The 67,135-nt window shown below is 62.2% G+C and overlaps 3 protein-coding genes across 5 annotated transcripts; all 3 read right to left on the bottom strand.

Moving 5' to 3' along the window:
- Positions 1-21,606: 21,606 nt before the first annotated feature.
- LOC101683274 (uterocalin) lies at positions 21,607-26,584 on the bottom strand. Its single transcript, XM_004756977.3, has 6 exons — positions 26,337-26,584; positions 25,571-25,704; positions 24,695-24,768; positions 24,408-24,521; positions 23,583-23,678; positions 21,607-22,881 (listed from the first exon to the last, which is right to left on the bottom strand). Exons 1-6 carry the CDS (start codon positions 26,445-26,447, stop codon positions 22,856-22,858), a joined length of 555 nt encoding a protein of 184 aa, XP_004757034.1. The 5' UTR covers positions 26,448-26,584; the 3' UTR covers positions 21,607-22,855.
- An 8,601-nt stretch (positions 26,585-35,185) lies between these two features.
- Positions 35,186-38,616, bottom strand: LOC101685999 (progestagen associated endometrial protein). Of its 2 annotated transcripts, none has more exons than XM_045082896.1 (7): positions 38,468-38,616; positions 37,930-38,069; positions 37,538-37,611; positions 36,624-36,734; positions 36,025-36,129; positions 35,726-35,771; positions 35,186-35,341 (listed from the first exon to the last, which is right to left on the bottom strand). In XM_045082896.1, exons 1-6 carry the CDS (start codon positions 38,561-38,563, stop codon positions 35,755-35,757), a joined length of 543 nt encoding a protein of 180 aa, XP_044938831.1. In that variant the 5' UTR covers positions 38,564-38,616; the 3' UTR covers positions 35,186-35,341; positions 35,726-35,754. The 2 variants fall into 2 exon arrangements, with proteins under 2 accessions (XP_044938831.1, XP_044938832.1); XM_045082897.1 differs by having other exon boundaries at positions 35,186-35,303.
- Positions 38,617-54,125: 15,509 nt separating this feature from the next.
- LOC101683783 (major allergen Can f 1) lies at positions 54,126-57,307 on the bottom strand. Of its 2 annotated transcripts, none has more exons than XM_004756978.3 (7): positions 57,183-57,307; positions 56,721-56,851; positions 56,302-56,372; positions 55,712-55,822; positions 55,131-55,229; positions 54,893-54,919; positions 54,126-54,284 (listed from the first exon to the last, which is right to left on the bottom strand). In XM_004756978.3, exons 1-6 carry the CDS (start codon positions 57,270-57,272, stop codon positions 54,894-54,896), a joined length of 528 nt encoding a protein of 175 aa, XP_004757035.1. In that variant the 5' UTR covers positions 57,273-57,307; the 3' UTR covers positions 54,126-54,284; position 54,893. The 2 variants fall into 2 exon arrangements, with proteins under 2 accessions (XP_004757035.1, XP_044938833.1); XM_045082898.1 differs by having other exon boundaries at positions 54,126-54,279.
- Positions 57,308-67,135: the final 9,828 nt, after the last annotated feature.

Genomic DNA, 67,135 nt, shown 5'->3' with positions numbered 1-67,135 from the left:
CACCCGCAGTCCCCAGGGGCTCTGTGACTACCATGGGTCACCCCAGCCCTTCCCAGATTCCAGCTCCCCGGGCACAGCGCCCTTCATTCTCCTTGGCCGTGCCCTTAGGAATGAGCCCCACCCCCAGGGCCCCCGCTTGGGACCGCTGGCATCATTTAGGGCTGTGTGTGGCCTCCCCTCCCCCTCCCCCTCCCTGTGGTCCAGTCTGTGCCTGGCCTGGCATCCTGTGGGGGCGTGTGGGTGGCCTTGGCCCCGTACGGATGGGTGTGTGTGCTGTGGGTCCTCAAGGGAGGAGAGAGAGTGGACACCCTGGGCTGGACGTCCGCCCACCGTCCCCGATGCTTGTTTGCTGAGGTTCCTGGACCCGGCGTGCGGGTCCACCTGTCCTCTCAGGCCTCGGCCTCCGCCTGGGTTGGGGAGAGGCCTCAGCCTCGTGTGTCCTCTTTCAGGTGCTCTGGTCACGGCTCGTGGCGTCTCGTACGTGACAAACGATAGAAAACATCACCGATGCTGAGTGCGTGGCCCCGTCTCATCTTTGATTTCGTTGCACGTGTGTCTTGTGAGAGCGTCTGCGTCCTCACTGTCCCCGTGTTTGCTGCCCGCCGGGACCCTCCTCCGGCCCCGCGGGGCCGCGCTCCTCCCTGAGCAACCCTGGGCCGCTCGCCCTCCGGACCGGCCGCGCGGGGCTGTCTTTCGGTCTCGGCCCGTCTCCGAGACGTCCCGGCCTCGGCTCGCTGTGGACTGTCCTCTCCCTCCTGGCCGGATCTTCGTTCGCCGGAGCTTCTCAAGTGATGGGGAGCGCGTTGGACTCGCTTTGGCTTCTGTAAGTGGAGGCCGTTCTGTAGGACTGTTTCTCCTTTCGAGGGGGCTTCCGGCTCGAAAAACGCGTCGTCTGTGTCCAGCCCCGTAGGGGCCGCCCATTCCGGGGGCTGCAGACAGCCGCCGGGCGTCCCCGATGTTTGCCGAGCCGCGGGGACACGAGGAGCCTTTTTGCTGTCGTTAGCGTTTCTCTGCGAGCGAGCGGAAGCGCGTGCGTGGGATTTTGTCGGGTGTTTGAATTTTTTCTTTGTGAAGCGTGTCCTTGTAGTCTGTGTGCGTTGCTGGCTGTGGGAGGGGCCTGCGGTGTGGACCCGAGGCAGAGCCGCCGGGAGGACTTTGTCAGGGCTGCAGGGCAGAGGGAGCACTGGGACCGCACATCCTGGCGGCCTGGGCCCTGGGCGCCCCGTGGGAAGGGCAACCAGCAAGCTTTTGCCATGTGCTCCCCGGGGTATCGACCCGGTGTCCCAGTGGGTGGGGCGCCCTCGCCTCCTGCCGGGCTGGAGCCCTCCTTTGGGCACCTTCCGGCAGTAACCCAGGTGGCCCCACACCCACCAAGGGGGCAGACATGGGAGCTTGTCCTCGTTCTCACTCACGGGGGCGTCCTCTGGGTCTCTACCCTCCCCCAATGATGAGGGGGACCCCCATCTCCCACCCGTCAGACCTGGAGCAGGCACTGTGACCAGGGCCCGGCGGGGGGTCAGGGTGTTAGGGTGATCGAGGTGCACCCACGTCACTGGGAGGAGGCACGGGCTGGAGGTTGCAGCCTGGGCTGTGGACCCAAGTGGGACCCGTGCCTCCATCCCCCACCCACCAGGCACGTCCTCATGAGGCCCACCCTCTCTCCTCAGACCCTGGGCTTTGGGTGAAGCCGCCACTGCCCTCGCTCTTGGGAGGACCCCTGGCTCAGGCCTGGCCACGAGGGCATCGCCTCTCTCCATTTGCAGATGAGCACAGGCCAGGCGAGGACCTGGGCGGGCCCGCGGGCCACCGTGCGGAGGCCTCTGCAGGGACTTTGGAGAGAAGTATGAGTACATTACGCTGTTATCTCGAGGGAGTGGGAGGTCGTCTGTGGCTGCTGGCAGCCGTATGGGCAGCCGGAGAATGGAGCCAACAAGGAAAGAAAGAAAAGAGGCAAGAGACAGAGAGAGATGGCTCTTCTGCTCCTGGATACAGCCATGCCTGCGGGCCGCTCTGCCTCAGCACCTTTCATGTGTAAGAGCCAAGACAGTCCATGTACCGCCAAAGTGTGCGTGTAAGGTTTTTCTGTCATTTGAAGCCAAGAGTCCTAACGGATGCACGTTCACACACTTGGGAGGGTGAGACTGTAAATGAACGCGTTCCTCGTCACTTGGCAACAGTCTGTGCCTGAGTTCTGTGGGCACTCAGGTTTGGGGAGGGCTCTGGCTGCTTCTGCCCACGCGCTCGGATCGGGGGAGATGGTTCGTCTTTTCCTTTGTTCATTTCTGCAGCCCCAGAAGGAATGACCCCCGGACAACTTTGACCAACCCGGCAGTCATCTTTTGAAAGGAACGTCCTTTATTGTGCAAGGGGAGGGGGGCCCCATCATGGGGCTGGGTGGAGCGTGTGGCCGGCGCAGATGGAGAGCACGGAGCAGAATGGGGCCGGCCAGGGCCGCACACAGGAGCGCAGGCGGGTGTCCTTGGTGGAGTCCCTGGAGGGCTTGCGGCGGGGAGGGGTGGAAGGGGGAGCTGAGCATGGCGTCCGGACCTGCGGTTTGAGTTCCCGTGTAGGCGAGACCCTGCTTCTTGGCTCTGCACACAGGGGCGGGGATTGGGGAAGGGACAGCACAGGAGGTGCGGCAGGTCTGGTCTCTGAGAGGCAGCTCCAGGGCCAGGTGGGGGCTCTGTCTGCCTCCTGGGCCCTTTTGTGTAGCCTGGGGGCTGTGGGGAAGCCCGCGGGCACAGCTCCAGAGCGGCACCACTCACGTGCGCAGGGCCGCCGGCCCTAGGACCTGAAACTCTGGCAGTGATCCGAGGGGCACAGTGAGCTGGAGTGAGCCCCTGCTCGCCGTGTGGCCACCAACCCACGGGGGCCTAAGGGTGCAGGAGAGTGGCGGGGCTCACCGTCCGTGTTCAGAACCGCAGTCTGGTCCTCATGCAGGCCGAGGTCGTCACAGACGGACTGGAATGTCTGCAGGACGTCCTGCTGCGTGCTGGGGTCCCAGACTACAGGGGACATGGGGGGTCTGCCGGGTGCCGTGGGGGGTGGGGGGCAGAGGCCCGGGGGCATCAGAGGCCGTTGGGGGTGGGCCAGGGGACAGTGCTCTGGACCGAGAGGGGAGTCCGTGTCTTGGTGGGAGATGGGGGCTGGTGTGGGGAGACGGGAGAGACCCCTGTTTCCCTTGGGATGACCTCGGAGGAGGGGACTGTCCCTTCTTCTCCTTGCCGAGGGCGTGGAGGTGGAGCCCCGGCTGTGGGAGGGTCCTGGCGAGAGGGCCGCGTGGACGAGTGTGTGGGGTTGTGAGGGGATCCCCAGGGCCACAGTGGCTGAGGCCAAGCAGGAGCACGGCTGGGGCCAGAGCCTTCCACTGGGGTCTGGTCCCTGGCACCCCCAAACCTGTTTAGTCCTGCTGCTGGGGGGCAGCGGGCCACCTCCCCATAGGCTGGCTGGAGCGGAGTCCTGCCTGTGAAGGAGGCCCTGGGTGCCCTGTTGCCTGGAGGGGACCTTGCGTACCCATCAGGTGGACCACCAGGCTGGTCACGTCTTCGTGCTGGCTGATCATGTGGAGAATTAGGTAGCCCTTGGGCTGTACTTTGTCCAGGTGGAGGTCATTGTGTCCCCAGACTGCGGAGAACATGGGGGTTGAGGCTGGCTGGAGATGGGGGGCTGCCTGGTGGGGGGACCACAGGCCCATCTGGGTGGGGGAAAGTCTCTCTGCTTCCTGTGCCTGGGGTCTGGCCCCGCATCCTGCCCAGCCCCAGGGACCTGGGTGGGGGACAGGCTCCGTGCCCCGTGAGCTGGGCTGGGGGCCCGAGTCCTGATGCCAGCCCATCCCTCGGGTATGGAGCTGCCGGGCCCTTGCCACAGGGCCAAACCTCCGAGCGGGCCGGGCCCGCAGGGGGCCCGTGGTCCGCACACACTTACACTCCAGGTCGAATTTGTTGTCGGTGTCGGTCTTGAACGCAGTGAGGGAGACTTTCTCACACCGGCCTTCCTGCCTGCAGAGAGAGGCCGGTGCGTGTCCTCTGCCCGCCTGCCCCTTCCCGCGTTTGGAATGAAAGTGTCGTTTGCCCACAGAGACCGTCGCTGCTCTCCGCGTGGGCGTCGGCGAATGGGGCCCAACGGGTGCTGGGGTCACCTTGGCCTCCGTGCCTGTCATGTTGCCGGAACATGGCTGGTGAACGGGGGCCGGGAGCAGGGAGCGCCGGGGTTGAGAACCCAGGCCCCCTCAGGTCCCCGCAGGACCCCGCAGGCCGGGGACAGTGACTGAAGCCTGTCGGGGGCTGAATCGGGACCCTCCAGCTACATATGTGGGAGTCCGGACCCCCAGGACCTCAGAATGGGACCTTATTAGAAACCAGCGTCGTGACAGATGTGAGTGGAGATGACATCGTGCTGGAACAGGACCCTGAGCCAGGATGGCTGCTGTCCTCAGGAGCGGGGGTTTGGGGCACAAGATTCGCACGAGGAGATGCTGAGTGGGGACTAGGGATCCACTGCCACGGCGGCAGGACCCCCAGGAGCGGGGACAGGCCAGGGACCGACGCTCAGTGGGATCAGCCAGGCCACTCCCCCATCCCAGGCTTCTAGCCTCCCAGCTGGCAGAGGGGAGATCTGTTCTGTTTAAACCCGTGTGTGTCACTTTGTTCCTGCCCCCCCCCGCCCGCAGACTCAGCACCTGATGGGTGCTCCCCGCTGCTCCCAGAGGCCACAGCCCTGCAGCCGCCAACCCGTCCCCTCTGCCCAGACCTGAGGACTGGGCGGGGCTGTGCGGCATTTTCCCTAGGGAGCCCCCGCCTAGCCTTCGTGGCTGGGTTGCAGGAAGTCCCAGGGCCTGGGTCCTGCTCCAGCGCTCAGGACACCCCCGTCCCCGGCACCCTGAGGAGGTCCCACAATGAGAAGCCGTGTCCTGGCGGCCTGCCTCTCCCGGGATGAGGATTCCACGGGGACTGCTGGCCCCCGAGCTTGGCTCGTCCCCCATGGCCGCCACCCGCTGTTCTCCAACGTTGCCATGAGCTGCGTGTTTATCCCTAGTGATGGCAGCTGGGCTCTCTGGGAGGTGATGGAGTCAGGAATGCAAGCGGTCTGGGGGGTTGCTGGGGGTCAAACTGCGTACCCCCAAAAGATTCGTGTTAGTCCCAACCCCTGGGAGCTCAGGACGTGCCGTGGTCTGGGAACACAGTCTTCGCCCACGCAATGAAGATGAGGTCGTGCAGGGGTTGCGTGGCCCTCAGGGCAAGGCGGCCGGTGTCTGTGCAGGGACAGGGACACCAGGACATGGGCTGTGGGGGGAGGCAGGCGGGGAGGGAGGTGTTACCCGCCCAGGACAGCCGGTGTCTGCAGGGGCTGCGAGACGCCGGGGGTGGGGCTTCCCCTGAGCCGCTGAAGGAGCCCCCATGATTCCTGGCCTTGATGGGGGCTTCTAAGCTGCCTGGTCCGTGGGAACGTGTTGGGGGCAGCCCGGGGCGTGAGGAGGAGGGGGAAGCGGGAACGGGCAGAGCCTCGGCCACGGCACGACTGACCCCTCGGCAGTCGGAGAGAAACCGGTGTGAAGGGGTCGACCTGCATGGGTGGCGGTGGCCGGGCCGGCTCTGCCCACGGAGCTGAGGGCTCCCGAGAGCCAGCCGGGCGATGGGTGCCCGCCGTGCACTCAAGGGGGGCCCTTGGTTCACGTCCGCAGCAAAAACCTTACAGACACGTGTTGGAGAGACTACAGGTTTCCTTAATCCTCGTGAATTCCTCAAACCCTAGATGCTTGTTCCTGTGTTTGGGCCAGATTTGTGGAGCGCCTGTGTGTGCCCATGGGAATCCCCGCCGCTCGGGGTTGGACACGTCAGGATGCGACACGTGGTGGGGAGGGTCACAGACCCTGCGTTCTATGGCGGAGACAATACGCGGAAGACACGGGAAGTTGGGGAGCCCTTCTGCGTCCGTGTTGAAAGGGACAGTCCCCCTGAGAACGGGACCTGTAAACAGAGTGGGGGGCAGCGCGGGGAGGGTCGAGGGCAGGGGGAGGGCAGGGCGGGTGCAGTGAGCTCCCAGGGGCCAGGACGGGGTGGCCGGGAAGAGGATCAAGGTCCCCCTGCCCGCGCGGCGAGGTGGGAGCAGAGGGCACACGGCCCAGCGAGCACTCGCTCTGCCTCCGTGCGTGAAGGACCAGATTGGAGTCCTGGTTCGCATTTGGCTTCTCTCCCACCTTCGCAGACGCAGGTCCGTGTTCCGTGTCCTGCGTTGTTTCTGATGGGGAGTCCCTGCTCCCCAGTGGTTCCGGGTCCTAAAGGGCCAGGCGGGACAGGTGCTCGTTAGCGGGTGACCTGGGGGCGCTTTCCTTTGTGCTGTTTTGGTCGGAAGGTTCTAGAGTTCTAGAATCTACCAATTCACATTTTCTGCCAAATCTGGGGTTTGTTCCACCCGTTATTCCTTTAAACGTGTCCCCTGCGTCCCTCCCTTCTCGGTCTCGCAGCTGCAGTGGAGTACTAGGCCCTCGCTGTCGTCACACGATCGCGGATGTGCTGCTCACGCGCCAACCCCCGCCCAGTTCTTTTCTTTGGTTTTGAGATTGGACAGTTTCTCCCGATCTGTCCTCAAGACCACCGACTTCTCTGTCTCCACGTGGCCCCCGGACCGTCCAGGGAGTGTTTAATCTGATGTGTGTACGGTGAGCCCCGGGATTCCTGTCTGTTTCAACTCTCAGAGCGGTCACGTCCCCGAGCTGTCCCTTGTTTCTGTTCCTTATGAGCACGTTTCTCCGTTACGTCCTCGACCACAAATCTTCGCCGCAGCTGCTCACGTGTCCGGGCCGGCAACTCCGGCTCCTGCCCTCCCAGCACGGGCTCGCCCTTCGCGTGTTTGCTGGTCTGGGAGTGTGTCCAGGACACCCTGAATGGCGTGACTGAGAGCCTGCGTCCTGAGTCCTCTCCGGAGTTTTCAGCGGTCCTGTCCTTGGCTGGATCCAGACCCGGAACACGGTGTGTGCTGGGACAGACGTCCCTCCCTTCCTCCCAGGCCCGCTGGCTGCACAGTCTGTCCCGGGCCCGCAGAGCGGTGACGGGGGCGCACGGGCGGGTTCGGAGCGCGCCCCCCTGCCCAGGGCGCCCGTCCCTGCTTGGGGCCCGGGCTGCCTCCAGCTTGGTTCTCGGGTTCTTGAAGCCAGGAAGATCGGGGGTTTCTGTCCGCGGGTTGGCCGCCCCGCCGCAGCCGAGTGGGGCCTGTGCTCGCGCAGAGAGCTGTTAAAGAGAGAAAGGGAAGAAAAGAGGGATGAGTACCCGCATCTCTTCGGTGCTGTCTGCTTCCGACGTGGTCCCACGCGTTTAGGGGGTTGTCGGTGTCCTACCCAGACCAGTCACCTCTGTGCGTGCCGTGGGACTGGTCCCATGGCTGCCACCCCGTGTTACCGGAAGCAGGACACAGACTCCCATCTTAACTGGGACAGCGTAGCCGGTGGGCAGAGAGGACATGCGTGACCAGCCAGGGGGCCCTAGGAGAATCTCAGTGGCAGGAGGGTCTGGCTGGCACAGGGGAGCCCCGGAGCAGGCGGGGGCAAGGGTTCTGTTTTGAGGAGTTGGATTCCTGCTGGGGGATCGGCCAGGGGTGTGGGAGCGGAGGCCCAAGGATGGTACAGAGCTGCCGTCCTGACACCTGGACAGCTGGAGTTGGGGAAGCATGCGTTCTGCTGCAGGTGCCCCGAACGGAAGGGACCTGTCAACATCGGTGTGCGTGTGGAACTGGCAGGTGCTCGGCACTGCTGGGTCTGTTGGCCTGGCCCAGGCTCCCAGCATCATGTCCCATGAGAGACGGACCTCTAGTGTGGCCACTGCCCAGCGGGGAGCCCTGGGCAAGCCGCCTATGGGGCTCTGAGTTTCAGGGCAACCCCGGGAAGTGACTGGAGTGCCATGTCTGTCTCCTGGGGCTTCTGGAGCAAGAATGAACAGAATAATGTCCAGGACAGCGCAGGGGAGAGCCAGACCCTTCCCCCGCACAGCTCGGGCGGCAGGGGGCCCTGACCCTCAGCCTCCTGGGATGGGGGGCTGTGGTGGCAGGAACCTCTTGCAGGCCCGTGAACCCTGAGCCTGCCCCACCCCGTCCTCCTGCTAGGAGGTGGATGTCCCCAGATTCAGTCCACCTGGGAGAGCCATGAGGGACAGCCTCGTGTCAGGCCGAGGGGGTCTGAGCGGTGCAGCCGGGAACGGGTCCTCTGAGAACCCCCTTCCCTCCAGGGTTTCCCGGCAATACCCTGCCGCCCATCATGGCCTCAGTGGTGCTGGCAGGAAAGAGCCTGTGGCCACACGGACTTTGGAAGATGCCTGAGTGTTGTGGGGCCGCCCGGGGCGGAAGCCCCCTGAGACGACGGAATCCCTATGCCTGGCAGCCCGTCATGGGGCCGCTCACGGGAGCCCGAGCTCTGTGTCCCGCCCCTGGGCTGGAGGCGAGTGGGCCGAGGGCAGCAGCAGACGGGGGCTGTGGACGGGGTGGGTGCGGGAGGGCCCGGCCGACCCACCCCTTCCCTGGGCGCCTCGCTGGGTTCACCCCTGCCCGAGGCCGTGCAGAAACCCAGTTAGACCACAGCTTCGGACGCACCACAAACCGCGTTCCCGCACGGGGGCGCCCTGTGCTGTGCGGTGTCTGGCGATCCTGTCCCCGGGGCTGAGCTCCGGCGATCCTGTCCCGGGGGCTGAGCTCTGGCTTCCTTCCTGTCCTTCAGCCCTGCAGGCCAGCGATGGTCCCGATCCCGAGGGACCATCCCGCATGGTGTTCCGTGTCCGTCACTTGTCTTTCCATCCTGGGCCCAGCTCTGGCTGCTCCTGTCAGCCGAGCGTCAGCCTGGAAACCACGCCAGGGGGTGGGGGTGCGATGCCACTTGTGAGACCAGCCCCCCCCCCCCCAGCAGACCTCTCCGTTACCTTCTGGGGCCTGTGATGCACTTGGGGCTGGAGAAGTGGAGGGCGAGGAGGCTGTGCTTGTGCCTCTGGGGCTTTGGTTTGGGGGTGGTAGATGGCCAGCGTGGATGCTCTGCCCACACTTTACTCTGTGTCACGGCCTTGACCCCTGACCCTGCCACGCAGGGTCACTACCCCAAGACGCTTCTCTTCAGCCTGGAGCCCCCAGCACTGGGCTGCCCGCATGCCTCGTTCATTCTGGAACACCGAGCTCCACTCTCCCTACAAAACTGAGGTCAGTGCCTGCAGGTAGGCTCGGGGAGCAAGTGACGGAGCGGCCGCGGGTGGGCCTGGGTCTTGGGGCCGAGGGTCCTGCAAGCCGTCTGACCCCGTGGCTTTCCCTGCCTCCCAGAGGCTGCCTTTCTTTGTAGGCATGGCCAAGGTCACCCTTTGGGTCCAAACCCAGCTCTGTTAGGTGCTTCTGGCACTGAGGGGAGGCTGGTTTTGAAAGGTCAGCCTTTAAAAACAACACGGAGCAGCCTCTCCCGGATCCAGAGCCTCCCGCCCCCCCCACGTCCCTGACCTTGAGGGAGGGTGAGCCCGCGGATCCGCTCCTGGCTCAGAGCACAGACTCCACAATCGATCGTTTAATTGGGGGCCTGTGTGCCAGCCTCCTGGCAGGGGCTGAGACTGCGGTGACGGCCAGGAGACACGGCTCCCCTGTGCCAATGCCGTCTGCCCGGGGGTGGGGGAGGTGCTTGGTCCAGGGCTGCCCCTGTGATCCTTGTCATAGTGACCTGATGGTGCGGGGTCCTTGTCCCCAGCAAGCGGACAGGCACGGGGAGGTCAAGAGCTGTGCCCAAGGTCGCAGAGCGGTGGCAGAGTCCGGGCCAGCGTCCGACCGCGTGGGGAGCCAGGCCGCCTGTCGTCAGAGCCGGGAGGGACGGGAGGACAGAGACAGGCCCGAGCGCACCAGGTTCGTGGACCAGGACAGCCAGACAGACGAGGGGTGTGTGGGTTTTGGAAGGACGTGATGGAATCCGCACGGTAAGAGGCAGGTCACAGACGGGGGCGGGGGTCTGCAGCCCAGGGCGCAAAATTGATCCGTAGCCAAAGTAGAGAATTAAGAATCAACAAGGAGAAAACCCGCAAGCAGAAAGGGGGCGACGAATCTGAACGGGGAGCCCCTGGAGAGGGAGAGCGCACAGACGCACCCCCCACCTGCTGGGAGTCCGGGCGGAGGCGGCCGGCCGGCTCTCGTCTCTCACCCGGGAGACGGGGCCGGGTGACCCCCGAGGACGGAGCGGGCCGTGACAGGGCGTGGGGGCCGGAGCTGCTTGGAGTCCTTGCAGGGGCGTGGGGGCTGTACGCACCCTTGGGCCCGGCCCCGGAGTGTTTACCCAGGCGGAGCAGGGCGCCCCAGACCCTCGGCCCCGGGAGAGCAGAGGCAGCGAGTGTGGCGTAGGTTTTAAAAGGAGTCGTTTATGTATTAGAGAGACAGTGTGTGCGGGGGGAGGGGCAGAGGGAGACAAGCCGACCCCGGGCAGAGCGTGGAGCCCGAGACGGGCCCAACGACCTTGAGAGCACGACCTGAGCCCAAGAGTCGGTGGCTCAAGCGACAGAGCCCCCCAGGCACCCCCCGCGTGGGGAGTTAAGGCTGAAACGGGGACTTCTGCCGAGCCACAGAGGGAGAGCCGCGCGCCCGCGAGGATGGCCCCACAGCCGGAGCGAGGCAGAGCCCCGGCCGGGGCGGACACCTCCTCGGGGGCTTGCCAGGGAGAAAGGCGCCCAGGGGCGGGGGACAGGATCCAGTTATGAACGGACGATGGTTGTGATGCAGCAGTGTGACAAAATGTGACAGAAGTAACAGGAGGCGGAGGCCAGGGTCTGCTTGAGCCCCTGCAGGCCGCGGGGGTGCGGGTTGGAGATGGCCTGTCTGTCGGAGAGACGTCCTGATCAAACACCAAGACAGGGAAGAAAAGCGACACAGAGCTCCCCACAATGCGGGGTGGGGCGCTGCTGCGGGGCCAGAGTCACGGAACTGCCTCGGAGAGCCTCGGGGGAGCAGGGTACGGCATTCTCCCCCAGATGAGGGATCTGGCCCGCGTGACCGTGCCGCGTCCCCCAGGACATCTGTCCTGTTCTCACTTTCGGATGTCGTCGAGGCAGGCGCGGCTGGCTGGGCTGTGAGTGCGGGGGTCAGACTCCAGCCGCTCCTCTGAGCTTTTCCTCAGCAAGGCCTCAGCCTTGGCCTCCAAAGACACGGATGAGCACGAAGAAGCCCGCATCCCTGGGATGACCCTGGCCGCACCCAGCGCTGGCCAGCACCCGAGATGGGCCCGTCTGCCAGCTGCCCCAGATGGCCCGGTCGCACACGCTGCGACCTACCGCCTCCGGTCCCTCTCCACCTTCCTGACCCTGCTGGGACCCTCCCCTCCCCCGCGCCTCTCCTTGGCCTCACTCCCCACCAGAAGGCTCCGTCGGCTCTGGACGGGGAGTCCAGCCACGGTGGGGCCCCCCGTGGGTACTGCCTGGGAGGGCTGTCCGCGATGCTTCAGCTGGAGTCCGACTCGGGTCCGTGGCCTCCCCGGGTAGAGGGGCAGGACGGGGTGCGGTGCCAGGGTCCCCAACAAGACAACAGGAAGCCAGGACAGCTGAGACCAGGTCACGGCACGTCCTGTCCGGCAGCCTTTGCGGGAGTGACTTTTGCAAAATGTCCTGAAACAGAACAGTGAACCGGAAAGCCCTGGTCCCCGTCACACGCCGAGGCAGTGGAACAAAACCCTCTGGTGGACGGGTATGGTCAGAGCCCCGACGGGCGCACCTCAGCGGCCAGTCCACGGGGGGCACTCTCAGACGTCTTAAGACATTCCTGGAAAGAGCTTCTCAGAACCCCTGAATGGGAGAACAGCAACCCTCTCGGGTCCGCTCCGTCTTCGGGAGCTCTGTACCACCCTCACCTGACCTTTCCCGGCTGCCCGCCCCACTCTGTCTGGTCTGCCTCTTCCTTCCTCCAGCCGGCGTGCGCACCGAGGAACAGACTCCTGTTCCTGCGGCAGAGATTTAAAGGGGCAGGGCTCCTACCCTGGACCCTTCCAGGCCACGCCCTGTAGGTGGGGGACCCCCAAAGCCCCTGTGAGCCCCATTGTCCTGGGTGAGGTGGCGGAGTCATCTTCCAAGGGCCAAGGGAGAGGGAGGGTGAGGCAACGGCCCGCGTGGGTGGCGTCCCGGCCGAGGTCTGCAGCGCCCGTGGCGTCCCGGCCGAGGTCTGCAGGGCCCATGGCGTCCCGGCCGAGGTCTGCAGGGCCCGTGGCGTCCCGGCCGAGGTCTGCAGGGCCCGTGGCGTCCCGGCCGAGGTCTGCAGGGCCCGTGGCGTCCCGGCCGAGGTCTGCAGGGCCTGTGGAGTCCTGGCCGAGGTCTGCAGGGCCCAGCGTTTGCTCTGTCCCGCCCACTGTGCTCAGCTGTACCCCGTTCCTCCTGGACTGCCGCATGTCGTGCCCCTGGCTAGATGGAGAAGGGGACCCCAGGCTCCTTCCTTGGGGATAACTGAAAATTCCAGGATCCGGTGGGCTTTACGAGGCCCACGAGGCAGGCACACGGCACACAGGTATGCACAAGGCAAAGGTGCCATCTGGTGTTCCCGTTGTGGGGCGGCTGGGGGAGGCCTGGCCTGAGCTGCAGGTGCCCACGGGGTCTTGGACATGCCCTTGAGCCGTCCGGGCCCTACAGGCAGGGCAGGGTCTGCCTGCGCAGTGCAGGGGTGGTGTCAGGCCCGAGGTGATGTGACACTGGTACGTACAGGATGGGGACCTCTGTTTGGGGGGGCTGTCCCTGCCCACCCCTCCTGTCTCCCACACGATCACCCAGTGCCACAGGCCTGAATCGGTGGACAGAACTGACTGCTGCGCTACCCAGCACACGGGGTCAGGGGCCTTACCCTACCTCTTGCCTTGGTGTCACTTGTTCTAAAATCTTTCTCCCGGACACACGTGACGTGTGACGTCTGAGGCCAGGCCCTTCCTCCTTGGTCCTCTTTCTAGTAGGCAGCAGGGGAGGGCCTCACGTTCAGACACAGCAGCGCTGCGGGGAGTGGACGGCAGACGTCGGTGCGGCCGGCCTCCTTCCGCGGTCCCACTCCGTGGCGCCACGGCCCCCTCCCCCCGGGCTCGGTGCCTGGAAAGGCAAGGACTGAGGCTTGCTGGGCAGCCGGCCCGGCTTGGGGTCTCCTCTGTGCTCCGACCCGGCCAAGTGGGGAGCAGGGTCCCTCTGGGGACGTAGGAATCGTCCTTATACGCGCCAGTGACCTGGACCTTGGCCCTTGCTTCTCTCATCTACGGGCAGGAGAGAAGGCTGCCGTCCTCCGGAAAGCCGCGGGAGGGGAGGGCGACGAGGTGAGAGAAGACGGCGCCGTGGCCGGGACCCTGTCCGCCCGGGACCCTGTCCGCCCGGGACCCTGTCCGCCCGGCCCCATCCGCGGGCGGGGAGGGCGCAGCAGCCCTTCCTCCGCCTCCCCCCGCCCACCAGGGCCATGCACTTGGACCCTCTGTTCTGAGGGAGAAGGACCCCAGAGACGGCCCTGCCCTGGGGCTTCCCAGGCTCACACGGGGCTGGCAGTCGTGTCCCTCGGGGATTCGTGTCGCCGTGGGGTCGGGGGGGGCGCATGTCCTGGGGCACTGGCGCGCCGCCCCACCCCCCATGCCTGCTCCCTTCCCCCTGGACTGAGGGCACAGCAGCCGGTCCCCTAGGGATGGACACGGGCCCAGTGCGGCAGGTGCTGGTCTCCCACTGGAATAGGAGCTTTCCGGTCATAACCAACACCGAGAAGCACTCTCCCACCGGATCACACTGGCTTCTGGGGAGGCCGATTGGGTGACTTTCCACTCACTGTCCTGCAGCTTGTTGGACTTCGACCCTGCCAGACTCACGGCTGAGGTCCTGCTCTCGCGGGGGGGCGGACCTTGGCGGCCACAAGGCCAGTGACAACGTCTCTTGGCGGTTCCCTCGCGCCCCACGAGTCCTGCTTTGCCCAGTGACCCCAAAACCGTGGCCCGGCTTCCCTGACCCTGCCTCTGCCCCCTTGTCTACCTGGAGGGTCTCTGGGGTTGGGTGGCCCGCAGGGGCGTGCTGAGCCCCAGAGCCTGGCTCAGTCAGCAGGAACTGGGGTCCCTCCAAGCTCTGCTCTCTGCTGGGAAGCCCCCGTTCTGTCCCCAAATGCCAACTCCCCGTACCCGTGGGCCCTGCCCGGGGGCAGCTTCCCACCTGCCCCTTGCCATGGCCCCACTGACTGGACTGAGGTGCAGGAGCTGGAGGTCGGTGGGCCACGGGGGTGCAGGGGTGCGGGGTGCGGCCCAGCTCCCTGCCCGTCCTGACGGACACGCTCTGTCTGAACCTCTCCATGGCCCAGAGCGCCTGGACCCCTGGTCCTACAGCAGCCCAACTCTGCTTCTGAGCAGACACTGTTCCCCGCAGCACCCAGGGACCCCCCACCCCCAACAGAGATTTGTGGCTTTGAATCTGGGCTGCTGACCCCAGCCAGGGCCGTCCAGCCCATAATCCATTCTGGAGGTTTCTGGAATAGTGAGCTGTGGGGAGATCTCTGGCTGTGCTCCCCTGTGGAGGGCGGCCAGGGCCAGCGGCTCATCAGATTGGGGGTGGCCAGGGGCCAGGACAGCCCCCTCCTCGCCCTGCCCGCCAGCCAGAGCAGCGCTTACAGAGCCTGTGTGCAGAGTTTGGTCCCTGTTCCTAGTGGCTGTGAGGGAGGTGGAACCCTGGGCGGGACGCGAGTGGGCAGCGATGGTGGTGGGGCCTGGGCGGGGTCTGGGGAGGGGGAGACGATGGGCGGGGGAACCTGCTTGCATTTTGGGGGTTGACTTAGAAGGAAGGACATACATTTTCTCTTTTTAACCTTTTATTCTGAGATTACTGTGGACTCCCACGCAGCTGTGAGAACAGCGTCAGGAGACCCCCGGTGCCCGTCACCTGTCCTCCCGATGCCCCTGTCCTACCCGCCGCCCCCTGCCCCCGACACGGGCCCTGGTGTCACCCTCACCCCCACCCCATGCAGCCTGTTGCTGTGCCCTGCGGGTGAGTGCGAGTGTGCGTCTGCAGCGCCGTGACTTTCCTGGGGCCAGCAGGCTCCCACACCCTCCGGCAGAGTCCAGATTCGCTGGGACCGTTCAGGCCGCCCCCCCCTCCCCACCCTGAAGCCCTGGAAGCCACAGAGTGGTTCTGTTTCTGTGCCAACACAGTCTGGAAGTGTCGCCTTTTGGGGCTGGCCGCTGTCACTGGACACCCACACAGAGAACGGCGCTGGGTTTGCAGCCGGCAGTGTGCCCAATCAGTGACAGTGGCCCTCGGAGGCGTCTGGCGCATCCTGTCTGCCATGGCCACGTGGTCGCCGCCATTAGAGTTGTGCACCATCATCGGCTCAGCCGGGTCCCTGCTGGTCTTGGGTCGTCTGCCGTTCGGGGCTTTTGCAAGTGAGGCTTCCATGACTAGCCCTGCCTGGAGCTCTTTTCCCGCTATCGAGTGAGTGGATCTGGGAGACCAGCCCCCAGATGCGGTCATTGGGTCAAGAAGGCAGGCGGTTATCATTTGGACGTGGGTCGGCAAACTTCTCTTCCGTGACGGTACCGTTGTAGTTAGGTTCAGTGGATAAAGGGAGGCATCAGAAAATCATCTATTCTAGGCCCAACTGCTAGTTTAAAATACCCCAAGTCAGCTTGCAAGTCTGTAATTATTCCCGTGTTGGAGCACATTTTATCATTCATTTGTATCTGATCTTCTGCAAATGTTCTCTTCACGTGGGCATGCATTCTGAGTAGACCTCAGCTTCTGAGATGACTCATACCCACGGTTCACGACACTAGCCTCATTCGTTCATGCAAAACCTACTGGTATTACTTATGGGTTTGCTTACTTGCTGATTTTAAAGCGGCAACAACCGTGATGTGCGTCTGGCTTCTTGTCCTTTCCCATCCGTTTACCCGTGACCCCTGCAATTTGTACAAAGAGGATATCACACGTACGCACTCTTGGGACTTACGTTTTCTCTTGACGCTGAAAGATTCCCCCAATTTTGCACATCACCGTCCATTTTGGACAGCTGTAACAGTCCAGCGTGGAAATAGGTGAGCTTATCCGTCAGCCTTCCTGCTGGTGGGCACTTGGATCATTTCTGTGCTTTGCTGGAACCATTCCTACACATGTCACCCAGCATGTGTGTGCGGGAGCCTCATGAGGGTGGAGGTGGAGGCCCTGGGGAGGGCGGGACGCTGGACTGTGCAGCCCAGGGGATGGTGCTAGAGGTTTTCCAAAGCTGGTACCTGATGTCAGTTCCCAAAGTTCGTGCTTTATGATGGTTGATTCTCCAGCAGAATGAGCACAAGAGCAGAGTTATGTCACCAAAAGTGATGAAATACTAACTCCCCCAGGTTTATCCTTCCTAAAACCAATGAGGAAACTGACCCAAATTGTTACAGTTGACTTTGTCAGAACTCTGGAAACTAACCAAAGGCTTGTACCACTCTCGGGGGCATTTGCTCAAGATCAAGGGAAGTGAGCTCCTGGGATGTTCCCCTGCCCTGGGCTGGGTGCCTCGGTCCAGCTCGGCCGCGGCCTTGAGCCGGGTCCTCCTCCTCCCTCCCTTCCGCGCTCCTCCCCAGGCTGTGTTTCTGCTGTTTGACATCATGTTCTTTGGTTTAATTGCTTCCGAACTATTTTGATAAAGTCTGTATTCTTTGTCCTTTATGGTCACGGAAATCTCCGCTCAGAAAGGATCTGATTTATAGAGTTTCTCCTTTATTGAAATGACCCATTTTTCAACCCTTCACATTCAAACATGGGAAGAAATAGGGCAGTTTGGCCTCTGCCCGGGAGAGGAGTGGAGAAAAGCAGTCAGTCAATAGACTGCCCCGGGGAAGATGGGCGTGGGACAAAAACTCTTTAACTGAAGCACAGTTGACATGATATTATGTTGTATTTGTTTCCGGTATGCAGCACAGAGAATCAGTATTCCTACACTTTACAAAATGCTAACTATGATGAATGTGGTCACCACCTGTCAGTGTACAATGTAATATTATTGACTATAATCCCTGGACCTTACTTCTCATGCTGGGACTTACTGATTTTATAACGGAAGGTTTGTGTCTCTTCACCCCTTCACCTAGTTTGCACCCCCGCCACCCAGCACCCACCAGTTTGTTCTCTGTATCTATGAGTGTTTTTTTGTTTGTTTGTTTAATTGTTTTCTTCGATTCCACAAATAAGTGAAATCCTATGGTATTTGTCTTTCTCTGACTGACTTGTTTCACTTAGTATAATACCCTGTAGGGTCATGTGGGTTGTCGTGACTGGCAAGGTCTCATTCTCTTGTATGGCTGAGTGATAATCCACCGTGTGTCTACACCTCCTCTTATGTGTCTGTCCATCAGTACACTTGGCTCGTTTCCGTGTCTTGGCTGTTGTACACAATGCTGCAATAAATATGACAGGGCATGTATCTTTTGGAATTTATGTTTTCATGTTCTTCAGGTAAATCCCCAGAAGTGGAATTACTTCCATTTTCAAATTTCCATTTTTTTTTAAAGATTTTATTTATTTATTTGACAGAGAGAGATCACAAGCAGGCAGAGAGAGAGGAGGAAGCAGGCTCCCTGCTGAGCAGAGAGCCCGATGCGGGACTCGATCCCAGGACCCCGAGATCATGACCCGAGCCGAAGGCAGTGGCTTAACCACTGAGCCACCCAGGCGCCCTCAAATTTCCATTTTCAAATGTTGAGGAACGTCCATGCTGCCTTCCACGGCGGCCGCCCCGGTTTGCCTTCCCGCCACAGGGCACGAGTGTTCTTGCTTCTCCACGTGCTCGCCGACACTTGCTGTCTCCTGTTGCGGACACTCGCCTTGAACAGGTGTGAGGTGACATCTCGTGGTCTTGATCTGCATTTCCCTGATGAGGGCCGTGGGGGTGTTGAGGATCTTTCCACGCGTGTGCTGGCTGGTTGGATGTCTGGGAAATTGTCTGTTCTGGGTATCGGTCCACGTTCTAATTGCATTGTCCTTTGGTGTTGAGGTTTTGTATGTTTATTGGATATTAACCCCGTAACAGGTTTGTAAATATCATCGTTTGTAAATATCTTAAATATCTTGTAAATATCTTGACATCGTTTGTAAATATCTTCTCCCGCGGTAGATCACCTCCTCATCTTGCTGAAGGTTTTCTTTGTTGTGCCACAGCTTTTACTTTGATGTGGTCTCAGTGGTTTCTTTTTGCTTTTGTTGCCCAAAGACTTAAATGAGCCATTTGAAATACATGGCTATTCAGCTCATGAAAAGAGCCTCATTAGTTATCAGGGAAATGCAAATCCAGTTCACACCCCATGATGTGTGAAGACTATAGGATGGGGTGCTCAGTGGGTTGAGCCTCTGCCTTCTGCTCAGGTCATGATCCCAGGGTCCTAGGATCGAGCCCCGCATCGGACTCTCTGCTCAGTGGGGAGCCTGCTCCACCCCCCCCGCCCCGCCTGCCTCTCTGCCTACTTGTGATCTCTGTATGCCGGGGCCACAGCAGATGCTCCAGGTCCTCGACGTCGGGGGCCATGGCGAGACGGCTTGGACTTCGTGCGCACGAACTTAGCCGCACACACAGGACGGTGTATCCAGGTCGCAGTGGACTTTGTCTCCAGCGTGATGGCCGAGAGGGCCCGAGAGCTCTTCCCAGATGCCTGTGGCGTGGAGACCCTGGGCACGTCCGTGGCTCCGCTCCACGTCTGGTTGCACATCAGAGACACGGGGGACCTCCCTCATGAGAGGAGGCTGCGTCCGGGTGTGTGTCCCGTCGGGACAGGGCGACTACTACTACGGTGGCCCTGTCCCTGGTGGCACGGCTGTGGAGATTTTAAATGTCTCAAAGAATACCTGGAGGACGTCAGTTGCGACAAGGACAAAGGGCCGAGCAGCACCTATGGAAGACCCCAGGCAAGTACTTTGTCATCACCAGCCGGCCAAGCTGCCGTCCCCGGAGTCCGCCGGGACACGCGCTGTGGCCCCCGTGCAGGTTTGGCTGGTCCAGGCTGTGTGGTGCTCCCCGAGGGCCCTCTGACTTGCCAGCTCCTCCCCCCACTGACCGACCACATGGACACGGATTCCCGAGCACAGAGGGCGTCCTAAAGTGCTCCTGGTTTCCGGGCTGTGCACACGGAGGCCACTGCGGGAGATGTTTCTCCTTGTAGCTGTGAACCGTCCAGTTTGGTCCACGCGGGATAAAGCATAAAAATGATGATGTGCGTTTGATCACAGAGATGTCAGAATCTGCATGTTGTAGGCAGCCGGCGGGGCAGGAGGCGTAATGGAGAAAGATGGTAGCCCAGGAAAAAGATACACACAAAAGGGCACAGAAAAGAGGGAAAAAATAAATGTCCCTCAGCTCACGGGCAGAATGCGCCATGTGCGTCAGTCCCGGGCGTGCGTTGCCGTGTTGAATCCCCACGAATCGTCTGTGCGGTATGTGACGGACCCGGGTGGCCTGGGGCGTTCCTACCGAACGCAGACCCTTCTTTGATCCTGGCATGAAGAAGGTATGCCCTGAGCCCTGCGGCAGAGGCTGTCTCGGGTGCAGTGAGGGAAGGAAGTGGTTGTTGAGATCAGGATTGTGTCCCGCAGCAGCCCGTGGCCCCGCACGGCACAGGAGACCGCTCACCGCATTGCTTTTGGAAGTCCAAAGTGCTAAAAGCGAGGAGGAGGGGGGCGTGGGGGGCGGGGACAGCGCGGTGGCTCAGGAGGGGAACCTTCTCCATGCGAGGCGACAGGCTGCCGCAGAGGAGAGCACAGTGGCCGTCTGTTTCGGGCAGGGAGGGCTTCGAGAGTCCCCATGAGGGCTGGAGGGTCTGAAGGTATCCTCTGTGGGACAGGAACCAGTGCTGGCCAGTGTGACACGTGTGGTCAGAGGTGGAAGCCTTGACCCTGGCACCCCCACACGTGGCTACCTGGACATGGGGTCTTTGCAGACGCTATTACAGCAGGTGAGGTCCCGGGGTGCGTCCTGATCCGAGCGGACTGGTGGATGGGAGGTCAGGACGCGTGCATACGTGCGTACACACGCAGTGACCAGCAGCCCGGCCACACCAGCCCCTTGGACCCCAGCCTCCCGGAGGTGAGGGAACACCCTTCTGATGTTCAAGCCACCCCTCTGGGGGGCTGTGTTGCCGCCACCCAAGGGCACAGCACTCCTGGCCGGCAAATAGAACAGGAAAACCACAGGGGACACTGGCTGTTGCGTCCTGGAGAGGAAGGCGGGGCAGGACTTGCCCCTCGGTGGAGCCGGGGCCCCCCATCGTGTTGGGGCTCGTCCCTCACCGTCCGTCCCAACGGGGCTCCTGAAGGACGTGTGAAGGATCTGGCATGAGCAGATCCCACGGGGCTGGGGCTGCTGATGCCACGTTCAGGGACCTCCATCCTTGCGTGTCACAGAGCAGCTCTTGAAAACAGAATCCATGAACGTCTCGAAAAGCAGAAGGGATATTCCATGACCCACAGCCCCGCCGGCACAGGCTTTGTGCGAGCTACCTCACGTGGGGCCCGGAGACAGCCAGGAGGGCCTCACTCAGACAGACACACAGATTTCCCCCTCGACACCTGCTGGGCAAGCCCGGGGGACATCCTGGAAGGGTCTCTAATGTTCTACCTTTAACAAAACCATGGGATCAGACCGAAAGCACCGTGAGTTCCCTGGCTTCTTTGGGATGAGGATGGGTCAGCGTGTTCTTGTCTAGAATTCCCAGGTCCAAGGACAGGTCTGTCCAGAGGACATGAAGCCGGGTCCCCCAGAACAGCCCCCCATTTCCATCGCTCCGAGCAACAGTGCACTTCCCCACACCGCGGGCGCCAAGTGAGCTATAAAAAAACAATTTAGCCAACCTGATAAGTAAAATAGCGTCTCTTTTTCTAGGAATCCTTGTGAGGTCAAACCTCCCCTTACGCTATAATGACCGGCTGTCTGACACGTGACGGGACAAACGGTCGGTGTCTGTGCTCTGCTTGCTTCTCGCGCGCTGGGGTCCTCTCCGCGAGCTCTGACGGGTAGCTTCCGAGAGGTCGTGTGGGCCCTCTGTCAAGCTTCTTGACAATATTAATTTCCGGTTTGGATTTTAATTTTGGTGAGGATGTTTCTGAGACATCGAGAGCATAATTACCATCTTTTCCCCTGATATTTGTATCTGTCGGGTGGGGACCCATCCCTGAGCTAGAGACAGACTTTCAAGGTTTTATGTTTGGCCAGAGTCACCGGGAATTAATTTTAAGATAATGCAGAGTGAGGCAGCTAAACTGAATTTTTTTTTCCCTCCAAATCTCTTGGCCATTTCTCCCAGCACTATTTATTGAATAAACAATGTCTTTAAAGATGGGCCATTTGTACACCGCACTGTGCCTCTGCTTGCTAGTGTTCATTCCTTGACTCCACTCCCTGGTCGTTCTTCTGTCCCCGAGCTGAGTCTGTACAGTTGTGATTGCTGTTGGGGCCTGCTCGCCCTAACGGAACGGTACCTGTGGGGCTCCTCTCTAAACATGTCAAAACTTCCGTTCTTTCGTGTGGGTTCTAGATTTGGGTTTTTGGTTCTGGGTAAAGATCCCACTGGAATATATTTTTAAAGATTTTATTTATTTACTTATTTGAGAGAGAGAGAGAGATCGGGCACACAACGGGGGAGAGGCAGGCAGAGGCGGAGGGAGAGGCAGGTTCCCGGCTGAGCAGGGAGCCGGATGCGGGGCTTGATCCCAGGACCTCGAGATCGTGACCCGAGCGGAAGGCAGACGCTTCACTGCCGGAGCCCCCAGGGGCCCTCGCCCCGCCCAACTGAAATACTGATTGAATTTCTTGGAGGCACAGGTTACCCTGAGGATTATAACATATTTATGATATTGAAGACTATGCAGGAAACCCCATGTCCATTTACTTAAGTCACTTTCTCACTGTCCCCGAGGAAGGACTTGAACATTTTTTCTCTGTATAAAGTCTGCAGATTTCTGGCTAAATGAGCATTACTTTCTCATTGTACCGCGGCCATTCTGGGTCTGGAATTTGGGTTTTCTGGTTCGCAGGCAAGCATCGTGCTTTGAGCACCCGCTGGTCTCGCGGAGCGTCTGAGCGCGGCAGGTGGACGTCTGCTGGGGGTCGGGTGGCTCCGGGGCGCTGGTGCTGACCCCAAGCGCTTGGTTGGGCGTGGGGGATGCTGCCTTGCGGAGGCGTGGCCTTCGGAGGGCGTGGCCTTCGGGGGGGCGTGGTCTTGTCTTGGCAGGAGCGGTTCTGGGGCAGGATCTGGTCATACCTGTCTCTGACATTTCCAGACGGCCCGTGTTGGAGGCCGCTGACCCAGTTTCCCCAGCGCCTGCCCTTCCCTGGGTTGTCTTCTGCTCACCCGGGAAGAAGGGACGGCTTGGGTCCAGCCACTGTCCTGGTGGCCCCCTTGACCTTCAGGAAAGGGTGCTGGCTGGCTCGGCTCCCCTGTCGTGCGGGTGCCCGGGCCTGTCTCCCTGGCTCTTCTCTGGGAGGGCGTGGGTGGGTACTGGGCGTCCTCGGAGCTCTCTGACCTGGGCGGGCGTGAGGCTTGGCTCCCCGGCCCCGCCCACCTCTCCAGAGTTGACCCAGAGCAGGACCCAGGTGGAAGCAGGTCAGAGGAGCCCCAGCCCAGACCCGAGCGGGGTTGTCCCCTGCGTCACTGCAGTGCTGTGTTTGTGGTGGCCCAGAGCCCTGGGGGCTGCGGGGCCCCTCCCGGCCACTCACAGCATTCTCATGCCCTTGGGCCCGGCTGGGGGAGGCCAGGAAGGGGACGGCTGGAGGCTGGGCTCAGGCTCAGGCTGGAGGGGCTGCCTCAGGCAGCCCAGGGGTTCGGGAGGCCCCAGGGCAAGCAAGGCAGGGGGAGGGGAGGGAGGCCAGGGCAGGGGTCAGGAGGGCCAGGCAGAACATCTCCGGCGGCCCTGACCTAGGCTTCAGCTGCGGGGCACCGGGCTGTGGAGGGGAGAGGTCAGGATGGGGATCCCAAGGTTTTGTCCCTTTGAAACCAACCAACCCGGCGTGCAGCCGGCAGCCCTCACTGGGGAGCAGCTTGCCTTCTGCAGCGCAGCACCCACGGGCCACCATGTCCTGCCACGGCCACCCAGACTCCACCCCCCACTGCCCCTCGGGTCGCCCCCCCCTTGCCTCCAGGCATTGTTGACCCTGCGGTGCGGCCATGCTGCCCTGCTCCGGGCTCCCTTGTCCCTGACAGACCAGGGACGGACCTGCAGTGACCCCGGGGAAGCCGGGAGAGGGCTGGAGGGCGTGTCTGCCTTGTTCTCCGTGCGTCCCCCACTGCCGCCCCGGACAGCCTGGCACGCGTGTGTTGATGGACTGAACGGCACAGGGGGAAGGGGTGTGGGGGTGAGGGGCTCTGCTGGGCGGCCTTGGCCTTGTTTCCAAGCCCCTCGGACCCCAGAGCCCTAAATCCACATTGTGCTCAGGTCGCTGTGTTCTAGGGGCTTCGTGCCATCTGGCAGGCAAGGCGCCCGGCACCGGGCTGACCGGCCGCGGCCCGGGAGAGGCCGCCCATATTTCTGCTTGCTCTGGTCTTGTGCCTGTCACTGCTCCGAGGGGTTCCGGGCCCGGCGGGTGGGGCCCCAGCACGGTGGCCTGGTCTTGTTGGGTGGGGGTGTCCGGAGCGCCGTGCTTACCGTCGAGGTTGAAGACGGGGGCTTTCTGCAGGTGAAATCTGTCCGCGTACTCGAGGAACTTCTGCCGCCACTTGGGGTCCCCGCGCGTTCTTCTGGCTGAAGTCAGAGGGGCCCAGAGTCCGGAGGCCGTGGCTTTTCTCCGAGTGCCCCTCCCCTTGCCGGCCCGAGCCCTGCTGCTGACTGGCTGGTGGCTGCGGCCTCAGCCCTGGTCCCCTCCGTCCTCGTCTGCCCCGGGAGCAGGTCCGCCCTTGGCGGAGTAGGAACAGCGCTCCTTCCCGGGGCATGTCAGGCCCCAGCCCCTGTGGGGGGCCCCTTCACACGGCAGCCTGCTGCCTGCGCCACTCGGCCAGCCCGGGACACCCCCCGCCGCCTCCATCTAGTCCTCAGGCGCCCCCACCCACCAGCCCATCCACACCTCCCGGGGGACGCCCCCTACCCCGGTCTGCCCCACGTGCCTCTTCCACTTTCTGGGCCTCACGGGACTCAGGGCCTTTAGGATCCTTGACTAGCTCCCTGGTCAAGACCGGGGGCGCTTTCTGTTCTAACAGTGTCCCCGCTCCCGGGACACACATGTGCGCGTGCACGCACATGCACACGCAGACACACATGTACGTACACTCCCACACGTGCGCACCGCGGGCGGATCTGAGTGAACTCCAGAGGGAGCGAGCGGGCAGGTGCAGGGCTGCCCCACCTGAGGGACAGGCCCCCCGGGGGAAGCACCCACAGGGTCCCTGGTGGAGGCAGCACCCCCGGAGCCCCCATCCCCCTAAGCCCAGGTGTTGGGCAGAGGCCCCGGCCGGCATCCAGAGAGCCGCCACCTACCCAGAAGAGCCCACAGGCTGGTGACCTCGCCGGCGTCCTCGAGGCGGATGTAAAGAATGAGACTACTGTAGTCCGCGCTCACGAAGCAGACGTGCATGCTGGTGCCTCCTACCACTGTGGGCGACCCCCACCGGCGGCAGGTGAAGCCTCTCTCCTCTACCCCCCCCGACAGGACCCCGGACAGTGCAGGATCCCGGGAGTCTGTCTCCCTCCAGCCCCCACCCTGGTTCGGGACATCGAGCGTCCCTGTCCAGCACGGCACCCAGGCCAGAGGGCGGGCTACTCACAGGAGCCTTGGTACCGGCCTTGGAGCCCGGTTGGGTGGACGGTGATGTTCACTCCTTGGCACACCCCCTCTCCCCTGGGGAAAAGAGGGGCATATGGTGGTCAAGATCTCTTCCTGTCTCCCAGCCCCTGGGGACATCAGAGGTGCCCTGGCTGAGGTCCCAGGTGTCTGCCGGAGTTTCTCGGCTCCCTGGGCTCCAGAGGTCATCCAGCTGGGGCACAGGGCTAGGGGGCAGGAGGGAGGAACCAGCGAGTTCCTTGTTGCTGGAATGGAGCCAAAGCTCCTGGAAGGAATGGGACCCAGTCTGTCCTTGGCTTGGAGCTCCAGGTCCATGGGTGGGGACCAGGTCCTGGCTGTCCCTAGTCACTGGGCTCCACACATAGGCCCCTCCTCTTTGGCCTCCCGCCCCGGGGTCTTCAGTGTCTCCGCTGGGGTGGTTGGGGTGTGGGCGGGTGCCCGCGGACCCTGGGAGCGCATGGCCCTTGGGGTGGTGTCTGTGGCCGAGCACCAGCAAGGCTGTGGCTCTGACTTGGGGTTCTCAAGGCCCTGGGCGCAGGACATGTCTAGGTATGGCTGACAGCAGCACAGCGTGTCATCACCGTGGATGCTCCCCATCACCTGACCAGTGTGAAACCCAGCGCTGCCCCGGCTTCTGTGGTTTCCACGGCGGGAGGGACCAGGCGTGTACGGGTCTGTCCCTGGCCCCTCGTCGTAAGGCTCTGGGGCTTCTGAAGTTAGCTTTACACCTCTTGGGGGGGGGTGTCTCAAGCCTGCAACTTAGTGCCTTATGTCCCTCTGGTCCTCCCCACTGGTCACCGTCCCTTGGGAGGCCTCCGGGCGGGCTCACTCTTCGAGGGGCTGCAGAGGCCATGCTTACGTCCAGAACAAGACGAACTCCACATCCTCGCCCCGTGTCCAAATGGAATGGAGGCCGAGCCTCAGGGGGTCGTCTGGGGAGACCAGGTGGGCCCGGCTGGCAGCCAGCTGGACAGTCAGCCAGCGTCCCTCGACCTGTGGGGTGCAAGGTGCGGGGGCTGGACACTCCCTGGCCCGAGTCCCCACTCTCAGGCCCCAGCACCCCAGAGCTGAGCGCGGCCCGGGGAGCTCAAGGGCCAGCAGGGTGTGCTGGGGGGGAGGACAGCTGGTCCTTCGGAAATGGCCTCCTCTGGGAGGCTGCCCTCTGTCCCTTCTTGCCTCTCCCTGCCCCGCTTCCCTCAGCTCCTCCCGTGTCTGCTCGTAGCGCTGTCCCCTGCTGGGTTCCAGACGCCCTGGCCGGGTCTGGGGAGGTGAGAGAGACGCCCCGGAACCACACCGAGTGCTGGCCTGGCTCCAGCCACGCTCGCCACAGTGCTGGGTGTTGGGCAGATGGGACAGGCAGGCAGGGGGACCCTGGGCCCCTCTTTGCCCCCAGGGCCGAGCGGGAGTGCGAGGACCCTCCATTCCTGTCTGGGCTGGGCAGACTCCGCGAGAAGCAGCTGTCCCTCTGCGAGCCTGTGCCTGGGCCCAGGCCGCCCCTCGCCTCTCGGCCGGCCTCTCTCCCCGGGTCCCGCTCCCGGAGGCTGCCGCGCTGCCGTGCCAAGCCCCCAGGGGCACCTGCCTCCTCGTCCCAGGACTGTGCCTGGGCCCTGACCCGGCTCTGTTACCTCGTGGGCATTAAACCCGGGCTGTACCGGCACGTCATCTAGGGTCTTCTGGGCACCGGCCAGGCCCAGGCTGAGGGCCAGCAGCAGCAGTGGCCCCCTCTGCGGGGCCATGACCACAGAGCCCGAGGGAGAGAAGGCTCGGCAGCCGGGTCCTTTCTTCTTGGGCGTCCTCCAGAGGTCACTTGTCAGAAGACCGTCCCTGCCAGGCTCCCTGAACACTCAGAATTATTCCCACGGGAGGATGCGGCCTCCCCGACACCCACCTGGGCTCTGAGGGAGGGGGCGGGGCCCAGGTCATTGGGCCTGGACGGCGGGTGCCGTCGGGGCAGTCTGGCCACATTGCTGGCTGTCCTGGGCGTCCCCTCACCGGCGGGAGCTCAGCTCCTCCTCCCGACAGGCGCTCCTCTGGGGGCATCCGTGCTCCTTCCGAGGTCCTGGGAGGCGAGCGGGGAGGGAAGGGGGGAGGCGCGCAGACTCGGGGTGGCGCCCAGCTCGCTGGCTTGAACCCCGGGCCCCATGGGGCTGGTTCATATTGCCCACAGCCTCTCCCCTCACAGCCACTCAAACCGGACTCCAGCAGCCGCTGGCCCACCACCCTCTCCCGGGGCCCTCCGAGCTGCATGGCCAGCGTGCAGACGAGAGCCTGGAGCAGAGGCAGAGCCTATTTGCAGCTTTACAGCTTGGGAAGGGGCACAGAGGGCAGGACGGCCATGGGGGAGGGGGACAGGGAGGTCAGGACACTCCAGAGGTGGACATGGGGGGACAAGACAATGTCCCTGGGATTGCACCTTGGAGGGTCTGAGGAACCAGCCCAGAGGGAACCCTCCCTTCCATGTGACCGGGACACTTGGCTCCCATGTCAGGGGTCTTCAGGTGATCTCCTCTGTCTGTCCCCTCTCCTGGGAGCCCGCCCCTTCCCTGCGTCCTCCCGCTGGTCCCCCCGGCCTCCATACCCGTGGCCTGCTGAGGTGGCCGAGCACCCTGGATCCGGGCCGGTGCTCCGAGCGTCCGTGAAGCCGCGGGGTCACCGGGCTCCGGACGCGGCTCCTCGGCCGCCCTCCTGCGCGGTTCCCGGAGGGGGTCTGGGGGCCCCCATGAGTCTAGGCTACGGTGTCGAATTCTCTGACTTTCCACTTTCCCATGAGCCGTGTCCACTGGAGCCCAGCTATCTGGGTCACACCAGGAGTGAGAACCGGTCACGCTGGGTTCACCCAGGCGGGGCTGCGGGATCCTATCCTGTCCGCTGCAGCCGCCCAGACGGGCGCCCCAAATCCCCTGGGGGCTGCGAGGAACACCCAGGAGCGGCAGGAAAGCTGGGGGGCTGGTCAGCCCTGGCGTCTCTGAGGACATGGCTGGGCTGAGCAGGTGGCTGCTGCCCCCACCTGGGGGAGGGGACAGGAGGCTCAGGCTGCAGTGTTCCAGGGCTTTGAGGTCAGACAGGACGTTTGGGTGGGAGCGTCCTGCTTCCGTCCTTGGACCTGGCTCCTGGTCCCCATGCCCAGGTGGCGCTGACTTGCTTTGGGGCTCGCAGGGTGGAGAGGACCTCGCAGTCACACGGGAGAGCTGTGGACCGCTGTTCCTGTGCTGTGATGGGGGGCTGGGGCGACTCTGTGAGGTCCACAGTGGGCCCGGCCCCAGGCAGAGCCGGACCCCGGGGCCTGGAGACCAGAGCTGGGCCAACGGAGCCACGGTGGGGCTGAAGGCAGACTTTACCCCTGAGCCCAGACACCAGAGGTGGGGGGTCTGCCGAGCGGGGACTGTGTCCCTCGGAAGGAGGGACGGGGTACGGTCCAGAAGCCCTGACGGGAGGAGCGTGGCACGGCGGCAGACCATGCTCTCTCCCAGAGCGGGCCCCGCCTCCTGCCAGGCACCTGCAGGCACCGGGAGGTGGTGACAGGTCGACAGAGCCTTCCGGAACGTGTAGCCTGCCCGGGTGCTCCACGCGTGGACGCCCGACTGACAGGGTCACCCGGTGCCCACCACTTGGAAGGGGTGACCGCTAAGCTGTGTGTTGGGGTGAGGCTGGGTGAGGGGAGGAGGGAACAGTGCTCTAGAGGGTGGAAGGGCATGTGCGAGAGCCCTGAGGCACGTGGGGGACCTGGGGGACGGCCGACGGAGGGAGCCCAGGGTCTGAGGGCCGTGGGAATGTGGGGGTGCGGGGGAGGTGAGGGTGCTCCCGGAGGTCGCCAAGGCCAGGGCACGGGAGCTCCTGGGTCACGTGTAGAGTGTGGATTTCATCAGTGGGACGGCAGCTGGTGGTGATGTTCTGGCAAGATTCCAGGGCCGCGAGGCCATCGGGGTCACACCTCCTCGCGGAGGCGGGGCTGGCGGGGAGGGGGCCTGGAGACCATGCGGGAGACCAGCCCCCCAGCCGCGGGGCAGCCAGTCAGCCAGGAGGGCCGAGGCCAGAGAGAGCCGGGGCCGGCAGTGCCCGGATGTGGAGTTGTGGAAACTGCTCCGGGCGGTGCGGGGGTGGGGGCGGGGGGTGTCGGGAACGTCCCGGACAGCGGCTCCCACGCCTCAGATCCTTTCCCACAAACGTTAAAAAATGTACACACGCTGGAAATGAAAAGACTTCTGCTGGGCAGCGGGAGCGGCATGGCGGGGGGGTGGGCGCAATGTGTTTGGGGGCTGGAGCGGAGCCTGGGGTAGGGGTTTTCGTCCTGGTGCTCCCGAATCTTTCCCCTCCCTCCTGCCATCTCCCCTGGCCCCTCTGCCCCGGTGTACAAGCCATGGACATCAGAGGTCAGCACCAGAGTGTCTGCTGTGCGCTCTGCGTCCTGGACCCTGCCTTGACCGAGCTCTGTCCTGCGCCCCCCTCCTACGCCGGGAGCCCCGGGACTGAGAGCTGTCCCCATGGATAGGCGGGATAGGCGAGCTGCTCTTACCGTCATCATGCCCACCCGCGCCCGGGGCTGGGGTGCTGTCCCGCCCGGCCTTTCCGGGGTCCCCCATCACCCCAGACACAGTGAGAGCAGCTCCGGGCCTCCGAGAGGTCACCAGCACCTTCACCAAGGAGGTGTCTCCGCGGGCATCCAGGGTGGGACTTCAGATGACAGCCCACGGCTCTTCCGGGCCTCCCTCTGCCCCGGGAGGGGTCTAGCGTCTGACTTGGGGCGGGCCTGGGGGAGAGGGCCGGTGCGCTGGGCAGGATGCCAGGGACGTGGGCCCGGGCTCCACCTGGCAGCTCGCACACGCTGGTCACTTCACGCCTGGCCTCGGGGGGCCTGGGACAGTCACGGCCACGTCAGAGGGGAGCTCAGAAGGCTCTGGCTCACACGTCCTAGCAGACCCGAGGTCCAGCCCATGACGTGGACGTCACCAAAGCACTCTAGCAAGACCCACTTGTGGACGTCCTAAATGGCTCTCCAGGAGGGGCTGGGCCTGGCCTGAGTGAAGAGGGAGACGGGCAGGAGCGGGACTGTGAGCCTCTGGGGCAAATGTCCCCCGGCATTTCTGTGTTGCCGGTTGGGCCGGTGTTTTTCGGGGGGGGCTCGGGTGCCACCCAGCGGCCTCCCTGGGGATTGCAGCGCTCCACGCTGGGGGGGACCCGCCAACCGCTTCTTGTCCTGCCGCCGGCTCCATAGTTAGGGTGTCAGGTGAGGACAGGAGAGCTTCTTGCTCGCTTGTGACCACCAAGGCTGCGCCCGGCTCCGAGGCCGCCCCTGGCCCAGGCTGTTCAGAATGTGTAGCGCCCAAGGCACGGAACAGACTTCTACCTTCTAGAGATAGGCACGAGCCACGGAAAGCCCCACGTCAGGGCGTGGGGACCGGTGTCCTGGAGCGGAGTGGGGCTCTGCCGTCCGGGCTCCCCACCCAACCCAGGCCAGGCGGCTCAGCCGCGGGATTTCTTCGGAGAAGTTTTGGTAATTAGGTGGGAAGTGGACGGGAGCCAGGAGCCAGCGAGCCGAGCAGGGCCGGGCTGTGGTTTGGAGAAACGAGGCTCCTTCCTAGGAAGGACCCGTGGAGGACGAGGGAAGCGGAGGCCGCTGTGTGCCGGGAGCCTTGTCCGGGCTTGTACGCACATTAGGGAGGGTTGGGCACGGTTTGGGGGACACCCCACTCCCGGGAACTGCATGCCAGTCGGGTGTGTGTGGGTCCGTTTCTGGGCTCTTCACCCCGTCCCACTGACTGGTGTGTCTTTGCCCCTACAAACACCGCAGTCCTGATTCCTCGGGCTGTATAGTAAGATGTGAAATTTAATAGGCCGATTCCTCCGATTTAATTATTTTTTTCAGAATTACGTTCGCTATTCTAATACCTTCGTGCTTCCATATAAACTTAGAAAAATCTCACGTATGTCTACAAAAAGCCCTGCTGGGGTTTCGGTAGGAACCGCGCGAACGGACGGACGTCTTTCTCTCCGCCGAGCCTCCGCTCGCGAGCGCCGTAGGCCTGTTTATTGAGAAGAGCCTTGATTTCCCTCAGCAACGGCGCATTCCCCCGGCGTGCGGACCCTGCGCGTGTTTCACGAGCTTTGCACCCCAGTCTTCCACCATCTTGGGGGTGACTAACACTGGCATCTTGAATGTCAGTGTCCACACGTCCTCACTAGGATGCAGAAACGTCATCGGTTTTCTGGGTTTATCTGATCTGAAACCTCGATGAGCTCGGCACTTCCAGGAGTTTCCTTCTGTTTGTTTCTCTAGATTCCCGAGGACGTCCCACCTGGATCATCATGTCCTCTGCAAACACGGGTACTTTTCTTTCTTCCTTTCAGGTTTGTGTGCCTTTTATTACCTTTGCGTGCCCTGTTGCCCTGGTTGGCAGCTCCTGCACCGTGATCAGTGGGTCGGGGGGACGGGCGTCCTCACCGCCTTCTCCGTCGCTCACCGTCCGTCCATCGTGGATGACGGCATTCCTCGTGCCCCACGAGGGACAGCGTTAATTCTCTTGTTTTCTTTAAGATGTAATCATTTATTTGAGAGAGAGAGAGAGAGAGAGCATACGAGTGGGAGGGGCAGAGGGGGGACAGGGAGAGAGGATCTCAGCAGGCTTCCCGTTGAGGGCAGAGCCGGACACTCGGGGCTCGATCCCACGACCCCGAGAGCGGAGCCCGAGCGGAAACCAGGCGTTGGGTGCTCACCCGATGGAGCCATCCGGGCGCCCCGAGTGCGGTGTCAATCCTACGGTGTTTGCAGATGCCTTTATCAAGTTGAGGGAGCCCCTCTATTCCCATTGTCTGAGGATTTTTGAAAAAATCACAAGTAGATGCTGAATTTTGTCAAAGGCTTTTTCTACATTGACTGCGATGCTCATGTGATTCTTTGGGATCCTAGTAACACGACGTGTTACACTGACTGGTTTTCAAGTGCTGAATGGCCCCCGCATCCCTGGTGTACATCCCACCTTGTCACGGCGTGTAATTATTTTTTTTAAAAATTTTTAAAAGATTTTATTTATTTATTTGTCAGAGTGAGCACAGGCAGACAGAGTGGAAGGCAGAGGCAGACCGAGAAGCAGGCTCCCGTTGAGCAAGGAGCCCGATGTGGGACTCGATCCCAGGACCCTGGGATCATGACCTGAGCCGAAGGCAGAGGCTTTAACCCACTGAGCCACCCAGGCGCCCCCGGTGTATAATTATTTTCATATGTTGCCGAATTCTATTTGTTAATATTTTGTTAAGGATTGTTGCTTCCGTATTGATGAGAAACATTAGCCTACACTTTTCTCCTTTTTTAAAAAAAAGCTCTTCGTGTGGTTTTGGCACCCACGCAGTATTAGCTTCATAAAGCAAATAAGGAAATGCTCTTTTCTCTTTCATGTTCTGCAGGAGGCTGTGCGGCATTCAGACCGATTCTTCGAAGATGTGCTGCGATTCTCCCGTGAAGTCATCTGGGCCGGAAAAAGTCTTTGTGTGGAGTTTTAAAATCAGGAATTCGATTTTCTGGCAAGTGGAGGGCTATTCAGATCGTCTGGTTCCTGCGGGATTAGTTGTGGCAGCCTGTAGTTTCCGAGGAGTTGGCCCGTTTCATCTAAAGCGTCGCACGGGTGTGTAGAGGCGGTCGTGACCTTCGCTTCTTGTCCTTTGACGCTGGCAGGGGCCGTGGCGAGATCCCACTTCCGTTCCCGAGTTAATAATCGGTGTCTTCTGTCTCGTGCCGGCTCCGTCACGCTGGGCGTCCCCTTCCCAGTGCCCACGCCTTTCCTTTCTTCTCCTGATCTCTCTGCGCCGAGAACGTCGGCCCGAGGCTCAGCAGGACTACGCTGGGCCGTCAGTCTCCCGGGGAAAGCAAGCAGTTTCTTACGACTAAGAATGACGTTCGCTGGTTGTGTGTTTTGGTTGTTGTTTTGTTTTTGTTTTTAATGATCGGTTTAAGGGAGCTCCTTTCCAGGCCTAGGTAGGACTGTATTTCATTCCGCTTCCTTCTAGCTGAGTGACGGCGTCGGCCCAGAAGCGGGGAACGGTGTTGGCGCGCCTCTCAGGACGGAGCCCGGAGCGGACGGCCTGCGCCCTCTCCGTGTCTAGGTTTTCCCTCTGGTATGGTGACTGGGGACCTCCTGGGGTGCCTGTTCGATCATCTAGATTCCTGCATGACCGTGAGGTCCAGTGTGCCCTGTAATCTGTGGAGGAAGTCGCAATAATCACGAATCACGACATAAATTGGACGTTTTAAGACCCTGAGATCTTAAGGCTGTTTGGTGACGCAGCATCAACCAGCTGATGTTGGACGACACCTTCGGTATGTGCAAAGTTTGCCTCATGAAAGGGATATGACGCTTTTGGAACATATTCTAAAAACTAAGTTAAAGCTGCTTATATGGGGGTGCCTGGGTGGCTCAGCGGGTTAAAGCCTCTGCCTTTGGCTCCGGTCATGATCCCAGGGTCCTGGGATCGAACCCCGCATTGGGCTCCTTGCTCGGCAGGGAGCCTGCTTCTCTCTCCACCTCTGCCTGTCTCTCTGCCTACTTGTGATCTCTCTGTCAAATAAATAAAATTAAAAAAAAAAAAAAAAACCAACTGCCTGTATGAGCATTTCACCGGTCTCCTAGCTATTGAAGTTTTGATGTTTCCTAACACGGAAATGTCCTTGACTCTCTGGGTTGAATCATGATGTGTTGAATTCATTGTTAGAGTCAACCTGCTAATAAATTATTTAGAGGTTTGGGTCTTTATCCCCAGAGGGGAGGGACATCCTTCTCTCCCTTCTCCTGGGTCCTCCTCCTCTGGGTTGGCCGTAGGCCAGTGCAGCAAGTTCCCGTCTATGTCTACACGCCCGGACGACCGGATGAGCCAGGAGTCGCCTGATCGCAGCCGGCTGATGTCTGGGGCTGCTCTTTATTTTCTGTAGCTGTTCTTTAAAAAATTAAAAAAATAGGGGACCCTGGGCGGCTCGGGTCATGATCTCAGGGTCGTGAGGTCAAGCCCGGCATTGGGCCCCACACTCAGCGCGGAGCCTGCTTGGGTCTCTCTCTCCCTCGGCCCCTCCCGCCGGTGCCCGGTGCGCGCCTGTTCTCCGAGTCACGGCACCACGTTCGCAGGAGCCGAGACGGGCGGCAGCCTGCATCCTGCTGGGCATGAGCGGGTGAGGGAGACGCGGTACGCAGACAGCACGGAGCCCTGCCCGTCCCGAACGCAGACGGAGTCTCGCCGTTTGTGACGACACGCGCTGACCCAGAGGATGCTGAGCAGGACAGAGGAGAAGAAACACTATTTGATCGCACGTGAATGTGGAATCTGAGAAACACATGGAAAAATAAATCACGAACAAAAACACAGACTCACAAATACAGAGAACGCACTGGTGGTTGCCAGCGTGGGGGCCAACCCGGGGGAGGGGAGGAGGGGTACGGCCTCTAGCTATGGCAGGAGGAGCCGTGCGGACGAGACGTGCCGCGCGGGGGGCACCGTCAGACGTGCCGACACGACCACCGCGCCAGCTTCCAGGGTGGAGCGCTGTGCTGGGTACTCGGTTCTCGAGGCCGCTGGGCCGGACCCCTGAGGCTGATATTCCATCGCGGCTCGTCTATGCCTCCGTTCAAAAATTTAAAAAATATATATATTTTAAATTAATTGTTAAAGTTTTCCTTTTAGCTCAAATGGTGATTAGTGTTTTTCCAGAAGTGTATCTATAACACATGTATCTAATTTTACACAAATAAAAATAGGTGTATATATTGTATCTAAGTTGTTCCTTTTTAAAGATTTTATTTATTTATTTGACAGAGATCACAAACAAGCAGAGAGGCAGGCAGAGAGAGGAAGGGAAGCAGGCTCCCCGCTGAGCAGAGAGCCCGATGCGGGGCTCGATCCCAGAACCCTGAGACTATGACCTGAGGCGAAGGCAGAGGCTTAACCCACTGAGCCACCCAGGTGTCCCTCAGTTGTTCTTGGTATTTAAGAGGCCCTGCGTCTCTCGGTACCCTACATCAGGGACGCTGAATGTGTGGAAACAGGTCTCCTTCCCACCTTTGACTGCTGTCCTGGGACCCACTGACTGGGGACCCCTCTATTTCGTCCCAGCCCAGGGCAGGTCAGGGCATCGGCACGTGGAGCTCGTGCCCAGGCTTCCTGGTCGCAATCACCCTCCTGTTTCTGGACGCGACCGTGAGGGTCCCAGGGCTACGCTTTCGGGAGAGAACGGATTGATGGGCAAGTAGCGCACGTACGGTTCTCCGTCGGTGTTTACTACATCAGGGCCCACATGTTCCTGGCCCGGCCTTTGTGAAGGTCGTGCAGCCCACAGCCTATCGGGCCCGCTGTCCCCTGAGACCCTTTTATCGCGTTTGTCAGGTTTAAGAGAGACCCCGTGATGAGTGCTGATCCCCAGATGTTGCGGGCCGTGGTGCCGAAGCCCGAACCCTGCCTCCCGCGCCCGACGACCAAGAAAGACCCAGGCAGACTGCCGGCTGCTTCATCCCTTTATTGCTGGAGGAGGAGGCTCAGAGCAGGGGCCCCGAGGACCCCGCGGCCTGAGCAGGAGCAGGTCCGGGAGCCCCGGGTGGGCTCGGTCCCTCCAGATTCCTCTGATGGGGCAGGAAGGGGACAATGTCATCTCTGGGACCTGAAACGGACGCGGGCTCCCCTGTGACTCCCGGGGAGCCTGCTGGGCCCTCGCCAGCCCCTCCCGGCCTGGGGGTGAGGGACGGCCTCTCCGCCTCCGGCTGAGTGGTGGGCAGCCCACGCCAGGCCCCACACCCTTGCCCAGAAGAGGCCGCGGGGACATCTGTGCGAGAGCTTGACTGGGACATGGGGAGGACATCCCAGGAAGGCCACGGGAGAGAGGGTGTCCGTGGCCAGCCTGGCCCCTGCGGTCACCAGGAGGGACTGCAGGTTCCAGCCATTCCCGCAGAGGGACCAGCACCCAATGGAGGGGAGCTGGGGGTCCCCTGGGACGCCCCCCCACCATGTGTGTGCCTAGGATGTGGGGGCAGGGCTGGTACGTTACCGCAGGAGGCAGGTCAGGCAGGAGCTCCCCTAGACGCGGCACTGCTCTGTTGGTGGGGGAGGGGAGAGCCGTGGGGGGGTCACAGGTCGCCAGGACAGCCCTGGGCCCAGAGGGGTGCGGCAGAGGGGCTGGGGCGGGAGGACCCCGCCTCGGGGGCTCTGCACTTCCCACTCCCCCATCCTGGGCGGTCTGGGAAGCAGGGGGCCACCATGGGAGGCAGTGGGGCGCAGCGCTGGCGGCTGTGCGATGGGCGAGCCCACGCGGGGGAGAGCGGGGACGAGGGCTGTGGAGGGAATCACCTTCCACCTGCGTCGGGTTGAGGAAGAGCCGGATGTGCACGGGCAGGGTCTTGAGGGTTTTGTCGAATTTCTGCACGACCTCGTTGTCGACCTTCAGGGTCCTGGCTGTGGGGGGCGGCGGGTCAGGCCTGGGCTCCAGGGTCCCTGTCCCCTCCCCTTCCTCCCGGGATGGCTTGTGGACAGGAGGAACAGGAGGAGAGGGCCCAGCCCCCTAGGCTAGGGTCTCAGCAGCATAGCTGAGCCCCCAGAAAGTGCTTCATTCGGGCAAACCTGGAATGTCTCTGCCTTGTGCTATGGCTTCTCCTGGCTTGCATTTCATTAAGAACATTAGCGCCAACAAAAGCTTCTAATGAGTATTAATCTTTTGACCAAGCCAGTATCACTAAGCCCAGCCCCTTGACCCAGCAGCCACCCTCCTGGGCCCTTTTGATTTCTGATGCAGTGAGTGCACTGGGCCACCCCTGGGGAAAACCGGGGACCCCCAGGCCCGCCGGCCCATAGGGCGCTGCGCTGTCTGCTTTCTGGGTGCCCCAGGTGCCGGCAGGGGGTCCTCAGCCACCGTCCCACTCAGGGTGACCTCGTGCATCGCCAGCGCCTACCCAGGTACTGGCACATCAGAGTCGGCGGGGCGGTGCTCGTGCTCTCCACGCAGAAGAAAAGGTAGTTGTCATAGTCGGTGTCGAGCACGAAGAGCTGGTTCTCCTCCAGATCTGGGGGCGAAGAGAAGGGCCAAAGTGGAGATGGAGTCCTGTCCAGCAGGAGCACCCCTCCCGCGGGCTGGCGGGCACCCAGAGGGCCACCCACCCCGGGCGGCACCAGCGCGGGCATGGCCAGAGGCGGCAGGAGAGGCGGCAGGAGAGGAGAGGCGGAGCCCCGGAGCACGAAGGCCCTGGGGCGGGCGAGAGGCGGGCGTGTGTGTGTGTGTGGGGGGGGGGGGGCAGGACCAGCACTGGGAGGAGAGGGCCCAGGCCCTGGAGAGGCTTGGGTTCTGGAGGGGACAGGGAGGGTCAGGGTGGCCTGGAGCAACTCTGAAGTAGAGAAACAAGTAGAATTTCCGGGGCAATCCCCACAAGACGTTTCGGTGCCTCCTTTGTTTCTAATTTACCACTAAGTTCTCCATTTGTGTGTTTTATAATTCACCCCCCACCCCCCGCGAACGTTGCAATCCGCGGCAGAGAATGCGGAGAAGGAGGTGCTCGCGTCCGTCCGGCCGCCCCCGACGGTGCGCCGCGTCCCCTCATGCAGCGGAGTCCAGGGGCTCGGCGGGAGCTGCGCGTCCCAGCCGTCCGGAGCGAGCGCTGCTCCGTGTGAGCCAGAAGACGCTCCGAGGACAGTCGTGGGGGAGGAAACTCTCGCGGCGGGGGCTGCACTCCACACCCGAGAGGCCGGAGGCCGGAGGCCCAGAGCTTGGGCAGAGCACGGCCCGTGTGAGAGCGGGGCACGCGCACGGGCCCACCGCACCCTCCCGGCTCCAGGACAGTCGCCTCCCAGGGACGGCGCTGGGGACGCCTACCTTTGATGTTGAACTTGGCTGCGCACTCAGTTTTCTCTGCAAAGACCTTCTTCTCAACACACTTGTTGTCTTCCCTGAAAGGTGGTGACAGCATTAGGGGGTGACGCTGAACTTGTTCTCGCTATGGTCCCTCATAGCAGACAGGGCTCATGGCAGGACCAGCCCAGGCCCCCAGGGATGCCCAGGGGCCTCCACATGGTCCTCTCTGCCCACAGACCTGAGGCCACCCTGTGTGGTCGGCCTGCCGGCCTGGAGCCCGGGGTGAGGTCACAAGGGCACTGGGAACCAGCCAGAGGGAGCCGGCTGCCATCAGGACCCTGCCCTGCCCGCCCCCCGGCCTATCCACCACCCCTCTCCCTGCTGGCCCCAACCCCGGGCGGGGGCACACCCACCGTTTGCGCAGAATGATCTCCAGATTGTTCTCGGGGGTGGGTCTCAGCTCCTGGACGTACACTCTCAGGGGGGCGGTCTCGGAGTCCAGGAGGGAGATGTCGCTGGCCGCCATGGCCATGGAGTGCCACATCCCGGCCACCTGGGGACGGGGCCTTGAGTGCCATGGAGGGAGCGGGAAGGGGCCCGGTCCCCCCAGGGCTCTCCCTCCCACCCGGGCAGAGGCCCAGTCTAACTGGGGCGGCCGTCAGTGGGCTCCGGAGGACCCTGGGCCGTCCACCAGACACGGGGCTCCACGATTTCCTCGCTGGAAAGAACACCCCAGTGTTCCCCAGATGGGTCCGGATACACATCAGACACGTTCTCTAGAACCTTCTGGATCTTGGGAAACCAAGGGACAAGCTGCCCCGAAGACAGAGAGGCAGGGGGGCTTCCCGACCTCAAGGGTCCGGCTCGTGCCCGTGTGGCCCCCGCGGCCCCACTGCCCCGCCCGGCCCGCGGCCCCCGGCCCCGCCCGCCCCGCCCCCGCCGTCCTCCCACCTTCCGCAGGTCCAGGTTCCTCGTGGCCTGGGGGATGTCGATGGCCTGGAGGCCACACACCAGGGCCAGTCCCAGGGCGAGCTGGAGACACCTCATGGCTGCGGCTGTGACACGCTGAAGCTCCCGGGAGTGAGGAAGGCCGGGCCGCGGGCTCGGGCCCTTATATGGAGGCCGGAGGCCTGCAAGCCAGCCCCGGCCAGGCCCCCCGCGCACGCGGTTCCCCGAATCCCCCGGGGCCCCTCCCCAGAGCCCCAGGGCTTCCTCCCCCAGGACAATAGGAGGCCTTTTCCCTCTCAGTGGGAACAGGAAGGTCCCCGTGTGCCCGGAGCCTGGACAGTTCCTGGCAGCCCCAGAGGGAGGCTCCGGGGCCAGGGCCGGGTGGGTGCGGGCGGGCGCCGGCGGCAGGAACACTTCCTCTGAGGAAGCTGAACCTGCTTGTCTCCCCGCAGCACCCCCCCCCCCCGTGGACCCCTGCAGCACCCCACTGGGAAGCCGGGCTCATCGGGGGCGCTCAAATGACCTTGGTGATGTCACCCAGGAATGACCTCTTAAATCGCCTTCTCTCGGGCGTTCTCAGCAGTGTCTCTGGACGTGTGGACCACAGGGACTCTGTTAGTGGACAGCACGACTGCGAGGGCCTCCATTTCCGGCTGCCGCCCCTGCCCCACTCGGCGGCAGGAGAGGGGACTCAAATGCTGACGTGCTCCCGTTCACCTTCTCCAGGAACCAGAAGGGACGAACCACGACAGTCCCTGTTACTTAGGAACCTAGAGGTTCACTGCAATCTCCTGGAGAACTTCTCAGACCCGCTGAGGTAGGGACGGACCCATCAGGCCCTGCTGGGAGATGGTCCCCAGAGCTGTGAGAGGTGTGCTTGTGGCCCATGGCCTCGTTGAAAATGCCAGCCCAGCAGTGGAGCTGTTCTCGTTACAGAGGCCAGGGACGGGTGGGGCTCCAGAAAGTTCCACCAAGGACAGAAGGGAAGTGACAGGTCCCTGGAGGGCGCAGTCCAAGGGGGGTCATCAGCACACGTCCCCTCGTCTCTGCACACATGAGTTTCCGCATTAAAACAAAAACAGAAACAAAACCAACCCATGATCACTCTCAAAGGGGACAGCCTGGTGAATGTGCACCGGGAGAGTGGGGTCCCCAGATCAAAATGGCTTCAAGCCCCCAGGGTCGTCACGTCTTACTCCGGGGTTCCCAAGCTCTGGCAGCTCCAAACCCTTTCCCTGCTTCCCCGTTCCGGCCGCCCGCACAGCCGCGAATCCCGCCCTGGCTGCGTGTCCCCGTTCCCCGCCGCTGTGTCTGTCCTGCAAGGTTAAGGAAACTTCCTACTTGTAGTTCCCTAAGAGGCGCAGGCCTGCGGGTGCGGGGCCGCGCAGCTATTCACCGAAGGCTCTTTTGGCACCAGCTGCAGGCATGGCCTAGTCGTCCCTCTAGGAAAAGAGCAGAAGCTGCAGGCAGGGGAGCGTCCGGTGCGGCAGGGAGGAGCTGGGGAGGGCAGGGGAGGCGCGGCCAGCGGCTTCCGTGGACGGAGGCCCAAGTCCCAGACACAGCGCACGCTCGCCCACTAAAACCGTTGCCACCGAGCCAGTCACGCTGCTTCCTACGATCAGACGAGAGAATAGCACAGCAGCTTACAGGCTGGCGGCCGGGAAGCAGGGTGACCGCGGCAGGCAGAGGGCCCGACCGTGGGTGCAGAAAGCCCGAGGAGCCCGGACACGCGGCCAGCTGCGAGGGCAGAGGCAAAATCCTTCCCGTCCAGCCCCGCTCCGGCATCAGACGGTTACAAGTCTCCAGGAAAGCCGAGGCTTTGCTGGGAAGAGTAACAAGATGATAAAACAGCAAGAAAACAAAACAAGTCCAGGAACTTCCTCAGGGAAGTTGCAAACACACACGCGGGGGACCCACCGACAACTCGCATAAATGAGGGTGTTCGATTTTGTATAAGAAAGCCCGTAATAAGGTTCCCCATTAAAAAATTATCAGTGGATAGTTTTGGAAATTTGTTTATTGTGGGAACATACACACGATGTAACGTGGCCGTCTTCACTGTTTCTAAGTGCACCGTCCAGGGGCGTCAGCGCGCTCCCACTGCTGGGCACCGCCGTCCCCTCCGCCCGTCCCCAGGACGTGGTCATCACCATTGTCGTCACTGTCCCACACTGGACTCTGTCCTGCTCAGCCCTGTTCCCAGCCCCCGAGACCCCACCTCTGCAGGGCCTGCCCCAGCTCCTTGATGGGCCAGGAAGAGAAGGGCGTGGGCCCCAGGTCCTCCTGCCCGGCCTCTCTTCCCGCTGGGGCCCCCAGAGGACACAGGGAGGAGGCATGTGGGGTCTGCGGGCAGCTGGGTCCTGGAGGCCTTGGCGAGCAGGCTGAGCCCCATGCCAACGGCGCCAGCAGCGTGCTCGGGGACCTTCCCTTCTGCTCCTGGCTGCCAATGCATCCCTGGCCATGGGCCGACCTAGAGACACGGTCCCGCCTCTGTCCCCTTCACAAAGGCCCCTGGGTTTTGCAGTTTAGGTGGTGGGTAAATGGCTTTGTTTGGATCCTACGAATGGATGTTCTTAATTATGTATAATTAGCCCTTGGGTTTGGCTCCTTCTGAGAAGCCCCGTCTGGAAGGGAGAGTGTGACCAAAGCAGGAAGCAGCACATCTCCGAGTTAGGAGCCTGGGAGAGGAGAGGGTAGCCTCCTGTGTGCCCTCCAGGCCCTCACAGTGCCTGCCCTGGGAGCCCCAGACAGGCCCTGCCTCCCCCTCACTCTAACGCTGGGGCCGATGTTCCCCCCGGACCTCCTGGACTCCCCGCGGCGTGTCCAGCCTGCTCCCAATGGCCCTGTCTTGGTGCCCTTTGCATCCATCGAGGACCAGCCTCTGTCCGTCCCTGTGGGTCCTGGCAGAGACGTGAATGGATGAGGGGCCCGTCAGGCCCCCCGAGTGGGAGCCGCTCCTCCCCATCCAGGGGGGCCCAGTGTGTGCACAGTCCTGGAAGTGGCAGATGTGAGGACGGGGGGACAGCTGAGGGGGCCACATGTGGAGGGCTCCCCCGGCCTCCCCTAGCCTTGCTGATGGAGGAAAAGCCACGGTCAGAGGACCGGGAGGCCCCGGGTGTGAGGCCGCCGAGGGCGACAGCACAAGTGTAATGCGGGAACCACGGCCAGCAGCTCGGCTCCTGCGGCGGGGGGGTTGGGGCGCCGTGCTCTAGACAAGGGAGCGTGGGGAGAAGCCGGGGGGCCCGCCGTGGCGTGGGGGACCTTGGAAACAGAACAGTGAGCTGAGAGAGGCCGGACACAAGGGGCGCCTGGCGTGACTCCTCGCCTACAAAACTCAGAAGCCGGCAGATTCCCAGACAGCGCAGATTGGGGTTTGATGGGCTGGGGGATGGGGGAGGGTCTCCTTTGCGGGGATGAACACACTTTGTGACCGGAGAGAGTGCGGCCTGCCCAGCGCTGCCATCGGCCCGGCCCGGGTGCCTCTGAATTGTTCCCTTTGGGCGGACGGTCCGTGTTTCGTTACATGAATTTCGCCTCAATGAAGGAGGGAGAGAGGAGTCTGCCCGGCTGGCCTGGAGACTCGGAGCACCGGGCAGCGATGGAGACTTTTCCGGAACAGAGTGCGGACGTCGGTGCAGGCTGAGCGTGCGTGGCAGACTTGGCTCGGACCAGCCCCTGTGGGCAAAGCGCCTGCCAGGGGCCGGAGGGGAGGGCTTCCTGGGCCTCCATGGAGGTGGAATCTGGCTCCTGCCCCACCTGGCCAGTGACCGTCCTCCCCAGGACACTTGGGCCTCCTGGGTCCAGGCCTCCTCGCGAACCAATGAACAGCGCAGAGCCGGCATCTGGCCGGCCTTCAGGCAGAACTGGGGTCATCGGGAGGGGACGGTGCCGGGGCAGGAGCTGGGCTGGGCTGGGCTGTCCAGGCAGGAAAGTGATTGTACCACAGCTTCTGCTGCCTCTCCACTGGGGAGATGACCCAAAACAGGCTCTGCAGAAGCCCAGAGCTGGGCCCCAGGACCCCCCGCAGCTCTGCCCGCTCGTCCTCCTCCGGGGGCCAATCTGCCCAGGACTGTCACTTGCCTGATCCTAGCACCCACGGCCTGAGTTTCAGCTCCAGACCACTAAGGACCCTGGAGCCCCTTCCCTGGCCCTTGGGGCAGCTCCACGAGAGGGACCAGCTACTTGCAGGCACCGGGTAGACAAACAGAACCAGGCCCTGGGCTCCCAGGACAGGGGACCGTGGATGGGACAGCATGCCTGGGGTCTCCCTGTGGGGTGCCCAGCCGGTGGCCTCATACTTTCGCAAGGAAGTGGGCTGAGGAGCGTTGTCGCTACAGAAAGACGGACCGGCAGCGCCAAGGCCAAGCCGGCCAGGCCAGGCCCTCTTGTTCCGCCCCCTGGACCGGCAGGGGTCTTGCTCTGTAGCAGGGACCCCTTGCCCCGTGTCTCCCGCCTGGGCCCTGCCGTCACCCTTGGGGGCACACGGGAAAGGCCCAGGGACACCTGTGATCTGGGAAACGGCTCGGCGTACCGCCTGCCTACGGGAGGGCTGGCCCGACCTGCACTGGCCACCCCAGGGGAGACCCCGCGGGCTGTGGGTCAAGCTATTCGCTGCAAAGCTGCTGGGGTCAGTGATTTCGGAAAGTTGCTGTGTTGGCACCAGAATGTGAAAGCAAGTTCTTCCTGCTGTGCCCCCTCCCCTGGCCTGGAGGGAGGGGGCGGGGGCAGAGTGGGGCCCCGGCGGGGGTCCCAGTGTCCTGCTGTCTGCATCCCAGTGGGCCCCGGGAAGCCTGGCATCCTGCCTGCACCCTCACTCCTGCCACGGCCTCCAGCCCGTGGGGAAATGGGGGACCCGGTGAGCCCAACCTCTGTGGGTCCCCACCTCTGGTCTGAACCTGTCTTCCTCACATCCCTCTCCCCCGACCACAGAACCACGCAGAACCTGAGCTGCGTGGGCGTCAGTCCTGCAGAAAGCCTCCATGGGACCCCCCCGGCAGAGCCGCATCCGCCCCCCTCTGCCCGCTGGACCGCGGCCCCGCCACCGAGAACCAGGACATCGGTGGGCCCTCGCCTCCTCCCGCCCTGGCTTGCCCACCCGAGGGACCCCACAGACAGACAGAGCCACCAGGGACTGCAGAAACCCTTTATGTGGACACAGGAGTGGGGCGGAGGGCCAGGGGGCGGGGAGCGGGTCTGGCAGGAGGGGTGGAGCGGGCCCGGGTCCCCGGGGCATGGTTCCTTCCACGTCCTGCAGGACGGAGGGTCCTGGGGCTGCTGTCCCGGGGCTGCCGGAGTGGATGGTTGTGCCTCCTGCCCTGGGAAGGAGGGGTGTTGTGAGGCCGGGGGCGGGGGCTGTCGCACGGGGTGCCGGGGTGGGCTCGCGGGGGCTGCAGAGCCCGTCTGAGCAGAGGAAGAAGGTCCTTCTCCATCTGCCCCCAACCACGGCTCTGTGCACGTGAGGGAGATGCCCCCGAGGTGTGACTGTGGGGCGGGCATCGTGGGACCCCAGAAGGACCCCTACTTTGTTGTCATCTGGGCTGGGCTCACAGCAGATCTGGGGGCCTCGGGCACCTCAGGACACCTCCAGCTCCATGTTAACGAGCCGCATGACGGAGATCCTGGCGGCAGATGCTCACAGCGCGCGGGAGGTGGCCTGAGCCGTTGGGGCCTTGGGGAGGGCCGGCAGGGACATCACGCCCACTGGACTCGGGATGGCCCGGCGGCTCTGGGGAAGGCTCTGGGGGCCCGCGGGGTCCCTCCTGCCTGCACGCTGGGGCACCCCCGGGGACCCGACTTTCCTCCAGGGTCACTCACCCTCATCACGTGTGGGAAGGCATGGGAACGCATCTTTCTGCAGAAATGAAGAAAGAGCCCGAATGATGAGACCCCCCCTCCCCCATCAAGGGCAGCCCCCATGGCTGTCGTGGCTCACACTCGGCCATGAAGACCCAGAGGGGCCCCTGGTGTCCCTGAGGCATGTCGCTGCGCTGGTCTCTCCCCCAGGGGAGGAGGGGACTGAGAGGGGCACGGGGGACACGGCAGAGCCATCTCTCACCCATCTGCTCAGGCATGTGGATGTCCTTCTCTGGCAAGCCCTTGCGCTGGGCGAATTTCTTAAATGCTTCCAGAGCTTCTGGGTTCACGTCGGGATGTCTGCCTGCCGTGAGGAGAGCAGGTGAGCCCGCGGTGTCTGGCGCGGACCCGGGGAGGACACGGGAAGGTGCACGTGGCAGCGGCAGGAACCTCACCCACGAGCTTGGCTGTTCTGAATCTTCTCTCATGCTGTCCCTCGCAGTAAAACATGAGGTAGTCCCGCACGGGAGCCTCCTCTACCTGCACGTAACTCCTGCCTCCAACTGCAGGGGCCACGGAGGGGGCACGTGACCATCCTGATCCCAACAGAGGCCCCCCTGACAGCCACCCCCTGGGGTCCCCTCACCCATCCCCAGGTTCCCCTCTTGACCTGAGCCCCAGGACTGGGGTCCCCAGCACCACGGCCCCCAGTCCTGGGTATAGGACCTGACTGGGACCGTGGGAGCAGGGCAGGAAGTCTGCCTGGGGAGCGGGACGCTCTGGTTCTTGGGGGGCACCGCCCGCCGCCCCCCCGAGCACCGGAGACGCACAGGCTCTGTATTTGCCAGGTGTGCCGGTTTTCTCCAGGGTGACTTCCACTTCATGGCACTGATTGTCGATCCTGGAGGAGGGGACAGACGTCAGCTGGCTGAGGGCTTGGTGTCCACTTCCACGTCCCGACCTTGGAGCAGTACAGAGGACCGCAACCCAGTCCGGGGCCCTTCTACCTCCAGGGCTCGGTGGGTGTTTGCTGTCACCCCACACCTGTGGCCGGACAGGTGGGCCGGGGGGGGGGGGGGGGGGGGAGCTGGGGCCGGGGGACAGGGAGGCCGCTGCGTGGCCCGGCTCGTGCTCACCGATACACAGCGGAGGCGCGCACGTCCCCACTGCTCAGCACTGTGAACAGTATGGGGGACGCCTGGGCCACTGGGGAGCCCATCTCTGAGATGAAAGCACTGATGTACCACTTCCCTGAAATCTGAAAGACACACGTCCTCAGTAGGCAATGTCGCACGTGGGACAGCTCTCCCGGGCCCCGGTGCCCCCATAATTCCACCTCCGAACCCCCCAGACACCACCAGCACGTCTGAGGCTCTCGGGGACACCTGCTCCCCTGACTTCTCCGGGTCCCTTCCTAATTCCAGCACATTGCCCCAGCCCCAGCCCCGTGTCTGGCGACGAGACGGGGGTCCTTTTGGCTCTGAATCTTCCTGCTCTCCCTGACCATAGCCTGCAGAGGGTCAGGGCTGAGCCCGGAAATGGGTCTAACTCCTGACCACGGACCCTCTGCTGCCCCAGCCCAGCCCACCCCCGCCCACCCCACACGAGCCGCACATCGGGGTCCGGGAAGGACAGGGGGTCCTGGGCCTGCGCGGTGATCAGGCCGAGGGCCGTGGCCAGGAGCAGGGTCTTCATCTCCGGGGCTCTGCAGTCACAGCTGCCCAACGAGTTGTCTCTGGGGCTCAGAGAGGCTGTTTGGGCTCCTCACAGAGCCGCCCTTTATACCCTAGCCCCGGGTCCCCAGGGACTTGGCACAGACCACCTGGGATCCATGGCCAGCTGGCAGGGAGGGCCTAGGGTTTGGAATAACAGCTCATTAAGCCCTCAGGCCCCTGTGTTCCCAGGGTCACACATTCCCAGTGGGGCGTGATTTGCAGCAGGAGGCTCACGGAATGGGGGGGGCAAAGCTCTCGGAATGGGAGCCTCAGGCAGAAAACCAACAGTGTCGCCCCTCAGCTCATCCTGGGCCACCCAGGGTCTGCTCAGGCCTGCCCTCACCGCCTTGGGGGCCCCCGAAGCTGCAGCTCCCGGACCTGCTGCGTTGCACCCTGGATCGTCCCCTAAAGAGCCCTGTTTTGGGATTCAGAGCTCGGCTGCAACCATGCCTCCCTGGGGAGAGGCCCCGGATGCGCTATGGGAATGTCGCCTTCCTCCCGTCCTGCTGGGTCTGTGGGACACTTCTGTGCTTCCTCTGGGGCTACTGTGACAAAGTACCCCAGGCTTGGTACTCAGAGCCTGGAAACTTAGTTACTCCCAGGCTGGGTGCGCAGAAGTCTGAGAGCAAGGTGTCACTGGACTGAGGTTCACCCCCCAGTGAGGCCCCAAGGAGGTAGTGGGGCAGAGTGGGGTCGGGGGTCCCTGCTGACTCTCCCAGCTCCTGGAGGCCCCAGCTCTCTGCTCAGTTCTGCGGCTTCTGTCCTGTGACCCACATCTCTCCTCTGGGCACCGGCCCTGGGGTGTAGAGCCCGCGGTCCAGGCTGACTGGACTTCATGGTCTGTGACAGTCGATCACCTCTGCAAAGACCCTGTTTCCGAATCAGGCTCTAGGCTCCAGGCGAGCGTATGTTTTGGGGGTCGCCCTCCAGCCCAGCACGCCATGTTCCCCTCTCTGCAGGGACCTGCGCGTGTCTTTGTTTTCTCACGTGTTGCGCCTGCCCATCAGGGACGGGCCCCCCCCCGCAGGGCAGGGAGGAGCTGGACCCCGAGGAGCCCCGTCCTTCCCCCGGCGGCCCCAGGCTCACCTGCTGAGTGCTCCCCTCCCTCATGGAGTCTGACCCACAGCCCTGGGGGGCAGCCCCACTGCCCCCGATTCACGCAGCCAGCTGAGAGGCTCAGACACCGAAGCCTGGACCCTGTGGTCGAGCACCCATTGACCTCTGAGTAAGGACCCTGTGCTCCTTCCAGGACCAGGGCAGGTCCTGGGCTTGGAGCGTGTGTCGTGCAGTCCAGAGCCGACCGCAGCAGGAGGCCAGGGCCGCAGGCGGGTGTTTCCGGGCCTCACGAAGGCGTCCTTGTGCATCAGAGCCCCTCCCCCACATGCTCTCTGCTGGGTGATGGAACTGAACGTGTCACTGTAATTACCCTGGTAATCACCCCCCGGAAGTTGTTCTGGAGCACAGCCCGGCCCTCCCCAGGGTGGGGAAGGGGAGGGCCCAATGCCCTTTTAGGCCCAAGACCAGGGGGCAGGTCCAGGCTTCGAGAAAGGCTCTCCTGTTCCCTGTGTGTGCTGAGCTTCTGCCAGGGGCAGGTGCGATCCCTGCCCCACCACATCACAGAGAGGACAGGGGTCCCCTGGACCCCTGGATGTCCCAGCTCTGCAGAGACTTTGGCACTGAACCTCACAAGGGCACCAAGGGGCCCGAGAGGCAGCGCGTATCCACAGCCCAGCTGAGGTTTGCTGGGACTCCGGGGCCCTGGGGGACGCTGGCAGGCCACAGAGGACGGTGGGCCAGCCCTCCAGGTGGGCGTCGCCTGACGCACATGCTTATAATTGTGGGTGTGATGTGGCTGTTGGGGAAGGACACACACATCAGTGGAGCAGAACAGAGTTCAGACTTGGGGCCACGTAATTGGGCCAGTTTATTGTTTGACAAATGTTCTGGAACGATCGAACAGACACACGCAAATAAAGGAGCCTTGACGTAAGCCTCATGCCTTCCTTTACGAAAGTGGCTACATCGATCACAGGCCTCAGTGTAACATAATTCAACAGAAATTCTCAGGAGCTGGTGTCAGGCAAAGCACTCTTAGATGCAGCGCACAAAGCATTGTGCGTAAGGACAGAGCAGTGAATTGGAGGTCATAAAAACCCAAAACTTCTGCTCTACAAAGTCAGTTGTTAAAAGAATGAAAGAAAAAATAAAAAGCTATATGCTGGGGAAAACAGTTGTAAATTTCATAATCTGGAAAAGCACACATTTGAAACAATCTCAAACCTCAGCAGTAAAAAAGCAAACAACCCGATAAAAATGAGCAAAACACTTGAACAGACATTTCCCCGAAGCGAACATCCAGGTGGCAAAGGGCCCTGGAGCTGGGGTGCGGTGCCATGAACGGGGTCAGCCACGCCGTCCAGGAGACGCGCTTCACGTCGGGAGTGTGCGACACGGAGCGGGACCCTCGTCCGCAGCTGCTTTGGGGAGCGGCTCGGCGATCTCTGACAAATCCGGTTCGACTCTCCCATACAACGGGGCGACCTTTCCCAGCTCTGTATGTAGCAGGAATGAGCACCCGGAGCTGTGTGTCTGCAAACGTGTATGGCAGTTCTAGTCACGATGGCTAAGAACCAGCTATGCCCCCGGGGCCTTCCCCTAGAGCCGGTCTGACAGACCACGGCCCCTCCACGTGACAGAATGACAGGAAACGGAGTGAGGAGTGGACCAAGCCGACAGCTTGGTGGGCTGCAGAGTGAGGGCAGCCAGCCTCACGGGGCACGCCGACTCCGTTTACGTGACTTCTGGACAAGGCGGAGCCGCTGGAGAAGAGATGAGTGTGTTGCTGGGGGGCGGGGGAGGCCGCAGGAGGGCGGTTTTGCCCGTAGTGTCAGGGCATGGCACGGCTCTACGTCCCGATTACACTGGTGGCTACGCAAATCTATGCGTGAGTGGACGTTTGCAGGCCTGTATGGGAAAATGCTGCCGGTGGAGGCGGACAAGGACCACCACGCGCCCCCAGCCCCGTCGGGGAACCTGCCTCCTCAACACCCTCCCCGCCAGTGCCGAGCGCACGGTGCGCCCAGCTGCCATTCCTCCAGTCCTTCTGGCTGCGAGGACTCTGGTGGCGGTTTCCCCATGTGTGTGCTTGTGGTTCCCCAGAACACAAGGAAAGCCACTTTGTCAGTGGCAGACAGGGCCCTGCCGGCGTGGGGCACGAGGTGACAGCTGGGACACAGCCCCTGCTGGAAGCGAGGTTTTGGGGACCCTGTGGGACAGGTGACCGGCTGACGGCAGCTTTCTGAAAGGCGCCGTCGAACCTCGGGGCTCAGGTCAGTAGAGATCTTCTCTAAGGGCCTTAGCGTCGCTGTGACCTCCAGCAGCCTTGGGACACAGGGGCCTGACTCCGGACCCCAGCGCAATGCTGTGGGCTGTGGGAATGCGCCAGGGGTGGAACTCAAACCTTGCCAGGTCTGTCCTGTGAGAGTCGGGGAGATGACAAAGGAGTGGCCCACGACATCCATGGTTGGGATGCGGACGGGAGCCCCGGTCCAGGTGAAGGCGAGGACGGGGGCCCCTCCCTGAGCAGGAGCAGCTCCTCTTGCCCTGTGGGAGCACCTGGCTTCCCACTCCCGGGAACCCTCGGCCAAGGCGCCGTGTGGTGTCGATTCTGAGGGGCTCAGAGGGCCGGCCTCAGTGTTGAATTGTGTGCGAGTCGCCCGTCTGCCTGGGCTTCCAGAGGCTGGACTGTCACATCGCCTCGGGCCGCCGGGGGCGTCCTCCAACACGGACTGAGGCCTGCCCTGTGGGCCGTCCAGGGAGGCTGCGATCCCAGAGCTACTCTTGCTTATTTACTTATTTAAAGATTTTATTTATGTATTTGAGAGAGAGACACACAGCGAGAGAGCGAGCACAAGCAGGGGGAGTGGGAGAGGGAGAAGCAGGCTCCGCGCGGAGCCCGGAGCCCCACGTGGGAGTGCGTCCCAGGACCCGGGGTCATGGCCGGAGCCGGAGGCAGGAGCTTCACCCACGGGGCCCCCCAGGCGCCCCTTCCAGAACCGCTTGCAGCATGAAAGGAAGGGTCCCACGTCAGCGGGTCGGGATCCGGGAGAGAGAGCCCACGCCCGGCTCAACGCGGAGAATTCGTAACTGGCCGTAGGGAGGGCGACTGTAAAGGATGCGCGTCAGAGAGGACCAGCGGGTCCCCCGGGGCTGAGGCCCGGGACCACGTCCAGGAGCAGACACCACGGGAGGCAGACTCCGCTGGAGGGGAGAGACATTCGCCGGGCTTGGGGCTGGTGGGTTGGGGTACCCGTGGAACTCTCCAGAAGGCTGCTGGGTGTCTTGCTTGCTGCCAGGTGTCTCCGGGAAAGGAGCGAGGAGCAGGGGAGGAGGCAGACCCGGGGCTGGGCGCCCTCCCGGCCCGCCCTCCGCCCACAGGCCTGCACTTGGATCCCACGTGCGAGGGCAGCGGGTCGAGCGTCAGGCCTTGCGGTGGCCATGGCTTCCCCGGAACCAGCTTCCTTCTGGGTTCCCTTCATTCTCTAGGCCACTTGCCGGAGGGGCCATCCCTACGCTGGTCTCTGGGGGTTCCCAGCGCCTGGGTCCGAGGCTTTCGTCATGGCTGTCCCGGGTAGGGCGGCGCCAGCAGGGGAGCCCCCGGGAGCCCCAGGTCCTCAGGCGGTCCCTTCTGCTCTACCCAGCGGCAGCAAGTCCCCCAGCTCGCCAGGACCAGTGTCGGCCTGGAGCCGAGAGAGAGGAGCGGCGACCTGGGTGGGGGGTATCTGGGTGTCTGAGGCAGGGACGCAGTGACGCGGGGCCCCAGGCATCTTGCCCGACCACGAGTCCCTCTGAGCCCCCGCTGGGCTCTCCTGGGGGCAGGAGCACACCCCAAGCAGCCGGGGTACCGCAGGACTGCCGGCCACTCGTGCCCTGCGCTAGCCCTCCACCGACCCCCGCCAACCTGGGGGGGATGAGCGGACTGCACGCCCCGGGAACCCCGCCTGGGACGCCCACATTCTGTCTGCGCCTCATAAAGCCGGGTCAAATTTCCCAGCACTCCGAGGGCCTCGCAAGGATTTGGGGACAGCGGCCCTTTCTCAGCTCCACACGCCCTCTTCTGTTGGGATTGTCAAGTGCTGGTCCTTCACCCGGTCCCCCGGGGGCGCGGGGTTAACGCTGGACAAAGTGTGGAAGCAGCGCTCCGAGGGAGGTGGGTCCGCACCGGGAGGAAGGTCACGCTGCTTCTGTCCCCAAGACAGGCCTGGTCTCCCACAGAAACGCCGTGCCTCTCCCGGCTTGAGAACTAGGGGATCAGGGGACAGGGCCATCGTGGCCGCCAGAAAGGGAAGGGAGAAATCCTGGAAAGAAAGGAGCCAGGGAGTCCGAGCCCCAAGTACCGCAGGCGGGAGGTTCGAATCTGGGGCTCACCCTGAAACACGAGCCCTGCGGACGTGGAGCCGCCCGTAGGGGCGACAGGGCTAACCCGCCGTGCAGGGACCTCAGGGTGAAGCTGGGATCCAGACGAGGTAAATGCCTGTTTATTTATTTATTTATTTTTAAAGATTTTATTTACCTGACAGAGAGAGATCACAAGCAGGCAGAGAGGCAGGCGGGGGTGGGGTGGGGGGAAGCAGGCTCCCCGCCGAGCAGAGAGCCCGATGCGGGGCTCGATCCCAGGACCCTGAGATCATGACCTGAGCCGAAGGCAGCGGCTTTAACCCACTGACCCACCCAGGTGCCCCGGTAAATGCCTGTTTAAAAGGGTAAAGTCCATACGCTCCTTTTCTGAAGATTTTATTTATTTCGTTTTTTAGAGAGAGGGACCAAACGCGCAGAGGAACTGGAGACGGTCAGAGAGACGCGGTACGCGGCACACGGGGACACGAGGTCAGGTAGGTGTCCGCGCTCATCAGGGACCCCCGGGGGCAGAAGCCGGTGGGCTGAGGTTCGTAAAGGCTGGAAAGAAAGCAGGAGCCCGTCCGGACTCGCACAGCCGCTACCCTCCCCGGAGAGAAGCCGAAGTGAAAAACACTGGGAAGGGGGCACACGGCGGTGTGGGGGCTCCGGGCCGGGCCGCGTCCGGGTGGCGGTTGGGGCCCCATGAGTGGGAGGCAGGTAGGGGAACAGGAAGCTCTGTTTTCCCCTCTCGGCCCCTCTAGGTGCCTCTGTTTGGCCAGCGGGCCCCCACGGGGAGTTGGGGAGAAGGGGTGCGTGCGGCCGTAAGGTTTCTGCATTTCGGGAGAGCCCGCGTGCTGTGGCCCCAGACAGCTCCGCCGAGATGCTGGGTGAGCCAAAGATGGATGGGAATGGGTGGTGGCACTGGGTGGGGGGATCCCTGTGGATCCCCTGGTCTCTCAGATGCCCTGAGACCTGGCCGTGTGTTTTTTTCTTTTTTCACCACCAGCCTGAGGGACACCCCCACTTCCAAAATGTCCCTCAACCCCCAGAAAGCAGTCCCAGCCCTGCTGCCCCCGGGACAGAGCTCGGGGGTCTTAGCAAGGCTCTGGCGGTGCTGCGGGAGGCTCTTGTCGGACCCCAGCTCGGGGAAGGTCCTGTGGAGATGACGCCAGGTGCCTGGCTGAATCCGGGCAGAGTTGGCTCCGTCGGCCTGGCCAGTCTGAGGGCGCAGGCTCGGGACCCCGTGCTGGAGCCCGACACACCTGTCACTCTCTGTGAGTGGACGTCCCTCCAAGCCCGAGCCTTGGCGAGGAGCTGTGTTCGGCAGCATGCCCTTCGTCCTCACGCCGCCCGCTGGGACAGCCAGGCTACCAGAGGCACATGGGGTCTTACGAGGGACATCTAAACTAATGTTCTCCCCAGGTGCCCTGGGACGAGGGCCTGGGACAAGGGACTGGGTCCCGGTGTCTGTCTGGTGCTGCCCACGATGCGGGAGGAAGTGGAGAGGCTGAGACGGGGGTGGGGGCTTAGACACAACCGAGCCCCAGGCTGGTCCGGAGACGCTCTGTGAGCCACCACGGAAGTGCAGTGATGCTTGCCTGGAGGGAGAGTGCACTGGCATCCGTGTCCATTCAGTGCCCTCACTGACGGAAGGTCGAACACCTCATACTCCAACTGCCCTCCAGGCTCTGAGCTATCTCCCGTGGCCCCACAGGAGTCATGAAGGGGAAACATTGTCCTGAAACCCATGCACCGCCACAGGGGACCTCGGAGCCTGGACTGGGTGTCCGTGCACCTGCCACAGGGGACCTGGGAGCCTGGCGACTGGACCCGGACTGGGTGTCAGGAGTGTCCGCTCCAAGGAGGTCCTCGGGTGCTGCACAGCCCAATTACCCCAAGGCCCCCCAGGTTGTGTCAGCAGCCGGTCCACACAGGGAGCCCGGGAACGCCGGCTCACCCCTCTCCACGTGCATTAGGTGGACATCACCAGCCCCTGGGACCCCATCCCCGGCGCGGCCCCTGCCTGGTCCTGCCCAACAGCCCTCCGCGTTCAGAGCCTCATAGCCGGGCACTCTTGCTCTCATGTCCAAGTGTCACTGTGTCTCACTGTGTCGTGTTGGGCCATCGGAGATCGAGTCTAAAAAACACCAGGAACCTGCAAAGGCGTCTGAACAGATCCCTGTGGTTCTTCTGCCCCGGGGGGCGTAACTCACCTTCCCAAACCTGCCCGGACGCGAGCGACCAGCTTCGAGCCGTACCAGGGAGGGCAGGAGCTCCAATGGATCAGCCCGAGAAGCAGGGGCCAGCTTCCCTGGCCTCGACATGGCCCAGACCCCAGCCATACCCTGATCTGAGCTGCTGGCCCCTCCCACCTCCCTGATGCCCCGTGCAGGCTGCTCAGATACAGGACCAATGCCAAGGGCCCAGGGGACTCTGCACACCCAGACCTGAGCCGAGGCTTCCCTTTGTTCTAAGCCTGACAAGCCTTACTTGGGTAGCTCCGTGGATCAGGCCCTTCCCCCGACCACAGAACCACCCAGAACCTGAGCTGCGTGGGCGTCAGTCCTGCAGAAAGCCTCCATGGGATCCCCCGGCAGAGCCACAGCCGCCCCCCTCTGCCCGCTGGACCGCGGCCCCGCCACCGAGAACCAGGACATCCGTGGGCCCTCGCCTCCTCCCGCCCTGGCTTGCCCACCCGAGGGACCCCACAGACAGACAGAGCCACCAGGGACTGCAGAAACCCTTTATGTGGACACAGGAGTGGGGCGGAGGGCCAGGGGGCGGGGAGCGGGTCTGGCAGGAGGGGTGGAGCGGGCCCGGGTCCCCGGGGCGTGGTTCCTTCCACGTCCTGCAGGACGGAGGGTCCTGGGGCTGCTGTCCCGGGGCTGCCGGAGTGGATGGTTGTGCCTCCTGCCCTGGGAAGGAGGGGTGTCGTGAGGCCGGGGCGGGCTCGCGGGGGCTGCAGAGCCTGTCTGAGCAGAGGAAGGAGAAGCTTCCCGTGGGCTTCCCCGAGACTCCCAGCCGGGGTGTGAGTCCGTGACAAGGTGACTGCCCTCCTGGGGGAGGGGCAGAGGAGGAGCCGGGATGCAGTTCTCGATTCCGGCTCTGACAGCAACTGGGGGGGGTCCCCAAAACTCCTGACACACAGCCAGGGAAGGACCCAGGAGATGTGCAGCATCCCACACACGGACACCGTATTTCTGGATCTTTGAAGCAACTCATCGTGTGAACAGAGTCACAATGACCGTTTTGGGATGAGGAGGGATTTCACACCCTGGGGCCTGTCCGGAGGCTCGTCGCCCGGCTGTGCATCACCCCGTGGCGCGACCGCCCAGAAGGGGTTTTCCAGCTGCCGGGGTGGGGGGCTGCTCTAGGAAGCGGATGCAGGCGATGTCCCCTGGGCTGGTGGCCGTGTCTGTCTGGCCCAGGTGGGACCCAGGGTCGGGGGCAGACCACGTGCCTCCTGAGATCCCGCGGGCTCCAAGGCCATTTTTGCACGTGTCCCCGGCCACTGTCCACTTACCCTAGTCTCCTCTTGAAGAGCAAGTTTCTGTGGGAAAAAAGGAGACGCACATGATCCAGGAGATCCCGGGGAACCCGTCAGCACCCCAGGGCCTCACCGGCCAGCGTGTCAGCCAGCCCCGGAGAGAGCAAAGCCACAGTCAGATGCCGTGTGTTCTCCGAAAGCATCAGCTGATGGTCCCACTGTTGGGGCGGGCAGGGGGGGCAACTGGGCGGGACCGGCCAGGCTTCCTTCCTACCGCTCTGTGTGGGTTCCAAGATGTCCTGGTTGAGTCCTTTGGCTTTTACGAACTTCTGAAAATTCTCCAGGGCCTCCTGGTTGGTCTCGGGGTCCCTTCCTGTCGGGAGAACCAGAAGACACGAGGCTGAGGGGCACACCCGGGAGGCATCTCCACCGCAGCCTGGGCGGGAGCCCGCGCACCCGCGTGGGGGTGGCACCGAGGGCCCTGGGCCAGGAGGGGAGCCGGGCCGCTGTGGGCATCGAGCGGGGCCAGGGGAACATGCCTGGGCAGGTCCCTGGAGGGGAGCAGCTGCCGTCCTGCCCCGTCCCAGAGGCGTTCCCTTCCCAGGCGGGACCCCATGCACTTGGAGGTCTGGGCTCCAGGGAGGAGGTAGAGCTGCCCCCCGCCCCCCCCAGGCCAATCCTGACACGGGAGTCCCTGTGCCCACAGCAGCTCTCTGCTCCCGCTGGGCTCCCACGGCAGGGACCCGGGCTGTGCACCCAGGTCCCAAGGCCCAGGAGTGGGAGTGAGGGCAGCCGGAGGGAGGCTGGAAGGCACGGAGGGGAGGGGGAGCGTCCGCAGGGATGTGGGACCCTTACCCACGAGCTTGGCCATTTGGACCTGCTTCCCGTTGAAGTCGCCGCTACAGTAAAGGACGTAGTGGTCCTTCGCCGGCGACGGCAGGATGTACACGACCCGCTTGCTGTTGTCTGTGGGAGGACAGCAGCACACGTCCGGGAAGAGCCACAGGATTCTCCAGGAAGAACCCGCTGCTCACCCAGGCTCGGCTGGGCAGACCGCCCAGCCCCCACGCGCTCTCTTGGGCTCCCCACCCTGCCCCGAGTCCCCACACCCCGCACCCCTCACGTGGGTCCCAGAGAAGTCTTGGGCTCTGGGGTCTGAAGAGCTTGGGGCACGGGGCGCTCAGCCCCCTGACCTCCAAACATGGCTGTGCTCTTGGCCCCTGACATGGGCACAGCCGTCCCCGGAAGTCCCTGGACAGGCCCCTCCCTCCTGGAGACAAATGTGTCCTTAGAACTGGGGCCCGTCCGTGTCTGTAGGGTAGTTTGGCTCATGAGAGGAGACAGTAGGTTTAAGGGGTCAGATAGGAGCAGACTTCTCAGGCTGGAAGCCCCCTCTGCCCGTGGGGGGTGGGGTGGGCACGGCCTGGCCGACCTCCAGGACTCACAGGTCGTGTATCTGCCGGGCTCGGAAGTTTTCTGCAGGACCACTTCCATGTCCTGGCACTGACCGTTTATCCTAGAACACAGGGTCCACGTGGGGATGCCGCCCACCCTAAGTCCCTGCTGGACCCACATGCCACGTGGGGCAACTCCCCAGGGCTCCCCCAGGGGAGGAGACGGGGCCATTGCACCCCCAATCAGCCACTCTGGCCCTTCGGGGCTTTCCCCTTAATCCGTGGCCTCGCCAGTGAGGCAGCCCCCATGGCAGGGTCCCCCAACGCTGCCCAGTGCTGAGTGTGAGGCGGGATCACGAGGATCACGAGGGCACCAACCTGCCCTGCTCGTCCCACTCAGACGCTGGCTCTCCGGTATGTGGGGGGGGGGGGTGCTGGGGGCGGCCACAGGCCCCCGGGGCTGTACTTACAGCAGGGTGATCTTGGCTTCCAGGTCACCCCCGTCCAGGACTGTGAGGATCATGGGAGTCACTGACTCGAGTGTAATCTCGGGCAGGTCCTGGTCTGCGGTCATGGCCTTCAGGTACCATTTCCCTGACAACTGGAGAAGGTTCCCTTTCCTCAGGGCTCAGGCCGCCCCCCTCTGGGGTCCCCCTCCTGCTCTGCAGCCCCAGGCTCTCCCCAGCCCCCCCCCCCAGGGCTGGAGGCACGAGGATTCTCAGCCCACCACCCTGCCCAGAAAATGCCCCGTGCCCTCACCAGACCCACCTGCGGCCAGCCTTCTCCAGGGCCCCCTGTCCCCTGGGGACCATCTGGCACAGACCCCTTTGGCTCTGACCATTCCCTCAGGGACAGGGGTTAGTGCCTGACCCTCCAACGTCTCCCCTTTCCCTGAGCCCCCTCTAGCACCCACTGCCCCATCGGAGCCTCACATCTACGGGGTACTCTTCTGAGGCTGGGGGGTCCTGGGCCCGCAGGACAGCAATGAGGCTGAGCCCAACGGTCAGCAGCAGGTTCGCCATCTCTCGGCCTGGGCTCGTGGCTGCCAGCAGGTTGCTCGCCGGGGCTCAGACAGGCTGTGCCCACTCTTCACACAGCAGCCTTTATACCCCTCGGCCCAGGGCCCCCAGGAGACCTGGCACAGACGGCCGGCCACTCCCCTCCTGGCCACCAACGGCGGCCAGTTCTGCAGTGGAGCGGATAAAATGTCATTATTGTCGGACCGAACAAATCTTGTTAACCGCCACGGACCATCAGAGAAGGGCCACTGGCCAGAGGACAGAGTTGCAGATCTTATCTGGGGGGGAAGTGAGTCTGAGTGCCGGGGGCGGGGGTGCTCTGTGAGGGAGGTCGTCAGGGGTCGCAGGAAGTGCCAGGGCGCACCGCCTCCGACCCCACCGGTGGGGCCGACGTGCTGGCTGCCCGAGAGAGGGTGCAGGTCGGACCAGGGGGCCGTGGGGTTGGTCTCACTGACCCTCCTGCATCCTGGGCAGGCTCCCTAACCTTAAATTCAGCATCAAGAAGGGACCTACTGCATGAATTTAAGGAGTTCATCTACACTCCGGCTGAGCGGGCAGCTTGACCTAGCCTGTCCGCTGCGTGTACACAGCAGAATCGATCCGCAGTAGAAGGGGAGAACCGCGATGGGCGGAGATAGGTGTAGGAACGCACACATGACAGCATGCGCACACACACATGTGCACATATGCACACATGACACCACAAGTACACACGCACACACGACACCATGCGCGCACAGGGCATCACAAGCAGACGTGCACACATGACATCACAGCACACACGTACACAGGACATCACGCACATGGCATCACACGCACACGCGCACACAGGACACTGTGCGCACGCACACATGGTATCAGGATGGGAGAGAACCCGCCTACAGAGAGAGGGAGACCAGCCGCCTGCGATCGGACGACGTCATCTCGATTCCCCACACATCACCGCAGAGCAGGGCAAACCAAACACAATTATTTAAAAAGATTTTATTTATTTTATTTCAGAGAGAGAGAGAGAGATTGAGAGAGCACGGACAGAAGAAGCAGCAGAGGGAGAGGGGGAAGCAGGCTCCCCGCTGAGCAGGGAGCCCGATGAGGGGCTCGATCCCAAGACCCTGCGACCACGACCTCAACCGAAGGCAGAGGCTCACCCGCTGACCCCCCCATGGGCCCGGACCGAACACAATGTAAGGTCAGAAGCATTGCGTAGGGACAAAAAGGGACCAATAGAAAAACAGCGCAGGGAGCAGTCTAGCAAGAAGGCAGAACAGTGAAGAAATCGAAAGCCGGCCGTGTCGAAATGCAAGCAGTGAAACCAGCGGGAAGAACCTGGGGCTCTTGGCGAACCCACGGTCCCAGTGGGGGACGATAAGGCAGCGCCAGGCGCAGAGGTCCCAGGTTTAAACGCGCACAGCAACGCAGAAGACGCCAGACCAGAAGGACAGCATCCGTCATCTGTGCGTCCGAAGACCCTGCCCTGGCCATTGAAGACTTCCTTTCCATTAAAATGCGCCCAGAGGAGTCAGGAAAGTGGCCACGTCCAGGTAACGTGGGAAATACCAGGCGCCCCCCTTTCTGGAGCGGGCGAGCAGGGCGGTGTGCGAAGGCGACCCGCAGCCAGCCCAGCCCTCCCCCGGCTCATGCTTCGACAAGGAAATCGCGGGGAAAATCTAGGACTTGCAGCGGCGCTGCAACAGCCGGGCGTCCCGAGAGCTTGTGTGCGGGATGTGCGCGGCCCCGAGGGTTTCTCCGCTGGGCTCCTAGTCCCAGCGAGATGGGCGAGGAGGTGGGGTTTAGGGTCCTGAGGAAGGGGCCCCCACAGACAGGGTTCCTGACCTTGTCCTGACCTTGCCGAGAGACCCAGAGCCCCGCCTCACCCCTTCCAGCAGGTGAGGGCGCGGAGAGAAGACCTCGGCCAGGGAGGAGACCCCGAATCCACGGGCGTCGCGATCCTGGGCTCCCCGCCTCCGAACTCTGAGAGGGCATCGCCGGACGGCTGAGCCCCAGCCTGTGCCCTCGGTGGGCAACCACGGAAGCCACCCCGGGCGCCGCCTGCCTTTCTCAAACAGCCTCGGAACGACAGAAACGTGTGAGCTGCGTATTTAAATCCAGCAGTAATGCCAGCAGCCTAGAGAAACGAGAAGCCAAGACGTTATAAAGAACAGAACGAGAATATTTTTTAAATGGTTAAAGCTGGCTGTTTGGGAACAGTGCATGACCACAAACTTTCCGCCAGACGGGTGAGCAAAATGAGAAAAGCAATTAAACAGCATCGGGATGAGGCGGCGACAGGCGCTCAGATTGGGGCTCAGGAGACGCTCGAGCGGTGAGCAGAGGGAGCCCCTGTGCGGGCGGGACTCAGCACCCCCGCAGGGGCCGCAGCTTCCAGGAGAGTGGGGTGTTGTCGCTGGGCTGCCCCGACGGACCCTGAAGATCGAGGAGACAGCCCAGGACCAGAACTGAGCGGGGTGGGAAGCGCAGCGAGAAGGTCCGTGCGGGGGCGGGGCTGGACGGAGTCCACCCGCGGGGACAAGGTTCGGAGGCCGACGTCCCTGCCTCACACCACGCGCTCACACGCGCGCACGCGCTCCAGGCAGACGGCGAGGCGTCATTATGGAAAGCAAGGCTTTGGCGACCCGAAAAGAAAAGTTGAGCTAGTACCGTGATGAGCTGGAGGTAGGTCCTGGGGTCACGAGAAATGCCATAAAAGTACAAATGGGGGTTAAAGGCAACCAGAGCAGAGGAACAGGCTTACAGCATGGGCACATGCGATGCTCCTGTATGATGCCCGGCCCACGGGGACCAGGGACTAGGCCCTTCCCTCGGACGGCCCGTCTCCATGCACTGGGCAAAGGGTGTGAGGGGCGCTGGGCGTCGGGGCGCCGGGGGCTGCGAGGGCATGAGGGGCGCTCCGGTGAGACGCAGGGTGTGGAGCAAAGTAAATCTGGCCGCAGCGCCCCGTCAGGGTACGCATCGCCAGCATGTGGTGCGTGGGAATTATCATCCAGGCCGCTGGCGTGCACCGCCGCCCCACGGTGGGGCCACGGACAGTGGCCAGCAGTGTCTGGGGCTCAGTGGGACGGCGGGACGGTCACTTGAGTGTGTAGGGCTGTGGCTGGCTTCCCAGGATGGCACGGCTTTTGGGAGGATTCCTACTGCCCTCCGTGTTGGTGCCCTGGCGTCCCCCTAGGACCGTCGGCTGTGGGTCACCGCGCCGAGGCGAGCAGATGGGTCTCGGATGAGGGGCAAGCTCAGCTCCAGGCGGCCTGGCCCGGGTGTGCGGCGGCTTTGTCTGTGCCCTGCGCCGAGACGCCAGGAAATAGTGTTCCCTTCCCGCGGACGGCCCATCTCCACACGAGCCCTCGCTGTCGGAAACCGCCGGGCGCTTCCCACACCCACGCTCTTTGGACGGTGAGCGCCACAGGTGGACTCGGTCAGGCCTCGCGGACGTGCCGCGCCGGCCAGCGGTCCCCAGAGAGCACGTCGGTGCTGGACGGGACCAGGCACCGCGCACCCCGGCTGGCGGGCGTGAGACGGGGTCCGGTGCCCCTCGCTGGGGCCGAGGCTGACGTCTCTTTCTTTTATGGGAAACAGGAGGAAGTCGGTGTCTGAGGAAGCGGCCGTCGGGGCCAGTGGCTACCAGACCGCGGACGCCGCCGTTTCACGGGGTGTGCAGGCAGGAGCTAATCAGACTGTACGGTTTTTCTCAGATTTCTCAGATCTCAGAGGCTTGTCAAACTTAGCGTTTTTAATGCTTTTCCGCGCTCCACACAAGTACCTGTTTTCATATGTGGTTGAGGTTCAGACTTTGCCTTCTTTCTGCTCTCCGTCCGGTCTGGGTGCGTTTGGCTCCGCTGAACCCCTTAGTCACCTGACTGGCCCCCGGGGCCCTGTGAATGGACCCCACAAGCCCCACCTTCTGGGCTGTCCATCTTCCTCCCGGTGTCCCTCTGGCCTCTGCCATCCCGTGAAGCCCAGGACGGCCACTCTCTCTTGGGGAGGAAGGGGCTGGCCGCAGCGTCCACACGGGGCTGCGCGCCGCAGCTGACGGTCGTGCCCCGAAGGAGCCTCGTCCCCAGGTCGGCTCCGCTCCGCTCCGCCTCCTCCATTATCTGGCTCTCGTGCTTCTTCAGGACCCGGGCCAGAAGGGGCTTGGCCTGGCGGCAGCCCGCTGGAGCTGAGCCGCACTTGACCTCAGAGCCCCAGGGAGCAGCCAGGCAGCCCGAGGGCCCTGTGTTTGCCAGGGGGCCGCCTGCAGGAAAGGTCGGCTGTGTTTGCGATCTAGCTCTTCCTCTTCCTTGAGCTCCTGCTGGGTGCCTGGCTTTTCTGAACACAGGACCCCTTTGTTCCACTGGTTTGCTCTGTGTCACCATGAATGTCACACGAACAGGTGTGTGCCTGGGGCCACCTCAGATCCGTGTCCTCCTCTCTTGGCAACTAGGTCGATGCCAGCGGACACGGCCTCGCCAACCTCTCTCTCCCCCTCCCCCCAGCACAAGGAGCTCCCCACAGCTCCTCACCCCCTCGCCCGAGAAGGGGATCACAGGCGCTGTCCTGGAGCCATAGCGGGCTCCCCGAGGCGGTCAGCCCTTGGGTCCTGCCAGATGGGCCTTGGGCAGCACCGGCTCCATCCGCGGCCAGTGCAGGGGGCTCATGATGGACACGCTAACCTCTTAGCCAGGCTTCCTCCTAGGGGCCTGGACCCCTCCCTCCGCAGCTGGGAAGGGCTCGGAGCTGGGGGCCTGAGGGTCAGCCCAATAAGTGCCCCAAACACTCTCTGAACCGGGCACTTTCCCTCGCGACCCGGAGTCAGGCCCGGGGAGCAGCCGGGAAGGAGGTGCCACGAGCTGGAGCCCCTGAGGGAGACCACCCCTGTGTGCCCAGCTGGGCAGAACCAGGCCCTGGCCTCTACCCCGAGGGCCTCCCGCGCTGCCGCCCCGCCCCGCACCCCAGCTACTGGGGGGTCGCTGGAGACGACCCAGGAGGGCCCCGAGGCCAGGCGCCGAGTGCGGGAGGCCGTATTCTCTGTCCTGGGACCCGAGCACCTGCTCTTCTGCCCACACGCCCGCTGAGCGCCGGGAGGCTCCTCTCAGTTGCTGGACACCGCAGCTCTGCTCAGGAAGTCCTGTTCGGTGAAAGCTCAGAGTGGTTGGTCAATACAGCCGTTTGGCAAGTCTCACGGGAGGCATGGGGGCCATAAAGAAACCAGGAGATGACCACAGGGTCCGGAACCACACACGGTCCTGCCGGGCTTTTTGGAGATTGGAATTTACTGAAGACCTGGGGGAGGCAGAGTTCACACATGAGCAGCGCAGGGAGCTGCTGTCGCCGCCAGCGCCCACTGACGAGGCAGCGATGGTCCCGTCGCCGTCCCCCGGCACCCGTGCCGCCCGCAGTCCCTCCCTAGGGCGCCTGGCAGCCAACAGCGTCCAGAATTTCTTTACCACCCACGCGGGCGATGTTCCAAGAGCATGTCCCTGTTCTACCACTAACACGACTTCCATGTGTCCCACCAAAAATCATAGCCTCCCTCACCGGCAAACACGAAAGCTTCGCTCACACCAAGAGCACCAGGCAGCTTTCAGGGAGGCACATGGGGGCCACTGGCCTTGACCTTGGAGGAGCCGTGACTCTTGTCCCCTTTCATGGAAGGGATGGTGGGGCCAGAGCGGGGGTGGGGACCTCAGAGGCTGGTGCAGACTGGGGCTCCCACGGGACCGCTCCAGGGACGGGGGCTTTGAATACCCACACCCTGGATTCTCTTCTTCCGTTCTCTCTTGTGCTGGCTTTTGAGCCCTTGGATGTAACCACATGCCGGGTGGCCGCACCATAAACCGAAAATGGAAACACTGCCCTCGGAGTGGGGCTGACCAAGGGAGATTTTAACTCCCACTTGTGAATTTTTAGCACTTTCTGCTTTTTGTGTCTTTGACTCTTGAACGACGCAGGGGTAAGGGGCCCTGACCTCACCCCTGCCCAATAGCCATATTTACCTCTGGAGGCCCTCGGAACCAAACTCCTAATAGTGCGCAGTTTTCCGGGAGGCGTACTGATCAAACGTCGACTGACTCGCAGGTGGTGTGTCCTGTGCGTCACAGACCGTGCTTATCATACGGGAGCCGCAGGAAAGAGAATGTTGATAGGAAAATCCCGGGGCAGAGGAATGCATTTACAGCCCCGGCCGCGTTTACTGAGAAGGATTTGGGTGTAAGAGAACCCATGTACTTCAAATCCGTGTTGATCGTGGGCCAACTGCAGAATCAGAATTTTAAAAAAAGGTCATTTGCACCCAATAGAAGCAAATATATTTGTATTGTAATTTTATTCTTTTAAGAAGATAGGTAAATTGCCTATGACTCACACCCTCCTCCCAAAACTGGTTTGCCGTTAGGTACAACATTAATTTGGGGATAATCATCCTGTCACCACAATTTCTCCCCTATTCATATGCTCTGCCTCTTGTCCGCAACCCCGTGGCCCTGGGGGCCAGCTGGGTATTTCTTCATGGGTATCGAACACATCTTTTCTGGTTTTCTGAGGTTTCAGAGAGACCAGTGAGAAGCGCTAACAGTGTCATCAGGCTGTGGGGACCCAGGAGCAATGTGAGTGTGGGACATTAGAGGCTCCATGAAGCCCTTGGGGCCCTTTGGCGAGGTCGCTCAACAGCTGTTCCCACGGGCACCGACCGCTCTCCCCGCCCCATGGTGGGTCTGGCTGATCTCAGGGACCCCATCCTCTGGAAACAGTAGGCGAGACGTGGGCAGAGACAGGCAGAAGATGTCTGAGAGCCACAGCAGGAGCCCTGCCAGGATGAGACAACCCTGTGGACCCTGCAGTAGACATGGAAAGCTCCCAGGCTCTCAGTGGCCTCAGCTTAGACTCCGGCCACGCGAGCCGAAGCACGGCCAGGTTGATCCAGCCGTGGGTGGCGGATGGCGAAGGTGGTGGTGGGGAGGTGTGGGTGACGGTGGCGCCAGCGTCAAGACCAGGCAGGTGCTGGACTGTGAGAGGTCGGCTCTGGCGAGATGGGGGCTCTGCACGGCTTGGCATCCCTGGATTCCAGCGGCGAGGAAGGAGGCTTGCGGACAAAGCAGCAGGATGTATTCTAAAACTAGAACAGCTGACCTTTCAGACTCCAGAGACGGCCTGTGCCTGTCTCCAAAGTCCTCGCTCTCAAACAATTACACAGTCCACCGTGCACGCGGAAGGCCAACATCAATATCCATGTCCACATCGCTTCAGCGGGCTCGGCCACGCCGCGGGGAAGTGAACACCAGGCAATTACGTGGTCCACCCCGCGTGCGGAAAGCCAACATCAACATCCACATGCATGTGGGCTTCAGCGGGCCTGGCCACGCCATGGGGAAGTGGGCCGGTGCCGGACCTGCAGCCCCCAGCTCTGATCGCAGGGGGACGGGCCTGGTGACTTGGGGACTTCCCAGGGTCAGTGCAGTGGCTCGCACCTTCCTGGAGGCTGAAGAGAGCAGGGACTTCTCTCTTTGTCTTGATTTTGTTCTGTTTTGGGGGAAGGGGGAGCTGTGGCTGGTGACAGTGGAGAGGCTGCCAGGACTCTGTGGGTTTGGTAACTAAGCTGGGGCTCTCAGGGACTCGTCTCCCCTGGAACTCCGTCCCGGGCCCGGTGGCGCAACATTCTGATCCGACTTCCGAGTTGGTCTGGGAACTGTTTCCCGGTTCTTTCTCCTTCCTCTGCCTCCGTCAAGGGACAGAACGGCGTGGAGGTCACACTGCCTTGCGGCAGCTCTGTCGACGCGTACCTCTCACGGCTGATGTTCATCCAGATTTAATGGTTCCATTGGATGGTTTTTCCTACATTTCAGGGTTGTGCAGCCTTCTGCAAAATCTAGTTTTAGAACATTTCTACCTCTCCAGAAAGGTCCCTCCTGCCCTCACACCTCAATCTCCAGGACCCGACCCCCACCGCCCAGCCCTGGAAAACCAGCACTCGGCACTACACATTTTTCTCTCCTGGACGTTTCATAAAAGGGGAATCTCCCAGCAGGTGCCTTGGGTGCCTCATCTCTCTCATTCAGCATCACGTCTTCAAGACTCACCCCCATCGTGGGGTGCTGGTGCTCTGTTCCTCTTTATGGCTGAATACTGTTCTGTTCCATCACGTGGAGAGACCGCATTTTGTCTCTGCGTCCCCCAGCTGATGGGCATCTGGGGTGCTCCCTTGTGATGACACTGCTGGCAGCGTTGCAGTAAAGGACTCTGCATAGACGTCTATCCGCGGTTCTCCTGAGTTCGTGTGGAGCGAGGAGCGGGCTCTGGGCTCATCCAGCGACTCTTCAATTATTGGGAAAACTTCCGGGGTGTTTCTGTGGTGCCTGTACTGTTTCACATTCCTGCTCACAACATACGGTGGTCCCGCTTCCCCCCGCCCCATCCTCGATAAGACCTGTTAGTGCCCAGTCTCTGACTGATGCCATTCTGTAGGTGTGAGGAGGTTCTTACCGCGATTTTGATTTGTTTCCCTGATGACTAATGACGTCAAGTCGTTTTTCATGTGCTTTCGGCCATTCGTGTATCTTCCTGGATGAAATGCGTATCAAATCTTTTACCCATTTTTTCAGGTGAGATGTTCATTTTTATGGCTTCTCCTTCTTCATTATTATTATTATTATTACTCAAGGGTTTTTTATTTTTTAATAGTTTAAACTTTTAAGAAAGCTTCTTAGGTATTATGGATACAATGGTGTTTTTTGAAACACAAAATTTTTAAATTTTGATCGTCCAATTTGTCATATTTTAAATGGGTCATGCTTTTGGCGTATATCTATGAAATCTGGCCAACCTAAGATCATGAAGATTTTCTCCTGTGGTTTTTCTTTTTTCTCGAGCTTTTATAGCTTTAGCTGTTGCCTTCAGCTTTAGGTTCTGTCTTGGGTTACTTTTCATATGCTGTGAGGTGCAGACCTAAATTAATCTTTTTGCCGGTGGTTACACAATTATCCCAGGAGAATTAGTAGGAAATGTTCCTCTATCACTGGTGAATTGTCTTGGCACCTTGTCCAAATCAATGAGCCATAAATACCTGGACTTCTTACTGGGTGCTCCAACTTATTTCATGGACCTACATGTCTGTCCTTACGGCAGTGTGCCATCACCCCTGATTGCTGTGGTTTCAAAGGAGGTTCTAAGATGAGAAGTAGAGGATCTCCAACATTGTTCTTTTTCAAGCATGTTTTGCCTACTCAGGTCCCTTGCAATCCCATGTATATTTCAAGATCAGTTTGTATGTTAAAGAAAAGAAAACACACAACAACCCCCAAATCCCACTTGGATTTTCTCAGTGATCGAATCGACTCTATCTCTTGGTTTTGGGAGATTGGTCATCCTGACAATCCTGAGTCTTCTGATCCATGAGCCCAGAACACCTCCCCATCTTCTTATAACATCTGAGCTCTTGGCACTGTTTTATAGGTCAGTGCACAAATCTTGGGCTTCTTTTGTTGAAGTTATTTCTAAGCATGTTATTCTTTTGGGGGTTGTTGCAATTGGAATTGTCGTCTTGCTTTCATTTGCAGGTTGTTGATTGCTGGTCAGTGCAAACACAATGGAAGCCTGCGTGTTGATCTTGTATCCTGAGACTGTGCAAACTCCTTCATTGATGTGTACAGGTTCTTGTTGATTCCCGGGAATCTTCTACCCAGAATCATGCTGTTTATGAGGAGACTGTTTCACTCCTTCCTTTCCAACTGGGAGCTTTGATCTCTTTCTTTTCTCATTTTTGGTTTTGGCTTTGCAGCTTGTTTTTTGTCGTTTTCTTTTGTTTTTGTTTCTTATCATAGTGTACTGGCTAGAACCTGCATGAATTTGGAAGGCCCTGTTGTTGAATGCATAGACAT

Source organism: Mustela putorius, unplaced genomic scaffold (genome assembly GCF_011764305.1).
Source record: "Mustela putorius furo isolate JIRA1106 unplaced genomic scaffold, ASM1176430v1.1 tig00000596_pilon_pilon_pilon, whole genome shotgun sequence".
NCBI lineage: Eukaryota > Metazoa > Chordata > Mammalia > Carnivora > Mustelidae > Mustela > Mustela putorius.
This window is presented reverse-complemented; position numbering and strand designations above follow the sequence as displayed.

What these genes read in the sequence shown, in the direction of transcription:
- LOC101683274 (XM_004756977.3), bottom strand. Translation starts at nt 26,447, where the DNA reads ATGGCCCCGCAGAGGGGGCCACTGCTGCTGCTGGCCCTCAGCCTGGGC. An exon ending in CCGGGTTTAATGCCCACGAG is followed by an intron (nt 25,705 to 26,336) that starts GTAACAGAGCCG and finishes TGCACCCCACAG; the next exon opens with GTCGAGGGACGCTGGCTGAC. An exon ending in CAGCCTGTGGGCTCTTCTGG is followed by an intron (nt 23,679 to 24,407) that starts GTAGGTGGCGGC and finishes CTCTGACTTCAG; the next exon opens with CCAGAAGAACGCGCGGGGAC.
- LOC101685999 (XM_045082896.1), bottom strand. Translation starts at nt 38,563, where the DNA reads ATGAGGTGTCTCCAGCTCGCCCTGGGACTGGCCCTGGTGTGTGGCCTC. An exon ending in GGAACCTGGACCTGCGGAAG is followed by an intron (nt 38,070 to 38,467) that starts GTGGGAGGACGG and finishes CCCCGTCCCCAG; the next exon opens with GTGGCCGGGATGTGGCACTC. An exon ending in GAGATCATTCTGCGCAAACG is followed by an intron (nt 37,612 to 37,929) that starts GTGGGTGTGCCC and finishes ACCACCTTTCAG; the next exon opens with GGAAGACAACAAGTGTGTTG.
- LOC101683783 (XM_004756978.3), bottom strand. Translation starts at nt 57,272, where the DNA reads ATGGCGAACCTGCTGCTGACCGTTGGGCTCAGCCTCATTGCTGTCCTG. An exon ending in CAGAAGAGTACCCCGTAGAT is followed by an intron (nt 56,852 to 57,182) that starts GTGAGGCTCCGA and finishes AACCTTCTCCAG; the next exon opens with TTGTCAGGGAAATGGTACCT. An exon ending in GCCCGGCAGATACACGACCT is followed by an intron (nt 55,823 to 56,301) that starts GTGAGTCCTGGA and finishes GTCCTCCCACAG; the next exon opens with ACAACAGCAAGCGGGTCGTG.